The sequence below is a fragment of the Schistocerca nitens genome, chromosome 2 (genome assembly GCF_023898315.1).
Source record: "Schistocerca nitens isolate TAMUIC-IGC-003100 chromosome 2, iqSchNite1.1, whole genome shotgun sequence".
NCBI classification, from domain to species: domain Eukaryota; kingdom Metazoa; phylum Arthropoda; class Insecta; order Orthoptera; family Acrididae; genus Schistocerca; species Schistocerca nitens.
In genome coordinates, this window is record NC_064615.1 from 869,809,159 (window position 1) to 869,881,247 (window position 72,089).

Sequence of the window (72,089 nt, forward strand, 5' to 3'; positions counted from 1 at the left end):
ATATGGATTGTATGCTAGTCATTATAGACTACATGAGATGAATGTGTTCTAAGTCAGTCAGTCACTGTGCAAATTCATGATAGTAAACAAAGTTGCATGCCTCACATGGTTGCATTATTAAAGAATTTTATCACAAACAACTATGTTAATCATGTATCAATAATTTCTGTAACTGGTTTTTCAGTGTCCTATCTGAACGAAACTTGAAGCAACTTGGATTCAACACATCTGTGATTTCAACAATTTAATTAAATATGTTGTGTGTCACCTACACAGAATACCATGACAAAAGTGAAATTCTGCTAGAACTTTCCACTTTAGATGATCAGAACAGCAGTGAACTGACTGGGTGGCATTAATGAAAGTCTTTTTGATGAGCTGTGGAACTAAAGTAGAATTTCAAATGCAAAACTTGACATATTGTGAGAAGACAAATGTGAAATATGGTGCAATATTTATGGTGAATAGCAATCTATATCCCATTCATAATATTATCTGTAATATTATTGGTACAATACATAACATTTATAGTAGAATGGAATTAGAGTATTTATTTAAACGAGAGTAATTTTTTACCAAATGTATACCTCACTGTAGTTTTCATCAAGATCTGAAAGTACTTAGTATGGTATTTTCAGCAAATGAAATTTCAGTACACAGACTGAAGATTATAGGTAATGCTTCTAGATTATTTCATGGATACCAATTTACATGATCCTCAGGCCTTGGTTGCATGGTTGGAAGTAACAACTGAGGAGTTAGTACTTGAGTGAATGAACACGGAGCATTGAGTTAACACCTCATTACACACTGGGGTGACAAAAGTCATGTGATAGAGCCATGGGATAGTGATATGTGCATGCAGATGGTGGTAGTATCACATACACAAGGTATACAAGAACAGTGCATTGTCGGAGCTGTTCATTTGCACTCAGGTGAGTCATGTGAAAAGGTTTCCAATGTGATGCCCAAAATATTGGAATTAACAGACTTTGAACGTGGAATGAAAGTTGGAGCTAGATGCTTGGAATATTTCATTTTGGAAATTGTTAAGGAATTCACTATTCTGAGATCCACAATGTCCAGACTGTGTTGAGGAAACCACATTTCAGGCAGTACCTCTCACCATGGACAATGCAGTGGCTGACAGCCTTCACTTAACAAGCAAGTGCAGTGGCATTTGCATGGAGCTGTCACACTAACAGACAAACTACACTGCATGAAATAACCCAGAATTCAATGTGGGACGTATGATGAATGTATCGGTTAGGACAATGCACAGAAAGTTGACATTAGTGGGCCATCACAGAATACAACTGATACAAGTGCCTTTGCTAACAACACATCACCTGCAATGCCTCTCCTTGGCTCATGACCATAGCAGTTGGACCCTAGGTGATCTGTGGCTTGGTCAGATGAGTCCCAGTTTTAGTTACTAAGAGCTGATGGTAGGGTGTGAGTGTGGTGCAGACCCCATGAAGCCATGGATCCATGTTAGCAACAAGGCACTGTGCATGCTGGTGGTGGCTTCATAATGGTATGAGCTGTATTTACATCGAATGTAATGGAAATGGTTATATTCAGCTACTCTGAGACCGTTTGCAGCCCTTCATGGACATCATATGGATGACAATGCGCCACGTAACCAGGCCACAATTGTTCGTGATTGGTTTGAAGAACCTTCTGGACAATTGAAGCGAATGATTTGGCCACACAGATTGCCTGACATGAATCCCATCGAATATTTATGGAACATAATTCTGACAACACTTTTGCAGTTATGGGTGGCTATAGGGGCAGTATGGCTCAATATTTCTGCTTAAGACTTCCAATGACTTGTTGAGTCCATGCCATGCCGAGTTGCTACACTACGTTAGGCAAAAGGAAGTCCAACTCATTGTTAGGAGGTATTCCATGACTTGACATGTCATGTAGTTCAAATGTCATTGGCTTTTTCAGACATCACCATCAGACAACTTGCAATTATCAGTCAACTTCTAAGTTTTATGAACAATTTGTGGGTCGTTGGAAACCAGAGTGAGTGGGGACAGATTATTTATCATTTAGTATATTGCTGCTGAGCATTACGCAGCACATAACGACACAATTGTCATCTTCTCTTGCAGCACCAGCACTTCCAACATCCAGAAATGAGGACACACATTCATACACACTTGGCTCTCGTCATCCATCATTAATTTACATAATACACGTTCGCTTTCTTTTCATTTGTATGTAAGTACATATACTCCCATTTTTTAAGTTTACTTATTTTTACTTTTCTTGTCGTGTCCTCGCACCTTTTCCCCAAGACCATTCTACAACAAATATCATCTGCTGCACACAATACACACTGTTATTTATTTCCTTTCTGTTCAGCTTTGATCAAAAGCTTATCAAGTATGGCTCAGAAGGATTTCCAATTGTGTGTGGCAGTCTGTTATTGTTTCCTTATGCTCTACATCTTGATTCAAAGCACAGGTTAATTTTTACATCCCTTTAGTACATGTGCATATACTCTTTGCTTTTCATGTTTCCAGCTTCTACTTAATGGAAAAAAATTCTAAAAGCTGTAAATTTAGTCGTATTTCAAATTTTTCAGTGTCAGCCCTGATGCCTGCTTCTCCTACTTGTTAAAATAGTGCTTCTCATCTGTTAAAACTGTTAGAATACATTATACCACTTAAAACTAATGAGTGAGGACTATCTGTACACTACACTGAGACACCAAGGAACCTGCTATAGGCATGCGTATTCAAATACAGAGATACGTAACCAGGCAGAATACGGCACTGTAGTCGGCAATGCCTATGTAGGACAAGTGTCTGGTGCAGTTGTTAGATTGGTTACTGCTGCTCCAATGGCAGGTTGAGTATGAACACAGTGTGACAGTTGGTGCATGAGCAATGGGCACAGCACCTCTGAGATAGCGATTTGGTGGGGATTTTCCCATACAATCATTTCATGAGTGTACCACGAATATCATGGATCTGGTAAAACAAAAAATCTCTGTCATCACTGTGGCCGGAAAAAGAACCTACGAGAATGGGACCGATGACAACTGAAGAGAATTGTTCAACATGACTGAAGTGCAACACTTCTGCAAATTGCTGCAGATTTCAGTGCCCAGCCATCAACAAGTATCAGCATGCAAACCATTCAACAAAACAACATCGATATGGGCTTTCGGAGCTGAAGGCCCACTCGTGTACCCTTGATGATGACTGCACAACACAAAGCTTTACACCTTGCCTTGGCCCATCAACACCGACTTTGGACTGTTGATCACTGGAAACGTGTTGCTCATTTCAGACTGTATCGAGCAGATGGACACATGCATACTGGCATGTATGATGAATCCATGGACCCTGCATGCCAGGAGGGGATAATGGTGTGGGGTGTGGGCTGTTGGAGTGATATGGGACTCCTGATACGTCTAGATATGACTGACAGGTGACACATACGTAAGCATTCTGTCTGATCACCTGCATCCAATCATGTTCACTGTGCACACTGGCAAACTTGGGCAATACCAGCAGGGCAATGCGACACCCCACACGTCCAGAGTTGCCTCAGAGTGGCTCCAGGAACACTGTTCTGAGTTTAAACACTTCCACTGGCCACCAGACTCCCCAAATATGAATCTTTTTGAGCATATCTAGGATGCCTTGCAACATGCTGTCCAGTAGAGATCTCCACCCCCTCGTACTCTTACGGATTTATGGACAGCCCTGCAGAATTCATGGTGTCAATTCCCTCCAGCACTTCTTTGACATTATTCGAGTCCATGTCACACCGTGTTGCGGCACTGTGTGCTCACAGGGGCCCTAGACAACATTAGGCAGGTGTACCAGTTTCTTTGGCTCTTCAGTGTATATCTAATGGAACAATGCACTTCTAAACTTATGTTCTGTAGTCTGTTATATGGAAAAAGAAATTGATTACAGCCATTCATACTGTGAATGTCACCTAAATCAACAATGCAACAACTAATGAAATTCTCTTGCAACCACCTGCTTAACACTTGGGTCTCTCAAAATATCTACTACGGCATATTTTGCAGAGCTTCAACAAATGAGACCCCTCGATTGCCGAGAACCACTCCTAAGAAAATTTTAATAGTTTAAATCTCAACAATATGAATTCTGATAGCTTGTTATTCACCAAGTAGAGGAGACATCAAACTGGCATATTAAAAGTTTGTTGGACATTATTAAGCTATCAGCTCGCATATATGTCTGACGTTCAGTGCTTGTGTGTGGTGAGTTAACAGTCTATAACAACTCATTATATTGTTATTTCAAAGTGAATTTTTCAGTTTTTAAATACTTTGACCAATTCATGTGTCTCATGTGTTGTAAGGGTGCCCACAGGTGTGGGGGCAAAGGGGGGCGGGGTGTAGTCCCCCTAGCTCTCAGGAAAGAAAAGAAGTTGTGCAGTCACGTCATTTTTCTTTAAAAATGATTTAAAAGACTGTATTATGCGCATTTTTAATAGGGTTGGAACTGGAACTTTATTATGGATACAAACAAGTCTCCTTTCATCTTCCAAAATATTAAAAATACTTCATACCCCCAGTTTGGTCCACTCTGCCCAGACTCTTCCATATCCAGTTAAAATTTGGTGGAAAATTTTAAAAGTTATTCTTTCACTTCACTGCTCAAAACTTTTAATCATCTGCTGCAATTGATATGATGTGGTTTTAAGACATCAAGAATGATAAGTTGCTCACTTTGTATGTAATGTTACTACTGTTGAAAGCAAAAAGATAAGTCAGATGCAGTGTTCAGAACTTTGTTTTTCTTGACAAATCTTAAAAGAACAGACAGTTTATCCATGGCAGATTGCACTGGGATTCTTAAATTTTCTTAAATTCCACCTACAAAGATGTTTGATAATATTTTGACTGAGTAACCTCATAGGTTTTCTTGACATCCAATTCTTTGTTTCAAAGTGTTTTCACCTGTAGGTACATTATGTGAACAAAAACTAATTTTAATGTGTTGGCTTTGTTATAATCTACAAGTGTATCTGTTAGATATAATCTGGAACACTATGGCTGATGTCTCAGGATAACACTGCACTAACTGTCTGTAGTCTCATTATTAAATATGTGAATTCTGTGAGAGATTATTAAAAAATCTTACTTGCAAAGTTCAGCTTGTTGCTGAGTATTTGCTCAGAAGAAAGAAAACACAATAGCATACACACTTCTGAGTGTGTTGCATGCAGTATTATTGTAAACTTGAAGTTGATTAAAGAAAGGTGAATGAAAATATTTACAACAATAAAGTAAGACTGCGGAAGCTCTACCTACAATAATCTGGTATATATATTTTAACATAAAAAATATATGGATACAAAAATGATCCCACATTTTATAGTTTGCTTGCAGTTCTCTCCACTTATAGCAAAATTCCATCACGGCTTATTTTGTACACTTTGACAATGAGTGAACATCCAATATTTCACAATAATTTCTTGTAACTATAGCCGGACTACAAATTAGGACACTTAATAATGGTCTTTCACATTTACCAGTTGAATGGTTTCCAGTATTTTTGGATTTACTACTAAAATTACACAATATAGACAAGGCGTGTTTTTTTAGTAAGTACCATATTGAAATTAAAAAAAGACGTGCTAAGATATCTCAATAATTTTATTTTTACATGAAAGCCTGTACCTTAATCTAATTTTCTACATAATTTCCATCAATAGTGAGGCATTTGTCATAACGCTGTACCAGTTTTTGAATATCCTCCTCAAAGAAGTCTGCCGTCTCACTTGTTAACCACTGCATCACCACTGTTTTGACTGTCATTGTCTTGAAGATGCTGACTTCCCAGGTGTTTTTTCAAGTGCAGGAACAGATGGTAGTCACTGGGCACAAGATTGGAGCTGTACGGAGGATGATCTAGTTTCCCATCGAAAAGATGTGATGGGATCTTTGGTCTGATTCGCCACATGCGGATGGGCGTTGTCTTGCAGCAAAACAATGCCCTTGCTCAACTTGCCACATCTTTTGTTCTGAATTGAACGGTGCAGATTGAGCAATGTCTAACAGTAAGTTGCTGCATTGATTGTCTCATTATGAGACAGAAATTCCAATATCAATACTCCTTTTCTGTCCCAAAAAACTGTGCACATGATTTTCCAGGCAGAAATTGTTTGCTTCAACTTCACTTTTCTGGATGAATCTGAATGCTGCCATTCCATGGACTGTTGCTTTGATTCTGGTGTGACGTAGACCACCCATGTTTCATCACCCGTAACAATTTGGCTTGAGAAATCATCATCATTGTGGTACCGCTCAAGGAAAGTCAATGCACTGTCTAGATGTTCGGTTTTGTGCACATCTGTCAACATTTTCGGTACCCAACATGCACACAATTTTCGATAATTCAAGTGCTCGGTCACAATGCCATACAAAACACTAAGCAAAACATTAGAAAAGTCATCCCGCAAGAAGAAAATCATAAAGCGTCTGTTTTCTCTCACCTTATTGTCCACTATCTGCAATAACCTTTCATTAACGACTGAAGGATGCCCACTCCGTTGTTTATCATGCACATTTTTGCGGTCATCTTTAAATGCTCTCACCCACTTTCTTACCATTCCATCACTCACGATGTTTTCTCCATAAACTGCACAGATTTCATGATGAATATCGATTGCTTTTAGGCCTTTTGCACTAAGAAATCATAACAGACCATACTTCACAGTCGGTGGGACTCACGATTATCAGAGGCATCTTAAACACTCAGTACACAACGTAAACAAGTAAGAATCAGACTGTAATGGCATCAGTGCGTAGACAACAGATGTAGGTACCCAGTGCGCATGCGCAGAACGCTGACCACAGCGCTGCGGCCGCGGTGTGGCAAAACGGTACTTACTTAAAAAAAACACGCCTCGTACTAAAGTAAACACACCAAAAATTATAAGCATTTTGTTTATTTTCTAAAAACCATTTACAAAATTAAGTCTCTCTTTTTCACATGTGTTGACTGGTTCAATAAATTATCTGCTGTGAGCAAAGAAGAGTAACATTAAATAAAGCAAACACACAAGGTAGTGAACACAATGAGGAACAAACTGTGCAGTGAGGACACTAATGTAGCAATGACACCAGAACGTACAAAAATATGTTAATACAAATTAATTGTGCTATTCTGCAGCTATTACAATACACTTGTTGTTGTTTAAAAACTGCATGCAAGCAACAGCAGACAAACAGTTCAATCTCAACAGTTATTCCAAATTCTGATATGTAAAAAAAGTCATTTCATATAAACAGGCACTATTTTGACTGTAATGGAAAGCTCGGTAGAGATCACTGAATACATTAATATGACCTACATTTAAAACTGAACATCTAGTATAACTGAAAGATGAGGTCATCTACATAATCAGTCTCTTCAATCATAGGGTATAAATTTTGACAAAAGTCATCGACCCCTGACACGTACTTCCAAGCACACAGTTATTACGCATGACTAGGATAATGTTAATTCTGGTCAGTCATCTCAATATTACTGAAAAGTATTTACAACACTAAGCATTAAATTAATAAAATTTAAATAAATGGCAGAACATAAGAAAAACAGCCCATACAAAAATACCAACAGCAGTATAAAATATACATAAATTAACGATCTGTTGACAATCTCAAACAGTTACTGGCTCCACTTGGTTTGGAACAAACTTCCTCTTTACAACATGAATCTTCTTGTTTGACAGGCATATGACATAGCAGTGATCATCATAAATAACTGGAACAGAAAATTAGAAATTTGAGCCAAACGCCTCGAAAACAGGTGTATGATACAAAAAGATCTTCATACATTAAACAATAAGATGATCATACATATAAAAATTAATGTCAGGCTTATGCAATAGGATGATATTTCTTCAGTTACAACAAACATACTGAAAAACACACAAGATGCTCTGTAATCCTACCTACAAAAATCAAGAAATGAGCTACATTTTCACTACAGAAGTTAAGCAAAACAATTATAGGCCTCTTACAGATTATTTGATCACAAACTGTCAACAGAACTTGACAACTGAGGTAAGCTTACTGAAGAGTTCATGTAGGATCTTTTTCTTTTCCAGTCCTCATGAATAATGACCTCCAGCGTGAACAGTTAGTGAAGGTATAGGCCAAGATGAAATATAGTGACAAGTCAGAACATTAAGAACATTTGTTTAACAGAGTCTTGGTCTACCTCTGGAACGTAATACAGCAATGATTGTGCCTTGCACGAATCCAACAAGTCCTTGGTAGATTTCTGGAGGTAGGTGACACCAGATGGTTACATACAAGTCATACAATTCCCCTAAATCACAAACTAGTGATTTATGGACGAGGAGCTGGTACCCAGTAGTGTTTCATATGTATTCCGTCAGGTTCAGAACAGGCAAATTTGGTGGCCAAAACAATTATGTGAATTCACTATCATGCTCCTTACAATAATTGTAGCACAATTATTGTCTGACACTGACACTGACACACTACTGGAATAAGCCATTGGTACTGGTGAAGACCAGTAGAAATTATGTTCAAGTCATTTTGTACCCTCCTGTGGTCACTTAATGATAATTTTCCTGTGCACGACACCATCTTCAAGAAACAGCTGCAGATTACTGCTCACCCTGTCTGCTGCCAGATCATTTATCGAAACAGACAATAAGAATGGTCCTATCACTCACACTTCCCTGGGACACTCCTGATGATACAATTGTCTCTGATGAACACTCACTGTCAAGAACAATGTAGTGGGTTACATTACTTAAGAAGTCTTCAACCCACTCACATATCAGGGAACAGGATATAGAGGAACGAGTCATCAGCTTTGATCAGTGATGTAGGAAACATATGACAAACACTGTACACAATATGGTGACTAATGCACTGTCACTGACTGTTTCAAACAGGCTGAGCTACAGATCAGTGTCACCAAAACAAGGTTTTTTTAGCTTCATATTCACTGGGCTTTGCCAACTTTCAACCAAACTGTTACCTTCCAACCTAACCTGTACTTCAAGCAGTTCTTTTTTTGAGGGCAGAACTAGCACCTAGAACCTAGCAGAAGTAGCACTCCTGGAAGAAAGGATATTGCAGAGACATGGCTTAGCCACAGCCTGGGGGATGTTTCCAGAATGAGATTTTCACTCTGCAGCGGAGTTTGCGCTGGTATGAAACTTCTGTGAAGTTTGGAAAGTAGGAGATGAGGTACTAGCAGAAGTAAAGCTGGGAGGACGGGGCGTGAGTCGTGCTTGGATAGCTCAGATGGTTGAGCACTTCCCCGCGAAAGGCAAAGGTCCGGAGTTCAAGTCTCAGTCCGGCACACAGTTTAATCTGCCAGGAAATTTTCATAACAGTGCACACTCCGCTGCAGAGTGAAAATCTCATTCAGGACAGTGTATGTTTGTACAATCCTTCTGCATTAAGATTTCTGAAGTAAGAAATTCAAAACTTCCATTTTCCTTTTGCTGTCTTCTGTTGCAACACCAGACTGGACAAACTACATCTAAATCTACATTTACAACCACATCTATACAATGCAAACCACCAAAAAGTGCAGGGAATAGTCCAATTGTACCTGTTATTAGAGTTTCTTCTAATTCCATTCATGTACAAAGTGCAGGAAGAATGAATGTTTGAATGTGTCTGTGCATGCTGTAATTATTCTAATCTTGTCCTCATGATCCCTATGTAAGCGTTACATATTGGGTTGTAGTACATTCCTAGAGTTGTCATTTAAAGCCAGTTCTTGAAACTTTGCTAGTAGACTTTCTCGGATTAATTTATGTGTATCTTCATGAGTCTACCAGTTTAGTTTCTTCAGCATCTCGGCAACACTCTCCAACTGGTCAAACAAACCTCTGACCATTTGTTTTACCCTTCTCTGTACATGTTCAATATCCTCTCTTAGTTGTATTTGGTACAGGTGCCACACACTTTAGCAGTATTCTAGAATGTGTTGCCAGAGTGATTTGTAAGCAATCTCCTTTGTAGATTGATTGCAATTATCCCAGCACTCTACCAAGAAACTGAAGTCTACCATCTGCTTTACCCAAGTGAGCCTACATCATCATTCTGTTTCATATCACTACAAAGTTGTCAATCTTTGCACCACTCTGAAATCTTATCAAGATCTGACTGAATATTTAGACAAAGTACCTCATTTTAGGCAACTACATCATCTCCAAACAGTCTGAGCTTACTATTAATATTGTCCACAAGATCATTAATATACAACATGAATAGCAAGGGCCCCAACACACTTCCCTGGGGAAAACCTGAAGTTACTTCTACATCTGACGATGATTCTCGGTCCAAGATAACATGCAGCATCCTCCCTACCAAAAAGTCCTCAGTCCAGTAGCAAATTTCACTTGATATCCCACATGATCAGACTTCTGATAATAAGAATAGGTGTGGCACTGAGTCAAATGCTTTTTGAAAACCAACAAATACTGCATACTACCTTGATCCAAAGCTTTCTGTATATCAAGCGAGAAAATTGTGAGTTGGGTTCCACACAATCGACACTTTCAGAGTCCATGCTGACTGGCACAGATGAGGTGATTCTATTCAAGATCTCATTATAGATGAGTTTTTTTCTAAGATTCTACAACACATTGATGTCAAGGATATTGCACAGCAGTTTTGTGGCTCGCTTCTACTACCTGTCTTGTAGACAGATGGGACTTGTGCTTTCTTCCAATTACTGGGCATGGTTTTTTGTTCAAGGGATCTATGAAAGATCATAGTTAGAAGAGCGGTTAAACTCAGCCGCAAATTAAGTATAGACTCTGATACAGATTCCTTCATACACTGGAGCTTTGTTCAGTTTTAATGATTTCAGCTGTTTCTCGTCACCATGAACACTAATGGTGATTTCACTACTCACCTCTTCAGTGGTATGACAAATTGGGACAATTCTCCTGGGTTTTCCCCTGTGAATGAACATTTGAAAACAGTGTTAAGCATTTCAGTTTTTGTTTTGCTAAACTGAAATTTCAGTTCCTGTCTCATTTCCTAGGGGCTCGACACTAACTTTGGTGCCATTAACAGCTTTTATACAACACCAGAATTACTTTGGGTTTTGTGAAAGATCATTTGAAAATATTCATCCAAATGTGTTTCTATCGACAGTCCTATGCTTTGTTTTAGAGCTATTATGCTGTTGACCTAGTCTCTGTTTCCTTAAAAGTTTCTTTACAATGACTTTATACAATGGAGGGTACCTCTCATATAAACTGTTCTACAGGGTACCTATCAATCCAGCGCATGGTCAACTAATCTTTTGAAATTGAGTCATAGTTCCTCTAAATGCGCGCGCACACACACACACACACACACACACACACACACACACACACACACACACACACACACACACACACACACCAGTTTATGTGGATATCCTAATAAAGGTCAGGTCTATTTTTTTGTTGCTGTTAGATCGAATATATTCCTATCTTGTGTGACTGGATGGTGCCTTCAACCCACTTAGCAATTTTATGTCCGACCAGAATCTACCTGATTTCTCGGCAAGGTTTTTTGCTAAAGCATGATGGTAGTCTTCGGTCTATGTTTCACACATCAATTTTTTTTTTTTTTTTTACATATGCTTTGTACTAACTTTTACCTCTTCTCATTTGTGCATTCTTTTTCGAACTTCAGAGTGCAACGGTCTCTGCTTCCTAAGCATTTTCCAAATTTTGTTATTAAACCACGGTGGGGTTCTCCAGCCTTAATCCACTCATTGGCACATACTTCTCCAGCGTGGAAATTAAAATATGTTTTAACTTTGCTCATAATTCCTCTATGGCCATGACATTGGTCTGTCCATCATACTGGAACTAAATTACATCCATTTTCTAACTGGGATGTTAACAATGACTTATCTGCTCTTTCCACAAAAAATACTTTCTAGCCTTCCTGATGGATTTATTAACCTCAGCAACAACTGTCATCATGACTACTTCGTGATCACTAAATCATGTCTGTATATGGACAACATCGATAAGGTCAGGCCTGTTTATAGCAACAAGGTCCACAATATTTCCACTGCATGTTGGCTATCTAAGTAGCTACAGAACAGTCTTCAAAAAACTGTGCTCAAAAGTACTTCACAAGACTGCCTGTCTGTGCCACCTTCATTGAATCCACAGAAGTCCCATTCTATACTCTGCGGGTTAAAGTCGCCTCCATGCATGATTTTTTTTTCACCTCCAACTAATATTGCATCATGTTTTTGGCTTTCTACTGATCGTAAACTTATTCCGAGTGACAAACACTGTTGTTGTGGCATCAGGTGAACGGTAAAAACATTCAATAATTAACTTCAGCTCACCTCGATTTGTTACACACATCTAGATAGTTTCATAATCAGACTCAGTTTTGACCTTGATAGAACAATATTTCTTTCTTTCTGACTACAATGTAAACCTCCCCCTCCCCTATAGTGATATCTAATCTGTATTGACTAAATATACCCCTACTGGCACTGCAGCAACTGCACATGTGCAACTAGGTGCACGCACACACATAGCCAAGGTCAGCGGTACATTTGTAAACAGGAAATTGGACACAACCTGATCATAATTTGTAAAGAAAATTTCAGGTTACCATTCATCAATAGTTTCTCTGACACTACAGTACACAGTTACTATTCTCTCAAATTAGCCACTCAAGTAACACCTATTAAAAATTATCAGTTGCTTTTTGCAGTTTTGATAAGTATTGACAATACAGACAAAGCTGAATTAATATTTCTTGTGCTTTCTTAAGGCATGCTTGCTAATAGTACCTTTTTTTCTTCCAGTTTCACAGTAACATGGAATCCAGTTAACATTCTCAATTTAACAATGATGAAATATGAAGAATGTGGTTTCCAGCCGAAATCACCTACTTCTCCTGAGGATGTACATGTGTGTCATTTGTTAGTTGATTTCCTTGACATTCATTTGAATGATATCGACATTTCATTTGAAATTGTGGATATGTTAGAAGCAATAGGAAATAACTGTGATGAATCCCGAATTGTGGTTCAGATGACATCAGTTGTGCCAGTAACGGTCCTGAAGAAGAACACCTTCCAAACCTAAAAGAAAGATGTACTGCAACAGCTTTCAGCAACAAAGAAAAAGCAGTGAAATACTGGTTAAACAAAGGAAGGAAAAAAAGCTTGAAGTTATGTAGTGTGCAAAGGTGTTTTCGTCTTGTAAAATTGGAGCATGAACTGTACAAATCGAAGAATGAATTACATGAAGTCAGAAATATGCGCCATACAGAAACCCAAAATCACATGAATGATAAATTGTTCGAAAGATTTAGAACTGCTCATGAGAGGCTATGCACCGTTACACATGTACATATGATACTGGGCCCTCTGAACTGCATCTGACATGTACAATGCTAATTTACAGGCTTCATTGATCTGGCTAAGTAGGTTCAAGAAATCGTACAGAATAGGAAGTCGCAAAATTACGTTGTGTAAACATGTAGAGCAGCTGGCAGTGATAGACAATGCTATAGAGAAATTCATAGCTGACGTAAAGACAAAACTTGCTGTTCTCACTGCAACTGCTGTCTATAACAATCAGTCAGCTTTCGTGAAAGATCTGCATGCACACTGCACTTCACCATTTTGGGGTGAAAAGAGAGTGTCGGTTGCCCAACCAATGAATGTAATGTCTCATTCATATACAATAACTCCAGTGATAAGTAAGGGTGGTTTACTGTTTCCACAGCTGTATACCTGTCTTCAAGAATCACAAGGCAAATTAGGACCAAAAATAAAAAATGGACTGTTTAGTTGCAAAAATCTTTTAATTGACCTATCAACATCGGGAAAAAATGGGAAAGAATAATTTTCAACATTTCGTTTGAAACGTATTCCTACCAGCTGCAGAAACTAATTCACTGCATTTGTTTGATTCAGGGTCTGAACACACAACGATGCCTCTGTTTTTGTGAAGGATGGCAAAAAATCTGTAGATATAATGTGGAGTCCGTCTCGAACTACTACTGTGATTCAACCTCTTGATAAAGAATTTCTTTGACAGTGGAAAGCATTTTTCAGTAAATTATCAGACAACACAATTTCCAATATCTCTCCCTCATTTCAGGTTATCAGTGGTATTCTGAAGCAACAGTCATTTGTGCATTACCAGTTTTCTTCGCCACACTTCACGACTTTGATCAAGTATGCCTCGTATGCAGCACAACATGCAAAATAATGGCCGGGATCATTTCTGATTCCATCCCTGTTCTGTTTAAATAAAACTCTTGGTTACTGAGAAGTGCCTGACTTCATCAATTTTTCCTTTGTCCAGGGAGCCTGGTGCAAGAAAAATGTTTGTTTTTGTCATTCAATAGACACTTTGGATTTTCATGAAGATTACAAAAAATGAAAAAAGAATTGTTTCACTGATAGTAAAATGTACAAAATTCAAAAATTATTATAAGAAATGGCCTAGAGAAATTGTTATGAAATGTAGTACTGCAAGGCACATTTCATTTCAACAAATTACAAGTCCTCACTGATGGAATTTGTCTTTGACATCAAACACTGCCATGATTTTCTTTTCTCTGGTAGCCACTTTTACCGGAATTACATGTGCAAGAACTGAACTGTCGATATGAAGTTATTCAAAAAAATATTTGTATAGTTTAAACCAGGTTTTCACTGGAGCAAACAAGCTGACAAGCACAAGCTAAAGAGAATTCTGTCTGGTGCAACCAGTAGGCCTCTTGCAGGTCTTTCCAACTGGTCGCCACTGCAGCTACTTATGTGTCCCTAACTTTCCCCAGTTACATAATCGGAAAATGAAGACCTGCAGTTTAACGTGGAATCCTTGCACGTCTTTTTTGGCCACTCCAACATCTGTGTGAAGTGAATGCTCAGTTAAAAATCATAGTGAAAATGTTGTGGCCTGAACGGGATTTGATCCAGTGCTCTCAGCACCATACAGTGCGCACTTTGCCACTACAGCATTTTTGTTTCAGGGTTAAAAAAAAAAAAAAAAAAAAGAATATGACCATTAGACCTTACATGTGTAGTGGAAATGCTAGCTGTGTCACCTCTTGAAATAATGATCAACGTCGGTAATCAGTGTTCTGTTTATAAATTGCCCCTCAATGGTAATGAGAAGCCTGGGAAAAATGGCAGCCGACATACTACGAAAAGTTTGGACCGGTGCGAAGGAGAGATGGAGATGCAATTTCATGTAAAGTGAGCGATCTCCACACGTCATACTTCCATAAAAATTGAGACACTTAAATTCTGCCTTCCCTGCGCCATTTTTGCATACTCCATCAAGAACAGTGTGCTCACCATGCAAAATAACCCTCACTGAACAGCAAAGTTTCCCAGAAACTAAAAACCAGTAACACGGCATTCATAGGCAATGTTCGCTACCTTGTGTTCTCTTCCGTTCCCTCTATCGTAAACGATTCTACCCATTCTCAAGTGCACTGTAGTGAATTTTCTGCAAATGCTCATTCGCACGTGTTCACTTCCATTCGCTCCACTGTAAACCAGGCTTTGGGTGCTTAAAGTTGGTGTCTGTGAACTCTGGATAATTCTGTTTTGCAGCGCTGTGAGAGTGATTCGCTGAGTCGCACGCTAGGCAGACGGCTGTACAAACCGCTGTTATACGCTATTCTTCGCATGGAAAAAATGTGTAACTTCAACATTTTTTACAAAATACTTGTAGTGCCTCTTAGCAACTAAAATTCTGGTAGTGCATTTCTTTCGTTGTCTCCTTACTGTGTAAAAAATTCAGGACGGGTTTCGACATGTCTTATTGGACCATTCCCTTGTCAGCTGCAAACGAAAAGAATTAAATCAATTCTGCAAATGATGCTGCAAATTGTGAGCTCTGCTTGCATCATGCACGCAAGGTCAGTAGTCTTCACCACTTCTAGCAGCTGCCCCTATGAACTTGGGTGGCCTCAGAACCCAGGTAATAGCCATCATTAGTGCCAACATGAGCCACAACTTGCTGGCTGCTTCACCCTGCAGCTGTTATGGAGCCTTTGATTACTGGCACAAGTCCCATGAAAGCCCCAATGAATGTCCCCAACAGCGCAACACTGTCCCCACCAGTCTGCATCCATGGCATGGTGCTTGCTTTGTGTAGCCCTTTGCCTGGAAGATGGCATATCCAGACATGATCCCTGAACCAACATGGGATCATGTAGACTCCTACACCTGCTGTGGAGCACAATGTTCAAAGAACTATGTACTCCGAAATACTTATTTGCACTAGCTTTATACCCTGTCATCAGCTCTATCACAGATCACCACCTATCCTGCTTTAAAGAGCAGGCAAGCCTCCCATGTCCATGTTCTGTGTGAGGTGTGGGCATAAAACTCCTTGCTGCCAATGGTTCCACCGCCCTTCAACCACTTTTCATAGATTTTTACAACAGTAGCTCACAAACAGCAGATTAGTTTTACCATTTACAAGATGCTTGTTACCATGTGCCAACCCATAATCTGCCTTTTGTTGAAGTTAAATGTCAGTTAATCAGTTAACGTTCTATTTGTGGCCTCTATTACCACTAGAATGATACCCCATTTGTCTAATGCCCTTACATACTTTTGTTATTAAATTGTGTGTCCCCAATGCCACTAGGCGTTGAATCTCATGGTGGGTAGTAGTTATATGTTTTGGCTCACCAGTGGATGAGCCTCGAGTAAAAATGGCTACCGGAACTTCAAGATGTATGAAATGACACTACGTTTGTATCATAAGAAAGTACACTGTACATTTTACATTATGAAGATGCAAATTTACCAGTAATATTTTGAGTATTTTAAATTCAACATCTTATGCACATGCCAGAAAGTATGAAATTTATTTTCATCTGCCAGAAATATAAAAGGCCTGTTTCTTTCTGGGATGCAATGGGAATAACCCCAGGGATTACTTTGCAAAGTATACAACAAAAACCCTAAATGCTACACAAGTGCTTTGGCCCAAGAGGCTGCAAATACACACAAGAAGAGAGTGACTACAAAATGAAGGAGAAAATATTTTATCAGGGCAAAGCACCTGTCCACAACTGTGCTTTCGAAACTGGAAAACTGAGGAATCTGAAGTACGAATCATTTGACAACTCTATTCACCATACAGAACACCCATCTTGTCACAAGCCTAAGGAAATCAGTGGTTGGTAAATCATATGAGTCCAATAAAAAGTTTATGGCAACTGTAAATGGTTATTTTGCATATCTTACAGCATCTTAATACCTGAAGAAATGTTTCACAAAGTGTACTTAGGGATTACATATAAAATAAGTGCATTTTCTTTCCTAAATAGCTGTCTTTCATTGGTAATTCAAGCACTGAAGTTACTTCTGTAAGGAGATTTCTCTCAAATGCCAGAATTATAAATTTTCAAATTACATGATGATAAAATTTCCTCAGTAAAACATTCCCTGCTCACCAACTCTGCTACAGTGTGTGAGAGACTTTTCCAAACATTCAACTTTTGGACTTTCTGAACTCTACAGAAAGATAATGTACTGAAGTTTATTACCCACCTTGGAATAACATGACAATGGCATTGAACTGAAATAGCTGTTCAGACATCCATCACCCACAAGATGTATTAACACCAACTGGGCTTCTTTGCAGCTTGTGCAAGATGTGTCACATTATGCTACTCAAGCTATATTTTTATTATCTCAATTACATATGAAGGTTTGTATGTCTTACGTAGAAAACTTTAATAATAGTGTGATGGTTTAGTAAAGGCTAATCTTATTGACATTTCTAATCTGGCTGGTTGTGGACCAGCCTTCCTGGAAATCACACTGCTAGTTAGATAACAGGGTTGGCAGCACAAGGACCCATAACAGCTAATGTTTTATCATTCTCTCAAGTAATTCACATAGCCCACAAGTGAAACTGGTTGACCAGTAGCTATCAATGGAAGTAGGAGCCTATCATAGCTTAAGGATCTAAATGATGATATTATTTAGAGGATACTATTAAGAGGAGTTCACCTCCAAGCCAGATACAACTAAAGACTCTGAGAAGGCAATTTTGCAGTCCACATTTAGGTGTTTCATCATCTGATTATGAATCATGTCAGCACCTTAGCTGTGTCATGGGATGAGAGGAGGGCACAAAACAGTTCCCATTCTGTAAATGGTTCATTACATAGCTCATGAGCAGCCATTTGAAGAGCTTGCTGGCAGCCTCTAATTGGCACCCCAATTTCCTCATCCACCACAGTATTGGTCAGTGATGCCCTTGCAGAATGGGAATTGCTACATCAGTGGTGTTAGTAATGGCAATTGTTACAGCTCTAGAAACACTATCAAAGGTCCAGATGGGGGGACAGGAAAAGGTGGCCTTCAAACCACAAATCTGCCAGTTTGCCCTCTGGAATGCGTTAGAGGCAGGTTGGTTTGGAAGGGGGGGGGGGGGGGGGGAATGGGGATACCAAGACCACTGGGAAATGGTCACTGGCTCACAGCATTACGTACAGTCTTTTGTAATAACGTGATTAAGTTGCATGAGCCATGGAACATCAACAGCCGAGAATGAGTTATGTGCTGTGATGAAGTGGGTAGGGAATCTGTCACTGACAACAATAATCAAGCAACTAGTTGATGAGTAGACACCTACTGGAGTGTCTGGACGTCCACCACAGTGGGTTACGTACATTAAAATCCCCAAGGAGGAGGAAGACTGGAGGTGGGGTGATTATGTATCAAGTTGAGCTACTCAGAGTAGCTTATTTTTCACCCCCCTACAGCATGTCAATATTGCATATAGTGCTACTAACAGTTGTTCGAATCTGTACAGCCACCACTTCCAACCTTGTTTGTAAAGGCACCCGTTCGCTATAACATTTGTGTGTACACATGTGCAAACCACTCTGTGGGTTTGGCACAAATATTACAGTAACTGTTGTCGAAGCAGAACTTAGGAAAGTAACTATCAGAAACATGGTTTCTTGCAAAGTGACATCGCAAGATAGAATAAAAGTAACAGTGGTTCAGGGAAGTGGCAGCAGTACTCTAATTCCACTGCACAATCGTCATGGAAAGAGGAAAAGTTGGGACTCTAAGCAGCCCTTGTAGAGAAGCACATTCCAAAGTCTTCAATCACCAGCACTTGTGTTTATACAGTGTTCAGGAACATAAATTTTGGGGCAGGTGAAGAAGGAATATCTAGGAATGGCAAAATTAATTTTCTTTGATTTCTTCATAGACTTGTCTTTTGAAATTGTGAAGATGTTAAAAATATGCTAAGATTTGTCCAAGTTAAGATGAGGAACAAAAGAACAGGAGGTTCTAAGATCCAGGGCCTGCAATTCCCTCAACTGTTAGCCAGTGCCTGACAGCGAGTCACATGGTTCAAGGAGGATGGTTTCCCAGAGGGGCTCCCTCCACCACAGGACACCTGAGGAGAGGAATACTTCTCCAGAACAGGATATGCGATTGGTGACCCAACTGTTCGTAAGAGAACAGATGGCAACATTTCTGACACGACCTCAGATCAAAAGGATTTCATGCAATGATACAGACATGGGTTCATTTCATATGGACTAGCTGCAAAGATTTTTTCTCTGTCACAAAACCAGTCATAATAACAGCGTGTATAATGAGAGCATTCTGCCATTAAATGGGTATCTGCACCATCTAGGACAAAGTGTTCCAACACTGCCCCAAGGGGGCACTGAGCAAACACTAGCTGCGGGCAGACATTTAGCATAAGCTACCTGTCAGGTGACCTATTGCACTGTGTACACACCTCGTTTTGCACACACTCTAGCCACTTGGGCACTCAATCCCATGTTCACTCAGACCAGACAGTAAAGTTGCATAGGCTATGGCCTGGCTTCCTGTTCATCAGGTTTTTGCTCACCTTTGCTGGTCCAGCTATATGCTTCATGCCATCCTTTTCCCAATTACTTGTATATGTGAAGTTCGCATCTTGTGTCTTGCTTATAGCATGAGAAATAATGACATTATCCTCCTCCTCCCCACCTCCCCTCCCCCCCCCCAAGTCCTGGTCCAGTCTGGATTGAGTGCTCCTATTTATGTGTGGAAACAATTTCACGTTTGCTGAATGTAAGGTCAGCAGCACAGATTTGTTGCATACAAGGAGTTAAAAATAATCAGTGTTGATATGCTGTGTGTAGGTTTGTAATGGATAATGGATTTCATAACTAACTAAAGAAATTGTTATGACCTTCAGTGGGCAAATGATAATGTCAACAAAAATCAAGCTATTAATGGTTTGAGTTGTGTAATGGGATGAAACCAAACAGATGATGCTTGCAATATTACACAGGCCTCCTTTTTTATCAGGAAGTAAGTCTTTTGTGCAACCAGTGAGGGGTTTTCTTTTTAACAATCCAGCTGATTATTCTCTACCACTGACTAGATTCATTTCGTTATTATCGGGTAAGGCATCAGCTACCTTCACTAGAGACCCGTAGAGGTGTCACAGTGGAACTGGTGGTTATTGCTAGACCATTTCATTTCACGAAAGAAGAAAGCTCACAACCACCCTCCCCCACCTGGAATGAACAATACTCCTGTAGTTTCCTCATCTTTATCTATTTCTCCACTCTATCCATCTTTTCCCACTCTCCTCATGATAACTTAGCTCTTACCTAGGTTTTATTTTGGTTTTTCTCATGACCCTTTGCATTAGTTCCTAGTTTGCTTAATTTCCTTTAGTCGCTATTTGCAAATTTCTCAGAACAAAGTTGTGCTGGAAGTTCACCCAGTAGGGTACACTGATGGATGCGACCATCCTGACATCCTGGCCTGGGCAAGGATCAAAATTCTCATTAGATGCTCGCCAATACGATGGCAAAGTGTTAAAGAGTTTCTGTAGTATCTTAGGTTATTGATAAGGCCAGAGTTGGTGCCTCGAAGATTCCTGCAGACTTCGAACATTGCCTCTAAGATGACCACCAACCTTCTGGTACAAGATTACCTCCATGTTGCTAGTTGGTACTGAACATAACATCGAGTTAAGACACAAAGCTATTACGGACATTGGCAGCAAGCAGGTATTGACTGGAGTCAATGGGGAATGTTGAAAATTTGTGACGGACTGGGATTCGAACGTGGGTCTCCAGCTCACTAAGCAGATGCTCTGACTACTAAGCTACAAGGACAACATCTATCAAGTAAGCAGGAGGCCTGGGTTTGAATCCCGAGAGAGAGAGAGAGAGAGAGAGAGAGAGAGAGAGAGAGATTGAATATTTATTTAAAGTGCACTTTTGTCAACTAATCTTTTGCTTGCATGTTCAGATCCCTACAGCATGCACGAGATCCTTTGGCCACCTCCACCCATTCATCATTAGCAGCAAGTGCATAACATTTGGTTCCTCAGAATTACTGACTCGCATCACAACAATATCCATCGTTGGCTATGCCATGAGAGGAAGTGAAACAGCATCAACATTGTATAATATCCACCATAGGTTTTGGTAGTTTATTAGTTGGACTGTTTAGGTTGAGAGGATGCTGCATCTGTGATCAGAACTTTAGATGGATTAGTATTTGAAAAGAAATAGTGATAAATATACCTTTCTTTTATTTTTCTTTCATTTTGGTCTGCATAACTTCACCAAGCAAGCAGTGTGGAAATCCATCTCTATCTATTAGAACTGCTCCATAAATAAGCTATTGCAGTAGCTTCCGCTAATCACTTCTACTTTTAATTACTAGGTCTACAATTTTGCTTCCGCATTTTTTTCTCGAAGTTAGAGACTTTTTTGTGAAAAACTCACAAAAAAGTTATGATTAATAGTATTGCCCATCACTGGCCACTACATTCTCCCATCTTTCGGATAGCATATGAACCCTGTGGCAGAATAACTGGGCATCTTTTGTGGAGATCCATGGATCAATTCAATTTTGCACTTTTTCATATGATCAGAAGTGCTGGTCAGCCAGACTGTGTGCCACTGATCAAAAATGTGGTAGTCCGACAGATCAAAGTATGGAGAATAAGGTAGGAGGGATAGGACTTCTCATTTCAACGTTCCACGTATATTTTGACAGGTTCTGTGACATGGGGTTGAGCACTGACTTGCTGCAAAATACCTTTACATGTCTATTGCTGTATTGTGGCCGTTTGTGTTTCAGTGCTAGGCTCAAACGCATCAATTGCTTTCAATAATGATGTCCTGTGACTGTCTTCATCTATTTCAGTAGCTAAGGAAACATTCTGTCTTCCACCACCAAGCCGGTCTTCGATGTCAAAATACCGTTCTTATGGCGTTGAAAACATTCACTGTATGTTCTTCCACTAATAGTTCCCTCACCATTGGTCTTACCCAGCATTTTAAGAGCCACAGCCACAGATTTCTTCATGTTAAAGCAGAAAATTAAAACTTCCCACAAATGGCAAGAAATGGGTACGTAAGTCGACGTACTTAATTGAGAATAACCTTATGATGCAATCACAAATCGACTAATATTTTTATGGCATTATGTTAACAGATGCCTAAGCTTATTGATTACACCTATGACCAACCAACCGCTACTGCCGTCTATGGCAAAACAGCGGAAACAAAGTTGTAGACCTAATACTTAAATGGAGAACCATTGTCATCAAAGAACCTACTCTGTACTATGGAACATAATCAGGTGTCCAGTTTTGTACTGCTCTACAGTCCCCCTCTACTAAACATTGGCAGTCAATGAGATTGTCTTCCTCTTGAAAAATTATGGGGAATAACGCTGGACAATGGCAAATGCTCTCCTGTAGACTATGACGTGTCCTTACTTCAGTAGCAATGTAGTTATATTCATCGTGGACCACAGCAACACTTTTTTCAGCCTGATAACATGGATGATGTTGACACCTCTCTGCTGCTATGCAGAAACAAATTTTGTCCCCTTCATACTTCACCTTAGCAAACCTCAATCCTTCATGGAACACACTGGATATGTTTGGAGAGTGGCAGAATGGCACCTTTCTCAAGAGAGCAGAGTCGCTTTTAAACAAAACCAAGGGCATAATTTTTCACAGAAACTATAAGGGTCATTCCATGTCAATTCAACTAATTTGAGAAAATGTTCAGCTGATAGTCTCAGATTTGGCTGAAATTTAGCACACCAATGCTATCAAGTATGGAACACTCATGTACAAAATTTTAAGTTCCCCTGCCAATTAGTTCCAGAATTATGACTTGTGAAAGAAGGTGGCGTGACCCAGAAATTGCAACCTGTATCTGGCAATCTATCTTCAAACCCACCTTCAGGTCTTAATAACTTTGGAACTATTCCGCACAGTCCAGTAAAATTTTTACAACCCAGTAACATCCACTTAGAGAACACACACTATGAATCAAAACACCAACAACATATTTCTGAGGGAAAATAATAAAGTCCAAAATGTGATTAAAAATGTCATATGTTAAAAGGTACATATTGTAGGTGCCCTCTATGCCAAATATAATTCACTCAAAAAGGGTATACATTTTTTTTGTGGTAGACTTAATGTGGCCTAAACACACACAGAACTCATCTTGCCCCTATCAGTCACACAAACTGAGTAACATGCACACGAAAATACAAAAATTTGAAAAATTACCTGGAAAACATGGATTTTCTAAGTGTGGTGGCACAAAAGGGACAAGTCATATCCAAGCCAAATTTCAAACACTGCATAAGTAGACCATAATATAATATGTGGCAAAATTTCAACTTGTTATTGCAAGGCATTTGTGTACAATAAAAGTTGACAGATGTATTTGGTTACGTTTCTTTTAACACGATTTAGCAAGTAATAGTGATGATGCAAACAGCTTCTTCAGATAAAGCTGCAGCAATTGTTGGGAACCATTAGGCAACAGAAAGTTAAACAATGGTAGTTTTCAGGGACAGAATGAGTCTTTTTAGGCAGGAACAACACAGGAAACAAGCAATAATTACAGGTTACTCATGTTTTTAAGATTCTAGTTCAGACTGGTCAGCACTGTTGTGGAAAGTCAGTATGAAGATAGAAGAGTGTACTAGTGGTGCTTTTGTTCAAACAAGTTGCTGTATTGGTAGAGCACAAGCATCTGAATGTTATAAAACAACATATGGAACAAAATGTGGCATTCGCTTTGTACTGTATGATCTGGATGAATCGGACCAAGATTTGTTGCTATGGAGATCTGGGATACACCCTGTGGGCACAAGAAGTACAGTTCCAGGAAACTTTAGTGTTTGTTGTCATCATATGAAAGTGTTTCTGGATAAGTATTCTTTCCTACAAAGAAGTTGTTTTGATCCATTTCGTATTCATAAGAAGACAGTGAAGTGTAGCCTCAGAGAAGTTGATATAAAATCAGTATTGAAAGTTAATCAGTGCATGGGACTTAACATGAAACCAGGACAAAAGTTATGTTCCAGGTGTGTTACACCGCTAAAAAATTAAGAATATTCTGATAATTTACATGAGAGTGACTAAGAGTATCAGCCACCTACAACCACAGTGGATGAGCAATTAAATACTTCAGTGACTGTTCTTGGTTTGTCTCCCATGAAGACACACAAAGTTGGGAAAGAGAGACAAACCCAGCTATGGTAGAAGAAAACTACAAGAAGCTCCAATGGAATTAAAACACAAAATAGCTGACACACTAATGGTGGAAGTGGAAGAACTATCTGCTCCAAAGGAACAAAAATCATGCCAGAAATGCTCTGATTTGGACAAAATTGTGCATGATTTTAAAGAAAAATGTGCCATATCCACACACCAGAAAAAACTAGCTATTCTTACCCTTGCACCTTCCAGCTGGTCTATTGACTACACTGCAAAGGAATTCAATGTTTCTACATATATGGTAAAGCAAGCTAGGAAAATAAAAGCAACCCAAGGAGTGCTTCCACAACTTCAGCAGGCTCAGGGTAAGCAATTGAGTTCAGAAAAAAAGGTGCTAGTGTCAGAGTTTTATGAAAATAATGACTACAGCTGAATAATGCCTGGAAAAAGACTATGTAATGGTGAAAATGGGAAATGTACATGTACAGATGCGAAAAAAGACTGTTGCTATGCAACATATCCGAACTACATGTAGAATTCAAGGAAAAGTATTCCAATACCAAAGCAGGTTTATCATCTTTTTTCAATCTTCGGCCAAAATGGGTTGTGCCTGTAAGTGCAAGGGGCACACACACTGTTTGTGTATGTGAGACCCATCAAAATGCTAAGCTGATGTTTGCTGCTATAAAGGATTATGGTCTGGATTACAAAGGTGCAATGAAGCTGCTAGTGTGCGACATCAGTTCCTACCCGTGCACGATACACAGGTGTGAAAAGTGTCCTGGTAAGGCAAATCTTGCAGAACACATGAATAACAAACTGTATGGTGAACTCCTACCTCTGGCAAATTTATATATACTATGGAACAGAACTGTGTCATGGTTAAACAAACTTCAATCTTTAAATGAAATGTTTAATTTTGTGATCTGGTGTCAATTTGTTACACAACCATTCATACAGTGTATCAGTAAGACACAAATTATAGATAAGCAGAGCACCAAAATGCAAATGGATAGTATTGTCATGATTAGCAATGTAATATTTACCTCTGAGAGTAACACATTAGCATCTCACAACTCAGTCTATACCAGTATTAAATGAATACATATGAAAACTAGAACCGTGTGGCAACAACTAACATCTCAGTTCCTCTACACTAATCTTCAAGCTGAAAACTTATTTATTAATTAATACACATATTTCAAATAAAATGTTCACATAATCACCTGAGACTCTCTTGAAAGCTTCTTCATTTTGAAATGCTACTGGATCCACCTTGTCGGCAATAGTTATGAGACCAGTAACCACATTAGCAACATGTTCATCATTCTCCAGTTCACCTCCAGACTGAAACAGCATTTGAAAACATTCAGAAGAGATTAGAGGAAAAAGTCCACACTAAGACACCTCACACAGCATCACAAGAAAAATGCAATTATTTCATAAGCATAGTTGCAACTATACATAGAACAGTTAAGCTTATGTATGTACCCATTTACTACTGAGAAAGGAAGGAAGCTTTCTTTCTCTCAGATACATTATGTTCCACCGATCTCACACCATTAAAGAAACTTTACACCAATATAAGGAAATAGGTATTCTCTTCATTGCGTGCGCACACACACACACACACACACACACACACACACACACACACACACACAAACTTTATTTTTTGCTTATCCATATGGCAAGAAGACATACATTGCTGCTACAGTACCCAACAGACAATGTATGATAGTTTTTTTAATAAACCTCTGACATTTGCATTACCTAATAAGAGACACATACACTGCACATATCATGTTTCTCATGTTTTACACCATTTTCGAACTTATTCGGATGTAACAAGTGCTGTTCTTGTAAAATGCACTCAAGTATTTTCGAGAAATCAAAGTTCAAAGTTTTACAACACTGTTTAATACCATATAAGCTCCAGAGATCTAGCAATGGTGTTAAGGCAACCAGTCAAAAGTTTCCTGAGGTGATTTCAGGATGATCGTATATTTTTGCACAGCCAGAGAAATATCATATCATTAATAACACTAAATAAATTTCCTTGAAAAGTCTGCAAGTCTGTGATCATGATGGATTCTTGCAAATACAGCTGCCTGAATTGCTTAATATGAGGAATGTCCAGAAATTAACACTGACATTGAAATGACTTTTTCAAGAAAGTTGGCAGCACTGCATTCAAGGGCATGATGTTGGCAGTAGAATGGACACTCATTTGTCTTAGTCAGCTGAAAACATTTGTTCTAGTGCTGCATTGAAATGAGTGTATTCCAAATTCCACCAGCTGAGAGGTGAGGAGCATTATACAGTTTCTTCCTGCAAAGGGAAATGAGACATTCCAGATTTTTAACAAACTCAGACCTAATGTGTACAAATGGTGTCATTGGCATAATGAATGTTCATGATGAACGAAGGAGTGAGCAGTCCTCAACCTGACTGATTAGATGGCAAACACGATTGAAAAAATGATTCATGATGACTACAGACTCAATTTGAACTAGATGAATACAATGTCTCCATAAATTTCCACATCCTTTCTGCATGAAACTACTGATACAATTGATTTTCAAAAACTGAACATAAGATAGTTACCAAAAAATATCACAAATCAAGGCAAAGTCAACAGAATTGCGTCTTCAAGGGCATTACTCTAGCAGTTTTAACTGAAGGTGAACAATTTGTTGACTATTGTGTAAGGTGACAAAGTGTGAGTGGTCCACTATACGAAAAGACAACCTATGCTATGGCAACATCCGTCCTCATTATCAAGAAAAAAGCTGTTTCTGTATAAAAAAAACATGGCCACTGTCAGTTGCAACAGCAAAGGGTTTCTCCTTTTAATTTTCCTGCAGGAAGAAACCATTAATGCTGTATGGTACTATGAACTGTAAAAAACTACAGAGGGTAATACAGGACAAAAGTAGGGGAATGTTAAAGGCAGTGTGCTTGCTGCATGACATAGCATGTTTTCACAGAGCCAATGCCACACCACAACTATTTGATTTATTCAACTGGGACATCGTGCACCCCACTAACTGCAGCACATTCAGATTTTTTATATGTTCATCTCTCTGGTGGCATTTATGGGTGGAAAAAAGTTTTCTACAGATAATTAGATCCAGAGTACCGTGGGCCAAAGAGGCAGCAGGAGAGATGTTTGATGAAGGTATCGGAAAGTGCTCACAAAATTGCATTGAGAATAAGCCGACCTTGTTAAAAATAGTGGGCTAAGTATATCTGAATTTGTATTTTTTTCAATTTTCAAGTAGCTGATTAATATTAGTTCCTAAACACGCCTCACATATTTGTAAGAAATGTTTGGTTACTGCCATAATCAGATCTGTGACTAAGATTAAACAAATATAAGAATGAGAGGTATTAGTTATACAGGGCGTATCAAAAAGAATCATCCGATTTGGCACATCCATATTTCTGAAACTAAAAAACATATAAAAAAGAATTTTGTTTTTCTGATGAATGGGAAACTCAAAAAGATTTTTTTCATACCCTTCTATAGGTGTTCAATATGCTACCCCTTGAAATGCGTGGCATATGTCAATGCAGTATTCAAATTGTTCCCACACTGCAGCAAGATGTCTTTAATTACAGCTTTCAAAGCTGCTGTTATATAGTGTCTCAGTTCATTAACTGTTGTTGGTAATGGAGGCACATAAACAGTCTTTTACGGATCCCCACAAGAAATAATCACTGAAAATCAAGAAAACTGTAATCCTCCATCTTGCCAAGAACAAAATTACAGAACTTCACACGTTATTGTTTGTCACCTTCACGAAGAGCTTGCAGTAGCTGAATTTTATATGGTTTCATAAGTGAAGATTGATGCAATACACACCAGACTGACAATGGGGGGGGGGGGGGGGCATGTTGATCTGCACAGTGAACGGATTTCTGTGGACTCCACGTGAAACTAGGGCAGATGTGTTCGACATCTGTGCCAGGCACTCTAAGACGGCCCAGTGATTTGTCTTTATACAAACAATCTGTTTCTGAGAATTGTTCATGCCATTGTCTAATGCTCTGTGCTGCAGAAGGATACACACCATACCTAGTACAAAAGTCGCGCTGAACAGTTATTACTGACCCGCACTGAGCAAAACGTAGAACACGAAACGCTTTCTGTTGTCCCAACACCATTTTCACTATAGCTCAAATGGGCACACACTGCTGCTAACTCACGGGAACCATGTAAAGCTCTAGAATTTGCTCTTTCCAACAGTACCTTTTTCACACACATATCTCAAATAATATGACAGGTATGACTTTTTAAAAATAAGGTGATTCTTTTTTATACACCCTGCATATTACCAGGCAATAAAAGCACGAAACTAACAAAAATCACTCATCAGGTCTCAAGACTTAAAATAACATCCAACATCAGTTTCAACAAAACTTATGCCTAAGTGGAATGGCTATGAACAGCCCTGCTAAAACCTGTAACGAAATTCAAGTGGCAGCTGAGAGGTAGTACTGGTGGGGGATACACTGCCTTCATTTTTTTTGGTAATATCTACAAAATGACTGACAGTTTTTAAAATGCCAAATAATCTTACACATTATAAAACATAATTAAAATTGGTACAGTTGCACAATGCTAAAACAAACTTTTCAGATGGCAGCAATACATTAATGCAGAACTCAACTAGATATAACATCTGGTAACACACACAAGCGCGCGCGTGTGCGTGAGTTCTATAAAACTTCAGTTTTGATCATATTTTGACTTAAAATGTTGCTGTGATGGTAATTATTATTTTTGTAATTTTAACTATGCACACTCAATAAATAAAAGTGCCCAGAGGTGAAACTTGTCACAACAAGGTATTAAACTGTATATATTTGTAAAAAGGATAAGAAACACCACAAAACCTCAGTTTTACATTGAATAAGGTGAACAACTGGAAAATCTAAGCCATGTTTATCTTCAGAAGATCCTTCAGTGTTAAATACTGTGACTTCACTGCAGTTTTAATCATGAAATTGATGCCCGGGAAGACTCAATACTGGTGTCATTTGACACTGTAAACCTTTTATATAAAACATATAGATTAATGATTCTGTTCAAATAATGTAAGTGTTTACTGATGTAACAGAACTGGCAGAGATGACTTTGTATAATTAACAGAACTTTTGGAATTTGTGCTTCCTTTTAACACTAAATTCAACAACTATATTTATCAGTGGACATATGGGTTATCAATGGGTAACAGATAATCTGGGACAAAACAGAAAATTTTTGCAATTGACCTAGAGAATAACTTCTCTTATGCAAACCAGGACATAGAACAGAAAATCATATATTACAAAAGAAACATGGATGATGTATAATACAGAAGTAATGCCAATAAAATACAAGAAGTGGCAGGGAAGGGAAGCTCTGCGTACCCTAAATTTATGATTGAGCTAGAAAAAGAGAACAGCACAACACATTTTGATCTAGCAATTACTAAAAATGGTGGAAGACATAAAATAGGTATACACAGGAAATTGAGGAACACCGATGTTCTTATACGAGGGGGGACCTAAAAGAAACCGGACCTCGAGGGCGCTGCCACTCGTAGACGTAGTGCAGTGCTCTGATGCTAGATGGTTTTAGTAGAAACCTTCATGAAACAGCTGTGCAGACGGTGTCAGTGTAGAGCTGAATGTGCAAAGTGTGGTACAGTGTGTTAACTGTAAGATGGCAGAGTTGTGAGGGGAGTGCGGGGAGAGGAGGAAACAAGCATTGGCTGGCAAGGGGAGTGGAGCCGTTGAGCGGGGGAAGGGGGGGGGGGGGGCTAGCAGACAAAAGGCTTCGAAGTAAAACTCGCTTTAAATGTTGTTCGTAAACGAAACTGAAATCGTTGCGAGCATCGCTACATAATACTGGTCTCCTTCTAACTGAAGGCCTACCCGTAGGGGTTGTTGGCGACTCCCGAGATGGGCCAGCAACTGCCTCATCACTCATTTTGATAATGTTTAGCACAACTGCACAATAAAAAGACGCAGAACAGTACAGCGCAAAACAATAACAAATCAGACGACAATGGCTACCTTGTACGACACAGTCAGCTATGTAATGTTGGCAGCAGTGGAAACTGCATGCCTACCGAAGCCTCGCGACGTTTACCGAATTCTACTGATTCAGGACTAGGGAGAGGTCTGCCATCTAAAACTTTACACACTGTATTGTGTTTCTCTGACTGTTGACGGGTTACCTCTGCGAAGCCATTATGACAACTTTAAAAGAACAAAGAGTGCTTGTGAAATTTTGTTTCCTACTTTAAAAAACTGCAACGGAGACACACCAAATACTTCAGGAAGCTTTCCAGGAGGACGCTATGAGCTGCACACAGGTTTTCGAGTGGTTTGGGCACTTTAAACGTGGTGAGGTGTGTTTAAGACCAAGCTCGTTCTGAACGCCCTTCAACATCGCGAAATAGAACATTGAAAAGGTCCGCCAAAAGATCAACAAGGATTGTCGTCAAACGATTGAGCAAATTTCAGCAGAGACAGGAATCAGTTGGAGCTTGTGCCAGCGGATCTTGAGTGAGGATTTGCACGCGAGACGTGTTGCTGCTAAATTTGTTCCGCGCCTTCTCACACAGGAGCAAAAAACCATCCACATGAATGGGTGTCAGGGCTTGAAAACAGAGATTGCATGTGATCCAAACTTCTTGAACAAAGTCATTACAGGGTATGAGAGTTGGTGTTACGGGTATGACCCAGAAACCAAGCAAGCGTCAAGCCAGTGGAGGGCTCCCAACTCTCCCAGACCAAAAAAGCAAGGTAAGTGAGGTCAAATGTGAAGACGACAATCATTGTCTTTTTTGATGTTCGTGGAATTGTGCATCGGGAATTAGTAGCCCCTGGCCAGACTGTTAACCAGAACTTTTACTTGGATGTTTTAAGCCGTATGCGAGAGGATGTGAGGAGGAAACACCCGGAACTTTGGCAATAAGGTGACTGGTTTCTGCATCACAACAACACTCCAGCACACACGGCCTTACGAGTGACCCACTATTTGGCACCTCACAGGTGGTCTGTCATTCCCCACACTCCATATTTGCCGGACCTAGCCCCGTGCAACTTTTTCCTATTTCCACGAATGAAAAAAATGCTAAAAGGGGAGCGTTATGACGATGTGGAGGCAGTAAAAACAGCTTCGCAAAGGGCACTGGACAATACCAAACTTGAAGAGTTCCAAACATGATTCCAACAGTGGGAAAAGAGACTTGACAAGTGCATCGCATGTAATGGAGAGTATTTTGAAGGTGACTGAAGTAATTTTGTAAAAAGATTCATCCGTAAATTTTTTATGACAACAAACCGGTTTCTTTTGGGTCCCCCCTCGTAAATGTCATCTCTGAAGGTATAAGTAGGCCTCCTTCCAATTTGTCATACACAGAATCTTTACATATAGCTCATGTCAGCACAGTCTTTCAAACCCGAAAAATACATTAAATCATAAAGTTGGAGAGAGAATGTGAGCGATACAGTCACTCAGGAGCATTCAAAATAAACTGTAACGACAGATCCACTGTACACAGGACAAAGAGGAAGCAAGCTCATGACATTATCTAGAGTCTACTTCCATGATAGAAGTGTTAACACACTGAAAACACATTTAGAAACACAGAAGCAGCAGATGGGTCAGAGGAAAAAGTATAAAAGTGTTGTGAAGACCACCAAGAGGACATACTTTAAACATAACTGAGCACCCTGAAATTTATACCCATAAAATGAAGATCATCAAACCAATGATGAACAAACAGTGAATTGAGTTATAACTAGTTATTTGAAATTTTCCAAGAAATGTGATGTTCTCTTCTACTGTTCACTAGGTCACAAAGAGGTGCTCCTGCTGTCCGCACAGCATCCAATCTTCCTCCGAAAGGAAGGTATTGGTCCTACCATAAGATGGAGTTGTCAAGGACAGAACACCAGAAAGTACACACACTTACATGACACCAGAAACAAAGAGTATTGACATTCCTAAACATAGGCTGACAAAAACAGGCAACTCTCACAAAGTGAACTGTGAAATTATTTAACAAATTACCACATACTGCACTCAATACACCTTTCAATAATTTTAAAAGTAAACTGCACAAATGGTTAACAGACAATCCATACTACAGTCTCACAGAATTCATGGATACTTTTAACATAGAAATTGAGTTTTAAGTCTACACTTCCAATACTGTATACTGATTAATGTAGCATAAATAATTTGTACTTGTAATGTAAACATCCACAAACGTAGTAACTTCTTATGCATCTTGACATAATTGTAATGCCTATTTCACCGCATGTGTTCAACGGCAAATAAAGAATCTGAGCACTACTTGTTTTGAGAATGGTTTAATCTAGCGAGCATAAGGTGTGCAGTTCCTTGTGAGTAAGAAAAGAGATTAACTTTGAATACTAGGTAACAGCTTTACATAGCACTGACAATTATCTAAGTATTGTGTACATAACGTTTCTATTGATGCCTAAATAAGATTCTCTGCATATCTGTAATAAATCTGGATATTTCTGGCGTCTCAAGCATTTGATTCCCACAGGTAAACTATAATTTCCGAGCCAAAGCCCACACGAAACATCATCATGCAGGTTAATCGTGTCAAAAGTCACTTCCCTCAACTCACGAACAAAATCTTCGGAAGCATTAGTCCGTGTCTAAAAACATTTGAGGCAGAACATTTCGTAAAAGATTAGTAGATGTAAAAGAAATTTGTCACTTGGTAATTACGGTTAAGGTCACAATTTTAAAGATGGATTTCCAAATCTAATCAAAACAAACAAGTTACATAATTAAAATAATGTGGTTTTGCTAATTTATACTTTCATACAGAATAGCAGTTAAACAATACGCGTGTGAAATCTGAGATCCAATCACTTACAGCAACAACAGCTCCATCTTCTGTTAGCACTAGGTATCCAACTTGATCTGGAATTCGCTCCAAGTTCAGCATGTTGGGGGCGATATCCCTAGAAAAACATCATTCTCTTTGAGTATCTGCCCAAAAATACAAATGTGTGGGTGTATCTAACCAGTATCTTGTATAATTTTTACATGATATAGCTCATTGCCTCTAAACAAACTTGTAACAAATGCACAAATCGCTTACTCAATCTATTTGTCCGCCGTCTGTCAAACTTCGCCACATGACCACAACTCAAAGATTACGCGTCACAGGTGATACAATCTTTGTGTTCCAAAGTTATTCACATAATTCATCATCATCAATAATCTCTGAACATCAACCAAGTCCCAATGGAATCTTCACAAAAATTTATGAAAACGAGGAGAACAATAATTCATCATCATCAATAATCTCTGAACATCAACCAAGTCCCAATGGAATCTTCACAAAAATTTATGAAAACGAGGAGAACAATAATTCATCATCATCAATAATCTCTGAACATCAACCAAGTCCCAATGGAATCTTCACAAAAATTTATGAAAACGAGGAGAACAATAATTCATCATCATCAATAATCTCTGAACATCAACCAAGGATGATGCTAAGTTCACCGGACTTTGAGACGATGTGACGTCATTATGACGTACACACGATACATCGAAAACGATCCAAACCGTATATCGACTATTCGACTTTTGTGAACTTTCGAGAGGTTGTGACAGGGTGGCGCTGTGCTCTGCGCCATTCGTTTAAATGTGTTTTGCGTTCCTTGCGTTTAAATCGTGTATTGTACTGTGTTTGTGTCCTGTGCGCTGTTTTTCGTTTGCTCGTCTCTAATTATGTGTTCAGCATTCGAGAGACTAATGAGAGAAAAGCTGAAAGAGTTCAGTATCGATGACGACGGGCAATTACGTGGTTATTGTGAATCTCAAGCAGAAATTGATGTACTTCTGACCGAGCTGCAGTGCGTCATTTATTCGTACTCGGTGAGAAGAAGCACTCAGCAGCCAAAATCTTCAGATGCGTCAAGACACTAACCTTTGGTTAAGATTACATTGAGAAATCCACTTCCCCTTGTATTTCATCTCCGGTCGACGATTTTTCTTCAACAATGCCTCATATTTTTCTTTTTCAGTTCGAAATTCAATCATTCTACACACCAGTCATTACTGGACACTAAGGTACCTGTCTCTGCGGTCCGAGTGTAAAATTACTTGGAATTATGTTTGATAAAAGACTATCTTGGGATGGACATATAAATTACTTAGCTAACAAACTTGCACGAGTTCTCTTTCAGCTATATAAATTAAGAAAAAAAGTCAGCAAGAGTATGCTGCTACAATCTGATATGTACTGACAAGACCAATTGTATGAAACCATACTAAAATATTGATAATAAATAAATATTATTTTCGGCGTAAGCATTCAATACAACGATCACACAATCTAATCTGGTCGGGACATAAGAAGACTTCACTTTTTTATGAAACGTGTTGTCCGTGGTTTTTTCAAGGCCACGGTCAGGAATATTTCTATTAATATCCAGCTCTTTTACTTTTATTTTGGCGAAATACATATACGATGCCACACAGCTGTTATCAGAATCGCACCGTGTCAAAACAAACCACTAGCTGACGACAGTTTACAATCTCGAACGTTCGTAAAAGTCGATAGGTGTGTTAATGGACTAAAGCGTTTATACGTCATAATGACGTCACATCATATCCAGGTTGGGTGAACTTAGCATCCTCCATCAACCAAGTCCCAATGGAATCTTCACAAAAATTTATGAAAACGAGGAGAACAATAAAATGAACGAAAAACCATTACTTTTGTCAAGCCGAAGCGTAAATTATGATCGCTGATATAGGTACGGAGGCGACTAATTTTAATTATTTGTTCGTTCAACTGGAGCCAAAATCTGTTGGACTTAAAGTGAAAGACAAGGTAAATAACGTCTCCATAGATCCATTAAAACCACATACCTGATGAATGAGAACGATAAACAGCCCGAAGGCACTCCAGTCGAATTGATAGGCTAAGACCAACAACCAGACTCCACAGAGTGTGAAAAAACAAGAACAACAACAAGATCAGGTCGTTAAACTCGATTTACAGCAAGATTAATTAAATTCCTACATTAACTGTGCTACTAAGAAGGGGGTAACGTTGGAATGTGACAAATTACTATTTGTATTTGTCCATGTTTGTGAAGTGTTACCTCGGCTCTGGTAACCAAGCTGCTGAGTGCCCAGCAAATCAAAATCATCATCATCATCTGAAGTGTTTGTTGTGATAATGTTGACATAATAGCATTATCATGCTTTGGAATTTAACAAAAAAAAGTTGCTACCCTATGGTTATTGTAATTCATATTTCAGTGTGTGGACGACATGAAAATAAAATAAATGGGATAGTCTAAGTTAAATTGAGTTCTTACTGAAGTGTATCCTCATCAGAAAATTCCCCGACACAGTTGAGCCTTCTTGCACACAGAACCATTGAGGTAGCACTAAATGACACCATAAATTATAATCCCCTTGTTTTCAAGGTGGATTCCCACACTTCCAAACAGAATTGAAAAGACTGTGCTTTTAGCAATTGCTACATGACTCCGTTTTGTTTAGTAGTTGGCTTTCCAAGGTTAATTATTCCATTTCCTTTGGTTCAGTAGCAGTTTCTTGGTCATCTGACAATGAAGATGAATGCCAGCTTTTCCAGAATTGTTCCAAAATAGTGTCCCCAAACTTTTCTCTGTTGTTTCTTCATACACACACTTACCAAGCTGTAGACGTGCACTGGTGCAACACCACACACATGTACTGGTAGTCAGTCACCACTTCCCAGGGCACACCTCTCCATTCTTTATCAGTGCAGTACACCTGGCTGGCATCTGTTGTCATTTCACACGACCTCTCCCCTTGCACAACTCCAGTGCCACACCAATATCATAAAATGGGTTGAGGCGAACATGGAGTGAATAGGAACACTTTCTACAGAAAAAAATTTGAACATTGTTAGCACTTTTGTTACTTGAATGAGATAGTATTTTTCCTGTTAATGTTTCCTGGAGTGATTTACGGTCAAAATCATAAAATTCTGAGGTTATAAAGTTTGTTTGGATGTGGAAGTACATGAGTTGAAAATATATGCCATTTTAAGAAAAAATCGGATAAGTAAAACTTCTTCCACAAACAGGAAATTTCTGAAAGTAAGAGAATAAATGTACTGCAGAAAACATTTGATGTTTATCAAAACATTTGAGTGCGAAAATAATGTTAAACATAACCTCACATTTGATAAAAACCAATAAGATTTGTATTTTGCTGAAAATTAATTAAAATGGGGTGAATAGGAACACTCTACAAATAGACTTAAACATGAACAGAACCACAAAAAATCCGGTTAAAAGTTTCTAAAATGAAATTCTCACTCTGCAGCGGATTACACACTGGCAGATTAAAACTGTATGCTGGACCGAGACCTGAACACGTGACCTTCGCGTTTCGCAGGCAAGTGCTCTACCATCTGAGCTACCCAAGCACCACTCACACCCCATCCTCACAGCTTCTCTTCTGCCAGTACCTCGTCTCCTACCTTCCAAACCTCGCAGAAGCTCTACTGCGAGTCTTGCAGAACTAACACTCCTGGAAGAAAGGATATTGGGGAGACATGGCTTAGCCACAGGCAGGGGATGTTTCCAGAATGAAATTTTTAATCTGAAGCTAAGTGTGCGCTGATATGGAAATTCCTGGCAGATTAAAACTGTGTGATGGACCGAGACTCGAACTCATGACCTTTGCCTTTTGGGGGCAAGGCACCATATCAGCACACAATCTGCTACAGAGTGAGAATTTCACTCTGAAAACATCCCCCAGGCTGTAACTAAGACATGTCTCTGCAATATACTTTCTTCCAGGAGTGCTATTTCTGCAAGATTAGCAGGAGATCTTCTGTGAAGTCTGGAAGGTAGAGACGAGGTATTGGCGGAAGTGAAGCTGTGAGGATGGGGTGTGAGTCGTGCTTGGATAGCTCACATGGTAGAGCACTTGCCCGCGAATGGCAAATGTCTTGCGTTCGAGTCTCGTTCCAGCACACAGTTTTAACCTACCAAGAAGTTTCAGGTTAAAAAGTTATTTTACCTGTATTCTGAAGTTGTTTACATTTTTAACATTATTCCCAGATTCATACCATGCCAAGAATCTATTTATATGATGGAAGGGGCAAAATTCATAGAAAATCTGCTGAAGATCTTATTTCAAAGACCATAAATGAAATTGTGAATGGTCTATCATTCAGAAAATACTCAAAGAAATATGATATACCAACAATTGTATTGTACAGACAGTTTAGATATTCTCACATACAAGGTCCTGCTAAAAAAGATTAAGCTTAAAGGTGGAAAAATTATTTTAAATGTTGTGGCAGAAAAGCATTTAGTAGACCAGCTTATAACAAGCACTTCTTGGGGTATTCCATAGATACTTACGGCTTTAGGTGCATTCTTTAGGCTTATCTTGATAGGAAAGCCAGGTTTTGGTTTTGCGCTAAGCTTTCTCAAATATCATGAAATTATTTGTCACAACAAACATGCCAGAACATCAAGCAAATTTCGGTAATTGCCTCTCATGAGAACATAGGAATCAGTTTTGTAAAATTGGAAGAGACTTTACAAAGTGGTACACTGCAAACTTTCTCAAATATACTCCAACAAAAGTTGACATTGGACAGATTTTTAAATGTCCAGTCAATGAAAACTTGTGTGCTATTGATAAACTTTGTGCTGTAGATGTGGTGAAACTTCCAAAACTATGAAGAAGGGGATTTAAGAAATTTAATGTAGCATTTCATGAGTGTTAACTGTTAAACTAGAGGAAGTTGGTACTTAATTAAAGTTTAAACCTTTGTTTTTTCATAGTTCTTTAATTCATCTGTGTAAAAGACCTTTTTAAAAATGCATTCAGCATTCCAAATCACCACTCAGAAAATAGATAGAAATACATGGATAACTAAATGTCTCCTCCTACAGTCCCCAACATTGGGGTGCAAGGGACCACTGCTTTATCAAATATATTACACAAAACTCTTCATGGAACTACTTTGTTCTTGTGACATTATGTAAATATCTTACTTATATGTATTTTAAAAATCAAGAGGTAACAAAACATAAACATTTGGAACAGTTTGAATACAAAACATTTAAAAACTCTTTCTATTTACCCCATTTTACGATACAGGTGCTTATAATTAAAATTTTTGCTACGTGAGAGGGCCCCCATGAGAAACAAGTAACTGTAGGACAATGAAACTTTCTGTAGGGACATGCAGAAGAGAAAAAAACAATTAAACCATTGAAAGAAACACATCTTAATTTCCACATGAGAGGGTAACAATTGTTAATTGCACACCATGTTTATGTATCAGGTTGCAAAAGTTGCTCAACATTGCGCCCATTTGCATTCATGACAACCTAAATTCACACTAGAAATTGTTTTCCTGCAACCTGAAACAACGTAGAGGGGATGTTGGACCATTGAATTTTCAGGTGTCATGACACAGCTCATGCACTGCTTGAAGATCACACATTGCATCTGGCATTATCAGCCATGGCAACAATAACTTCTTCAAGAACTTGTGGCGCAATTGGCCATCAGCCTCTCACTGAAGCAATTCCCAAATGGCCCGTTAATTCAAAATTTTGTTTCATCCAGTTTGGACAGAGGATCGATCAATATTTTTTTTAATTCATCAACACTCTCGAGAAGCAGTAGTACTATTGTTGTTGGTTTGATAAAATGGCTTTCAAAGCAAAGCCCTGCTCGCCTTCTCCAAATCTATGTTGACTGTCTGCAACTTTAATTCACGTTGATGCTGTGTTCCAACACTACATCGCCATACTAGTGCAGGCACCTAACAGCAAGTCATGATGCTAACATTATTACAATGCAAATTCTGCAGTGCATGGTTTCAACATCATTCCTATAAAGTTGGGTACCACTTGATAAATAGAATTCTTTCTACTCTGGCTCAAGTACCGTAAGTTTAATTACAAACACAATGTATACCTTTTGTCAGTTCACTTTCAAAATCTACAGCACCTTACTGAGACTGCTAACTTAGCCATTATATCAGACCCTGAAAACCACAAACACGTGATAGTAAATCTACTCTTCTGTACTTCAATTGTGGATGAAAAAGTATGAGTCTAATGTACAACATGCTATTTACTCCAACAGAAATGAAAAAAAGTCAACTTTTCGTCTAGTGTGAAAAAGTTTGTGTCTAGGACTCAATATATTCTACAACAACACCCACATGACAACACTATTCGTAAAGTGGAAAGACAATTGTAAATACTGCATTCCACTGATGCATCCATATGACAACATATCAAAAAAATTTCAAATGGCTCTGAGCACTATGGGACTTCACTTCTGAGGTCATCAGTCCCCTAGAACTTAGAACTACTTAAACCTAACTAACCTACGGACATCACACACATCCATGCCCGAGGCAGGATTCGAACATGCGATTGTAGCGTTAGCGCAGTTCCCGACATTAGCGCCTAGAACCGCTCGGTCACTCTGGCCGACTGACAACATATCAAACTGGGAAAATGAGATATACCTTGTTTTTATCGTAGGCTGGCAAGAAATGGTTCTATCAGACAGTTTGAATGTGGTTGTAATAAGCTTACAACATACCTGCACACAGATTCTAAGTCTGGGATAAACTATACACCAACAGCCGAAAATATGTAGCCTTCAGGGCATGTTTTTTTCAATTTTTAACTGTCAGTCGATTCTACAGGTTGAAGAAATGGGAGTAATGCAGAATAATCCACTATTATGATTATATTTTCATTTTTGAAAGCAAGTAAATGGTCACCAAAAGTGTGGTGGGTTATGGATATCTCTCATCAATAGTAGAAACCATTCTGTATACACATCTAACAAAAAGTACGTAATTGTTATTCATTAAGAAGAAAACATTTTCTAAATTTTCAAGTCAAAATCTGAAATCAAATATTCAAACTTCTGCATCTTAACTCTAAACTCTCATCAAACTGTAGACTGTCTTGCACTCTTTAGAAGAGCCCCAGAGGGAGTCAGATGGTTTAACAAGCTTCTGTAACATGTAATGAAGCTGCTACTGCATCAGCCAATTTGCCCATGCCGACTCACAAATATAATTAAAAGAAGTGATGCTCAGAGATTGTGCAGGTATGGATCTGGTCCTCTTTTACATAACTCTCATTAAAGACACCATCCACTGTATCTCAAATAATGAATAACCGAATGTAGTGGTGCCCTATCATTCACAAACCACTTATTTCCTGTTATTTTCTTGTACTCATCCTGCAGCAAATTTGGAAAAGTGTCCTTTTAGATGCACCTGTTAGACATACAAGGAGGAGATATTAACCTGACAGGCAATCACCTAAAATTTCAGCCCACACATTAATCATCAACAGGTGCTAGTGCCAAGGCTGAACTGTACCATTAAGATTAATCTGACTGCGTAAATTGACAATGGAATTTGCTAGTTCATCTCGTTCAAATTTTGATTTGTCTGTAAACAAGACTTAAGAGCGCTACTTCCTCTGTTGAAGGACAACATTTCCTAAGGATTTTTCCAATGAATCTCAGCCTTGTCTCTGTCTTACAAACGATTAATTTTACATGGTCATTTCTTTTCAAATTGCTCTTTATGTATACTCCTAGATATTTTATGGAAGTACCTGCTTCCAGTGATTTTTCTGCAGTCGCTTAATCATACAACAAAGGATCTCTCTGTCTCTGGATTCACAGTACATTACATTTTCTTATGTTGAGGGTCAATTGCACTCCCTGCACCAAGCATCGATCCTCCGCAAATCTTCCTGTAATTTGCAGAACTCATCAGCAGAGGGAGTACTGTCTATTGCAATGGCTGATGAAGCCACAAAACATAGCCCACGAAACACAGAATGGAAATACAGAGTGGATAAAGTGTGTGTGAACCATGGTTTCCTACCCAAAAGCATTTTTATCCTTCTGGTTTTTCGTTCAGTCACCACATTCAATGTTTCTGTAGATCTGTAGGCCTGTAAAAAGGAACTAGACCGACTGCAAGAACAAGTCACGACTCCAAATTCATCATACCAATGGGCAACATCTTCAGTCCTAATTTACAAGTCCAGTGGTTCGTTGAGAGTATGTGACAATTCTAAATCCGCAATAAATGGTGTATCTGAAATACATATCAAGTTCCCCAGCCATAGGAACTAATGACTGAAGTACCTGGAGTATTAGATGGATTTGACAGACACCTATTTACACTTACTTCATAATGAAATCTGTGGCAACTTTATGGTCATTAATATCACATCATACAACTGCTTACCATTCACTTTTGCAAGTTGTGAGTGATATTTAAGCATTATTTGGAGCAAATGATTTATAGCATTCCCCAAAGTGTTAATTATCTCAATGACATCACTGTAACTGCCTCACACAGAGAAAGTCAGCTAAAAATTGTAGCTTTATTTTAAACACTGCAAAACAGTGAAATTAGAAGAAATATTTTTTTGCTGTTTTTCAATCCGCTAATGAATACTTGGTTCACATCACGGACATAGCTCCCACCATATCAGTCATATCAGTGATGAAGGGTCTCCGGGATACAGGTGCCCTGACATATGTTAGCAAAAATTCGTAAAAGTTTTCCACAAAATCACTGAAAGTGAACGCTTAGGTCTTAAGACGTACCCTAAACGCTTATTTAACAGCGTATCGAAACGTTGGCAATATTGAACATCTCAGATTTCCCACGGTGTAGGTCAGCCAACAACAATGATTACAGTATTTCTCCATTTCAGTTGAATGAGAAGAATTTACATGTGTTTATTTCAGTCCGTGCACGTGGTTAATGATGTTCAAATATTGTAAATATAGTGACTATTTATTCGTTAATAAGTTTAACTGTGAAATAAATGAGTGAAAGAAAGAGAGATTACCCCAGTTCAACCATTAAAGAAGAAATAATTAGAAAAAGGAGGAAGTTATAAAGAAATTGGCCAAAATTTCTTCATTTTTTGAACAATCAGATTCTGTGAGTTATTTAGTTTGCAATAGTAAGTACTAGAAACGTATAGATCCCCACAGAAAAAAATACTCCTTGCTTATAATTTAGGTCATGTTATGTAACATTCCACTTTGTGTAACGTAGGACTCGAAAGAATCATTACACATTGTCGCAGCAGTGTACAACATACATAATTTCACTTGAATTATGGTAACAAACCATAGGGTTAGATTATGAGAGCGCATGCGACACATGTCGCTCGAGAGCAGCAGTGTGTGAAAAGTTGCATATGGGTCTATCGTCTAGTCAAACAGATTGCTCTAGGTAAACACATGTGAGCAGTGTGTTTGCTTGATATGGCTCTGAGCACTATGGGACTTAACATCTATGGTCATCAGTCTTGCTTGATATGTACAAACATATTACGCACCTTTAAAAGAAAATACATTCCATAACTTTATATGCACAAGTTTTACCATTTTACGTGGTACACACATGGATGTTTAATTATATGCACTTCTTGCAGAGTGTATTAATTAAATATATTTTTTATTGTACACAATTAACAAGATGGTAATACATTAAATTTCTTTACAACAGTGAGCTTATATCAGGAAGAGATCTCTTGCAGCCAACACATCTGATGTGGAAACAGTGATGAAAAATAAAATCAGTCAATATAAATTTTATTAAGTACACATTAAATAAACTAAAATTTTACTCAGCATAGTACGGCATCACAGTTTAACCTCGTTAATGCGAAATCATTCAAGACGAACTCATGGCTAATGTGAAAAAAATTTGGTCCAGGCAGGAATACTTTAGTTCTAATAGTAAATTTTATTGGTTAACACAAATTTCGGTTAAGGCGAATTACGAACCCTTTTTCAGTCCCAAGTGTAATTAAGTTTCATTTTAGCACAAAACTTCCAATGTTAGTCTAACTACAGAGCTAACTACCCATTGTTGATTCGTTTCTAACGTATTGTAGGTCGGGAACCGCGATTATCAGCATGTACAGTACATTTAACCAAAGATTATAAAAGTAGGTTTTACAGATATCGGCGCTTTTTCACCTGTATTGAAAACAAAACAAGAGCTTATACCTCCAATAGCAAAAAAATAGTTCCTTGGAAGAACTGTCCCAATGGAAAATTCGTAATAAGAAAGGACAACAATCGAATTTTTAGAGTAAGATCGATGAATTTATAGATTATAGGTTGACGAAAACGTCTGAATCAGCAATATAAATTCCAGGATGGTATGTTTGATGTGTTGACTTTGCTGTTCACATATTCCCCAAGACCATTAACTTTGTCATAGAGCTGCTACTGATATTTCTTTATGATCTTGATACTCCTTGGAAAACATCATAGGTCAATATGCTTACATAGTATGTATTACAACATTCATTTGCCATGAATGGAGAGTATGAAAAAATAGCTGATGAAGGAAAAGAAATGCACAATTTATATCGAAAAAGAACAGTAACACTACAGTATACATGTATAAGCAGCACATTGAACAGTATAACATGAACAAACAGGAATCTCTCTTGATATACACCAAAATCACAAAGGATTACAAGTTGGGAGAGCACAAATATAGATAGTTAAGTCAATGCACATTATAGTTTTGCAGCTATTGCAAACTGATATTCGAGTTGAATGTTTTTTTGCAAACAAATAGCTACCACTCTTTCTTAACACACAGGCCAATCACTGTTACGTTCACCAGCGCCTGCGCAGCAGCAAATTATATTTCACTCTACATTTTAAAATAAGTGTACTACTTTCAGTCTCCAGTGGGGGCTTCGTCCCCTAGGTTAAAAAAAAACCTTCCCTCGAAGATGTCAAAATGCTGTTCTGGTGTGCTCCGGCCCAAACTAAGCCCTACACTCCTCTATTTCATTCACATTCTGATGATCCCCTTATGTTCTGAAGGAATCTCGCCCATGATGATTAGAAATTTTCGTGCTGCTTTGAAACATCAGCCAATCCATGCAGTGATCATTTGTGATGCCCTGCAGTATCAGTTATACTGTATATGTTTCATTGTTGTTTTTATAGCTTTGTTGAGCGCTAAGTTGAATTTCTAATATTACTAGATGGGTTACGAAAGGTTTCCTTTTTCAGTGCCTCAAGAACACATAACAGGAGCGTTTAAGTTTTATAACCAGCGTATTTTAAATGTCAGTCTCCTCTCACTCATAAAACATTTGTATCAGAACGGCTTACCTTAATGTCACATTCTTCGGTAGAAAAATGTACCACATACGAATATCAATGACTCTGCAAAGAAAGTGCTTCCATCAAATGTCACTTCTATTAATCGAATCTCCACCATAGCAGTCGTGCGGCACAACAGTAAAACGGTGTATGTATGTGTGTGTGTGTGTGTGTGTTTGTTTGTTTGTTTTGTTTGTACTGAATAAGATGGCGCAAATTAGGCCTATTTATTTCACTCCTTCCACTGCACCATCGTTCATCCACATGCTCCACCTCATACCTTTCAGGCCGCACTGATCTTAAGACTGAACGACCTATAAAATATGGCCCACTTTGATGTTGCAGATCATCAAAGACACATACGAAACCGTTTGAGTTCACTAGGCCTGGTTTAAAGATTAATTAAAAAATTAAAGAGTCGTTAAATAAACCTTTTTAACCCTATAGTTTTGAATAATTTCCAAAAATGCTCAATATTAATTTTATTTCATTTTGTTTTTAGATTCATCTGGAACACATTGTCTGCCAGAGGGTTGGGAAATAGAAGAAACCCATATCGAAGATCTTAATAAGTTTGAGGAATTTTATAACATATCTTCGACACAGAGAGGAAATTTTGGTGACAGCCTTACTGAGTGCATGTGAAAAATATTTTTTTTTTAAATTGGGCCCATTTAAACCACAAGGACCCTTTCCAAAAGACCCAGAAACAAAGCGATGTTTTTCAGCCTGTTTCAATAAGGCTGGTATAAAAATTTCAAGGCCATGGCTATGTTATTCTAATATTTTAAGCAAACTGTATTGTCACTTCTGTTGGTTTTTTGCAGATGGTCCAAGCAAATCACACTCCTCTGCATGGATTAATGGTGTTTCAGTTAGAAGCAATTTTACACAATATCTATCTGAACATAAAAACTCCCAGCAGGATATTAACACAGCTCTATCTTTTACTAATAGGTTACAAGGTAATACCATGGGCATTTCTCTGCAAAGTGAAATCAATAGTAAAATTACTTGCTGGCGAGATGTATTGGATCGTGTTACTGTCATAATTACTTTACCTTCATACAATTTACCTTTATGAGGCCATAATTCTGAATCTGGAAATTTCATGCCAATTTCATGTTTACTATCGTATTATGTTCCGAAAGGTGAAATAAATTACTTAAGAACCACAGTTCAAAATGAGATTGTTAATTTACTAGCTACTGCAGTTAGAGAATATATTGTTTTATGAATCAAAAAAGCTCCATTTCTGGCGATTATTTTGGATGAAGCTCAACCTGTCAAAAACTGACCAACTTTCTGTATTTTTTGGATACATCACGAGAGCAGAAAATGATGGCTATGTGCCTAAAGAAATAAAGATCTGAGAGTCCTTTTTGGGATTTATATTAGTAGCTGAAGGGCCTAAAACTGAAATTTTTAATATTATAAAAGAAAATTTAATTGATTTGTCCAAGGGTAGAGGGCAGGGTTATGATGGAGCAAATGTTATGCCTTGTTTGTATGGAGGATTACAAACTCTTAGAAAAGAATATGCACCAAATGCCAATTACATTCATTGTACGGCAAATCCATTAAATTTAATTTTAAATGATGTGCTGAAAGTGTTTCTGAAGTGTAATGTTTTCGACAATTTTAAAAGAATATACAGCTTCTTTGGCAATAGTATGAAATGCTGATCAATGCTGAGTGACTATAAATATTTAAAATACAAAATTACCCTTAAGGAGGTATGTCCTACTAGTTTTTAGTCATTGACTATAAAGAAAAATTATTCATTAATAATGAAAATTTTGTGCAGGAGAAATTTAATTTCCACTAAAAAAGACAAGGGTGGCGAATGTAGAATTATAATTAATATTTCAGAGAACTACTATTTTACAGTGCTTGTCGCCTTTTTTAATTCATTATTTGAAATATATCCAGTTTCTAAGTCTCTACAGCTTGAAAATAATGACTTACAGATAGGTAGTATTTTACTAAGTAATGTTTTGAATAGACTCAGCGAAATAAGAAATCAAAATTCATTCCATGGTCTGCTAAACAAGTCTAGACCTAACAAAAGAGTGGGAGGGGGGAGAGCAACAACTGCTTTCAAAAATAAAAGACGGAAGATGTGAAGTGATATTTTGATGAGCTATCGGAAGATGAGAGGATTTCAAACCCGGAATCATACTTCAAAGCCAATGTGTACTATTGCTGTTTTGATATATTAATTTCTCAAACTAAATAAAGACTTCAAAGTCTCCATGGTCTTAGTAATACATCTGAAGTGTTACACCTGGAGAAACTCTTATCATTTTCAAATGAAATAATAAAAAAGGAAGTGGGAAAACTGTCTGCTAAATACAGTACAGACATGTCATTTGATCTGTATGAACAGTTAATTTATTTGAAAATGTGCTTAAAAACTGAATGTCAGATAGTCGATTCCATTAAGGAACTCACAGAATTATTACTGATTAAATTCAGTAGCCTTGCATCCAGTTTTCCGGAGGTAACAACAGATTGTTTCCTATTTTTAAGCCTTCCTGTAACAACTGCATGAGCTGAAAGAAGTTTTTCGAAATTAAAACTGATCTTAGGTCTTCTGTGAGGCAAGAATGGCTTCCAGAGTTGTCAGTGCTGCCTACTGGAGGCAGACCATCTCGAAAAACTAAAATAGTCTTCAGTTATGGATGATTTCATAAGTAAATTTGCCGAAAAAAGTTGAGAAAATTTTACACTTGAATTTTTTGGCGAACTTGCCTCTTAAGAGCATTAATAGTAAATAATTACTTACCTATGTAAAATGAAGAGGTAGAAGAATGTTATGAGATGATAGAAAACGTAGCAGAGAGAGAGAAAAGGAATGCATGTATAGTTATAATTGGTGATTGGAATGCGGTAGTTGGTGAATGACCAGAAGGAAAAGCTCTGGGAAAATTTGGACTGGGAGAAAGAAATGAGAGAGGGCAAAGATTGTTGGAATACTGCAATGAAAATTTCATGGTATTTGGAAATACGAAATTTGATAACCACAAAAGATGATGGTATACTTGCATATCTCGATTTGACAGCAAAAGATACCAAATTGATTACATAATGATACAACAAAGATACGGAAATTGCTTAAAAGAGTGTCAAAAGCTATCCAGGGGCAGATATTTATTCAGATCATATATTAGTAGTAGCTGATGTTCTAGTTAAATTGGAAAGAACCGGGAAAGGACAGAAGAGAGAGCACATTAACTTTCAGAAACTGAAAGACAAAGGCAATTGTAAAATATCAGAGAATGCATATTGTGAAATCACGATGCAAGGACAGGAAGCAGAATGCACAGTAGGCCGATGGGCTCATTTTAAAAATGGGATCAAAAAGGCAGCTAAGGAAATGCTTGGAGTCAATTAGAGGAAAAAAGTAAAGAAAGAATGGGTAACACCAGATATGATAACCAAGATGAATGATCACAAGAAATGGAAAACTGTAAACACAGAAGAAGGGAAGCGCAACTACAGGAGGTTAAATAGTGAATTAAGAATGTAGAGAGAAAAAGCAAAGAAGAAATGGATGACAGAAAAGTGTGACAAGATAGAGAATTAGAGAAAGAAATAAAGTATGATTTGATGTATAAGGTAGCAATGGATTTGACATTCAGGAAAAAGAGAAACAACAATGGACCAAAGGAAGTGGAGGCAGCAGACGGTAAAATGGTGAATGAATGCCAAGAAATAATGAGATGATGGGAAGAATATATAGAATGGCTATATGCTGCAGACAGCTGACCAAGTGACGAAGACCTTGGGATAGAAGAGAAAGATAAAGTTGCAGATGATGACAAAGGAAATGCAATACTAACTAGTGAGATTGAAGAATCTATGAAGGAGATGAAAAATGGAAAGGCAGTGGGAATTTATAAGACTCCTGTGGAACTGCTAAAGTATGTGGAGAAAGAAGGGAAAAGAGAGTTTATTGAATTGTGTAATCAAACATACATGACAGGAAAATGGCCAAAAGACTTTACAGAAAGTATCTTAATAGCTATAGAAAAAAAGAACAGCAATAAGTGTGAGGAACATAGAACAGTGAGCCTAATATCGCATGCAGCCGAAGTCTTGCTGAGGACACTCAACAGAAGGCTATTTGGAAAGCTAAACAGCGTAATAAGAGATGAACTATTTGGTTGCAGGCGAGGAGTGGGAACTAGAGATGCCACTGGACTACTGAGAGTGATAGGAGAGAGGTACATGGAGAAGAAAAGGAAGGTGTATGTTGTGTTCATTGATCTTGAAAAGGCTTTTTACTGTGTCAGATGGGACAAACTGATGGAATCCTAAGGAAACTTGCCCCCCTTCTAACAGCCGTGTACCGCAAGTCTCTAGAGGAACGGAGGGTTCCAAATGATTGGAAAAGAGCACAGGTAGTCCCAGTCTTCAAGAAGGGTCGTCGAGCAGATGCGCAAAACTATAGACCTATATCTCCGACGTCGATCTGTTGTCGAATTTTAGAACATGTTTTTTGCTCGAGTATCATGTCGTTTTTGGAAACCCAGAATCTACTATGTAGGAATCAACATGGATTCCGGAAACAGCGATCGTGTGAGACCCAACTCGCTTTATTTGTTCATGAGACCCAGAAAATATTAGATACAGGCTCCCAGGTAGATGCTATTTTTCTTGACTTCCGGAAGGCATTCGATACAGTTCCGCACTGTCGCCTGATAAAAAAAGTAAGAGCCTACGGAATATCAGACCAGCTGTGTGGCTGGATTGAAGAGTTTTTAGCAAACAGAACACAGCATGTTGTTATCAATGAAGAGACGTCTACATACGTTAAAGTAACCTCTGGCGTGCCACAGGGGAGTGTTATGGGACCATTGCTTTTCACAATATATATAAATGACCTAGTAGATAGTGTCGGAAGTTCCATGCGGCTTTTCGTGGATGATGCTGTAGTATACAGAGAAGTTGCAGCATTATAAAATTGTAGCGAAATGCAGGAAGATCTGCAGCGGATAGGCACTTGGTGCAGGGAGTGGCAACTGTCCCTTAACATAGACAAATGTAATGTATTGCGAATACATAGAAAGAAGGATCCTTTATTGTATGATTATATGATAGCGGAACAAACACTGGTAGCAGTTACTTCTGTAAAATATCTGGGAGTATGTGTGCGGAACGATTTGAAGTGGAATGATCATATAAAATTAATTATTGGTAAGGCGGGTACCAGGTTGAGATTCATTGGGAGAGTGCTTAGAAAATGTAGTCCATCAACAAAGGAGGTGGCTTACAAAACACTCGTTCGACCTATACTTGAGTATTGCTCATCAGTGTGGGATCCGTACCAGATCGGGTTGACAGAGGAGATAGAGAAGATCCAAAGAAGAGCGGCGCGTTTCGTCACAGGGTTATTTGGTAACCGTGATAGCATTACGGAGATGTTTAATAAACTCAAGTGGCAGACTCTGCAAGAGAGGCGCTCTGCATCGTGGTGTAGCTTGCTCGCCAAGTTTCGGGAGGGTGCGTTTCTGGATGAGGTATCGAATATATTGGTTCCCCCTACTTATACCTCCCGAAGAGATCACGAATGTAAAATTAGAGAGATTAGGGCGCACACGGAGGCTTTCAGACAGTCGTTCTTCCCGCGAACCATACGCGACTGGAACAGGAAAGGGAGGTAATGACAGTGGCACGTAAAGTGCCCTCCGCCACACACCGTTGGGTGGCTTGCGGAGTATAAATGTAGATGTAGATGTAGAAACATGGAGTTGACTGGAAGGGATAGACGGCTAATTAGAAATTTATATTTGAACCAGAGAACAACAGTAAGAATAGGTGTGATGAGTGAAGAAATAGAACTGGGAAGAGGTGTAAGACAAAGTGGCTGTTTATCACCAACACTGTTCAATATATATCTGGAGGAAATTATTAGTGAAAGTTTTGATGGAAGGAGAGAAGCTTGTGTAGGGGTCAGAGAGTGGAGTGTATAAGATTTGCAGACGACATGGTTGTGACGGCAGAGAGTGTAAGAGAGATGGAACAAATATTAGATGATCTAAACACAAAATCAGAAGAATATGGAATGAAGATTAACAAGTAGAAAACGAGAAGTATGATAATTGGAGGAAAGGGGAGAACATGTCATATTAAAATAGGGGGAGAGAAAATAGAGCAAGTGAATAACTTCAATTACTTGGGAAGTGTAATAATGGATGATATCTATTGCTCAACAGAAATTAGGAAAAGAGTTGCAGATGGCAAAAGAACGATTCAAGAGGAAACAGAAATTACTTTGTGGACCACTAAACAAAAATCTGAGGAAACGACTTGCCAAATGTTACACCTGGAGCGTTGCACTATATGGTGCACAGACCTGGACATTGAGGAAGGAAGATAAAAGAAGTTTTGAGGCACTAGAGATTTGTATATGGAGAAGAATGGTAAAAGTGAAATGGGAAGACCGAGTAGGGAATGAAGATGTATTAAGAAGAGCTGTAGAAGAAAGAAACATGCTGAAAGTTATCAGAAAGAGAAAACGAAACTGAATTTTACATTGTTTATGGAGGACTGTTTATTGAAGGAAGGAATAGAAGGAATGGTAGAGGGAAAAAGGGGTAGAAATAAAAAAGATAACAAATGCTGGACAATATAAAAGGAGACAAATATTCAGAAATGAAAAGACTGGCTATGCACAGACAAAAGTGGAATAGGCTTAACCCATGACAAGACATGCCGTAAGGCAGAATACCATACTACTACTACTACCTATGTAACCTACACTTAATCAACAAATATTTATTTTATACAAATTGAGAGTTTTTGTTCTTTTTGTGAAAAAACTTTACCCTCCATTTCAGCTTCGCCACAGCCAGGTAAACGGGTCCCATGACAAATTTTGATACAGGACCCGTCTTAGGCAAGCTATGCCACTGCATATTACCCTGACATTGGTCCAAACAACAAAAAATCCCATCCATTGTAGGATGGATCAGGGTGACACCCATTTATTGGCAGCAGAAGAAGCTGACAATTGCCACACATACAAAGAATTCGAACAATTTAGAGAAATACTGGTCACAGGGAATAGAAGTGAGACTTCAAATAAAGGTTTTTGAACCACAACCTTTCAATGTGAAACATCTTGGGATGCGAAAATATTTCGAAAAATATTTGATCAAGACAAGACATTGGAGTAACCCAATGTCACATATTAACGTTTTAAGAATATTAAAAGGACGGTTAACCACAAATATATGCGAAAAATAGATAGCAGTTCTGACTTACGACTTAGAATACTTATTATCCATTGTCGCTTCCATTGATCTCGTGTATGAAAGCAGCCCTAAGACAAACAATTAGAATTGTAATCAGTCAGGTGCACCCAGAAATTGAAATTTTAACAACTACATTAATAATGACAATAATGACAGTGGGGGCAACTACTACAACAATAATGGTTGCAACCAGTGCAACCAACATGGTAACACACCAAAAGCATATCGTCCAGAGGCCCTAGCAGCAAGTGATACACTCAACGAAATCGCGTTTCGCAACACCATAATAATCAGAATGGATGAAATAATGCGTAGTGTCTGAAGAGTAATGCACAATAAAATTCTAGTGTTCAACCACCGAGTAACTACAATAATAACAATGGTTACGGGAGTGGGAGAAACCCAGAACAGTGTTATGCCACCTCCAGTCAAATACAAGGCTATAAGTGGAACAATTCTGAACCCACCATACACACTGTTGATGTGACAGACGGACGGATTAATCGCCAACCTCTGCCACAGGGAAACAACAATCGGTCTGGCCAACGACGATAAACTGAAGTGGGGTCGAAAGCTTTTGAATGGCTATTTTATAAGGTATGATCGAGGAAAAAGACATGAAGGATGATCTTTATACAAATGAAGACGTGAGTAATATTAAAAGGATTAGAGGACGAAGTGTAATCTATTATAAATGCCAAAATTGGCAACACAGATGTACAGGTTGTGTTAAACACTGGCGCAGTGGCGAATTTAATTTTGCAAAGTATATTTGACAAGCTCAATTTGCCTACTTTACCAGTACAAAATTGTCATATTATAACTGCACTGGGTAGTAAATCAAAAGTTGTCAGACTGCAACGTGTTCACCTATTAATGTAAATGAAAAATATTGATCCGCACATTTTGCGTAGTTGAAAAATTAATAATTGGCAGCTTGTTAGATGTAGAATTTTTCAGGAAGTGCCAGGTAAAGATTGATCTAGGCAAAACTAAGGGCCATTTGTATGTTGAAGAAAAACCTATTTAAGTTGACTGGTTGGAAACAACGGCAAATGCCCACACTCATTCGACAGACAAGATTAATATTCAGTTGATGTATCCTGAAATTTTATATATACACAAAACATTTAACAACGTAAATTTGGAGGCGGTGACCACCCCATACAATATACACCAAATAGCTGAGGAGTCAACCACACTTACACAAGAACAGAAGCATGATTTACATGCCTTATTGAAATAATTCTCACACGTTTTGAAGAAAAACACAGTGCAATAAAGGAGTACGTGTATCAAATGAAAGTGTAAGCACATGAAACTCTCTGTCACACATCATGCTCAATGCCATGGACGAAAAAGGAGGCTGTCAGGAAAGAGATCGTACACATGATTAAGTGTAATATAAGGAATCATTGCACTCAGCATACTGTAGTCCAATTTTAGCAGTGGCTAGACCTGACAGTACTGTTCGCCTTGTCCTGGGCGCCAGGAAAGTAAATAAATCAGACCAGACACTACTGAAAAGCAATTGTTAAAATTTCACAGAGTTTGGTAGAAGTTACCAATTTTTCGTTCTGCCTTTGGCCTTAATGTGAATGTCGGCATATTTATTGCAGCATTAGATTGAGTACTTGGGCCAGAACTTTTGTCTCAGGTCACTATGTATGTGGATGACCTTCTTATCACCACATTCACGTGGGAAGCCCATGTGCAAATACATAGAAAAGTCTTAGGTTCTCTCAATATGAAGTTACCGCTAAACTGAAAAAAAAATCTGAGTTTACTCAGGAAGAAAGAAAATTTTTAGGCCACATCATCTCACCTACAGTTATTAGACCTGATCCCAACAAGCTAGACGCTATTAAACATTTTCCTAGGCCAGAGACAGAGAAACAACATTTCTAGTGTTAGTATAATTTTTTCGTATATTCGTGCCCAATTAGCTATTCAATAGCGATGCTCTTCTGAATTTATTGAGGAAAACCACATGTGGTTGTGTCCACCCAAGTGTCAAGAGAATTTTGAGACAATTAATAAACTCAGACATTTTAGCATACCTAGACATGACAAAAGAAATCTGTCTCAGTACTGATGCCTCTTCAAAAAGGCTGTGGGCATTATTGTTTCAGATCACAGCAGAACAGGGACGCCACAACATAAACATCATCAGTTTTGCAAGTCATACACTTACAGAAAGTGAACGAGCTTACTGGTTTACAGAAACTGAGGCACTGGCAATAATATGGGCTTTTTGAAAATTTCAGTATTTTTTAGTAGGGAAATCACACTAAGGTATTCTGTGATCATCAAGCACTTTTATTCCTGTTAACATGCAAATTACTACACAAACGGTCAGGCAAGTTGTGCCTGTTCTTAAAAAGAATTCGATTTAGAAATAATTTATGTCAAGGGTGAAAAGAATATTTTGGCAGATGCCTTGTCGAGGCTTCTGCAAGAATTGAGCGAGAATGCGGGTCTCTCGGAGCAGATCTCAAATTTCAGAGTACTCCTTATGCATGACGGTTCTTTCACACCTTATTGCCTTAGAAAGTGTAGGAACATGTCCCAGATACAAGAAAAGGGTGAACGGTGGCATAAGATAAGGCAACAGTGTGTGAACAACCACAACTCTAAACTAGGGAAACTATACGAATTGCACAACAGAGTATTATTATAACAAAGAACACTTGATTCTCGTAACTGGTGTATCTTATTCATCGACAACTTTATACAGTACACATATAATGTATGGGGACATTATAGGGTGACAAAGTGCACTAGTAAAATTACATCTTACTGTTAGTCCCTGAATATTAGAAAAAGGGTATTGCAAGTAATCAGGAAACGTATTATATGTTAAAAGTCTAAACACCAGAATAAATCGCGTCTTAATGAATTGCATCCCGTCACACCAACAAAACTAAGAGCCCTTGTGCCCACTGAAGCAACTTGGACCGTTTCCAACAGCCAAATCACGTGCAAAATACGTAATCGCCTTATACAAGGGTACGGTAACTCAATTATTATCCGCAAAGAAGTTATAAAATTTTATTGTAGTATAGTAGGAAACTTACAAGAACATCTTTTTCGACGTAGTCTCCTTGCGCTTCAACGCACTTGGGCCATCGTTGTACAAGCTTCCTGATGTCCTCATAAAAGAAGGTTCTCGGTTCAGCTGCGAGTCAAGAACCCACCACTTCTTTCACTGCTTCTTCCGGGGCAAATCGATGGCCCCATAATGTTTGTTCGAGCGGATCAAACAAGTAATAATCAGAAGGTGCAAGATCGGGACTATATGGAGGATGATCCAGTATTTCAAAGTTGAGTTTCTGGAGCGATTCAGCAGTATGGGCAGCAGTATGCAGACGGGCATTGTTATGTAACAAGACAACCCCTTTTGACAGCAATGCTCGGCGTTTGCTTCGAATTGCAGGCTTTAGCCTGGCAGTAAGCATCTCACTGTAATGTACATTGTTTGTTGTTGTGCCCCTTTCCCCATAATGTTCCTGTGCTGGACCCTGTGCGTCCCAAAAAACTGTAAGCATCAGTTTTCCTGCGACCGGTTGGGTCTTGAACTTTTGAATGTTTTCATTCCATACTCTTTCATTTACTCTCTGACTCGTAATGATGGATCCATGTTTCGTCACCAGTAATGATCCTGTCTAAGAAGTTGTCCCCTTTGTTACCATGGTGATCCAAATGTTTTTTGCAGATGTCCAAGCACGTTTTTTTATGCAACTGTCTGAGTTGTTTTGGGAGCCATCTTGCACAAACTTTATGAAACCCAAGCCTGTTGTGGATGAGTTCGTAGGCAGAGCCATGACTAATTTGCAGACGATGTGCCACTTCGACAAAGTTAATCGTCTGTGTAAGAGAATCATTTCTCTTGAACACTTAATAGTTTCTTCATTTGTGACTGTAAACGGTCGTCCAGCTCCATCATCCTGTGTAACAATTGTGCGACCATTTCAGAATTTTCAATCCATTTGTAGACACTCCATTGTGGCAAAACACTGTTGCTGTACTGTATGGAAAGTCTTTGATAAATTTCGACCCCTGATACGCCTTCCTACCACAAAAAACGGATCACTGAACGTTGCTCTTCTTTGGTGCAAATAGACAGCGGAGCAGCAATGATTAACAGCACAACAGCGATAACGAAACAACCCAGTAGCTTGAAAATTGCAAAGATATAACAACAAATAAACGAAGCATGCGTCATCGACGTAAAATGACAATACTACCAAAATATACAAAAATATAACTAAATTGCTGATAATAATTGACTTACCCTCGTATAATGTATTTTCAATAGATTTAAAAATGTAAGCTACCAAATCACTTGCAGCAGGACCCATAATAAAGAGAATAGTAGGAGATTATTATGTTCAAGTTGGCAATCCAAAAGCCATACTCACTGACAATGTTACTAATTTTACAGGCTCTAAATGGAAATATTTTGCTAAATTGAATGGTATAAAATATATTTTATGTCTAAATTTCAGCCATAAGCAAACCCAGATAATACGCGTTTGGAGAACTCACTTATCCACAGGATACACTCTTGCTGAACTAATGTTTGACTGCTTGAAAGTGATGAATGGCTGAGGCCCTTACCAAAACTGTCTGAAAAGACTATACCTTTAGAAGAAAAGGTACAACAAGCATTGATAGCTCTAGAACAAAACACAATACTTTTATGCAGGGTAAGAAATGTTGTTATGGGCACATACACTAATAAAAACAAATAAGAAACTGTGCTATGCACTGAATGTATTCATCAACATATGCATGTAAATGCAACAATACTGTCTGGGACATGTACTTTGGTATGGCAGAAAAGGGACAGTTTGGAAGGTCATTCACCCCCACTTCCCCCCCCCCCACTTCTTCTCACTTAATTACATAAGAACACAGCAATCATCTCGCACATGGGCACGACTGCCAAATACTAGGAACATGCTGTTCAGCTTCCTACAAAGCGGCAGCTACTACAATGCGCAACTAAAACAGCAATTAATCTGAACAATCAGATAAAGATTTCTTAATTCATTTGCAAATATAACTTTGCTGGCTAACACTAACATCTTCACCGGTAGGATTAAGTAGCAATAAGCAGTCAATGTAACAAGGACTAAATTACATACATATTTATCCTAAGGAATAAGACACACTTACTAGCTTAAGGAGCTAGCTAATATTCTGACTTTTTGAATGAATAAATGTAGCACCATAGATGCCACTCTTCATGATCTTGTAGCTAAAATAGGAAATAGATTAAGATTGTGGGAAACAATATCATAGAAAAAGGAGAATACTTACAAACAGAAAAGTAAATGCTAAAAGTAGGAATATATACGAAAAGAAAAGGAATACACACACACATAAATGAACTATTTACAAATATAGAAACACACAGAGGAAGGAAAACCTATGTACAATGAGATTATTAAGCAAACGAAAGGACAAATTATATAAAACTAAACATGCTTTCAATCCATTTGTGACACTCCAATGTGGCAAATCACTGTTCCCTTACTGTACTGAAAGTCTTCGATGAATTTTGTCCCCTGGATCTTTCTAACTCGTTTGATACTGTCGACCACAAGATTCTATTAAATAAATTAGAAGCATTAGGAATAATAGGGGTAGCTAATGACTGGTTTCGATCATACCTAACAGATAGGGTAGTAGAGATAACACATACTTCAAATTGATCTAAACATTTAGTGAAACACTTATCAGAACCAAAATACATTAATTTAGGGGTTCCGGAAGGTAGCATTTTAGGACCCATACTGTTCCTGATGTACATATGTGACTTTCTCAGCAGTGTTACTCATGGTGAAAAAATTATCTTCGCTGAAGACAGCAATATTATAGTCACTGAGAAAACAAGAGAACTTCTTGCCGAGAAAGCAAATAAAACTCTCAAGGAAGTTTATGATTGGTCAAAATGTAATAAAGTGACATTGAACATAAAGGAAACTAATGGCATGAATTTGAGTTCGAAGAGGAAAAATGACAATGTTAAACTAAATGTAGATGGCACCTCTATAGACTGTGTAACAAACGCAAAATTTCTAGGAATGAATATTGATTCTCAGTTGAAGTGGTGTGGACACACAAAGGTACTTGCAAACAGAATGTCATCAGCATGTTATGCCCTTAGAATTCTATCATCAGTGTGTAACATGCAGTGTATTTTAGTTACATATTATTCATATGTACACTCAATTCTTAGCTATGGCATTCTCTTCTGGGGAACAAATACACAAAAGAACACAATTTCCAAACTCCAGAAAAGAGCCATAAGAATAATAACCAAAAATACTAGTCGAGCTCAGTGTAAAGATCTGTTCAGAACACTGGGGATTTTAACTGCTCCATGTCAATACATTTACCAGTCAGTTGTACACATCAAAAATAATATTGGTAATTACTGCAAAATCAGCTCTGTCCTTGACCATGCACCAAGAGATAGAGTCAACTTACTCTTACCAAGAAAAAATAAACATCAAACTAAAAATAGCGTATTCTACCAAGGGGTAAAATTGTACAATAAATTACCAAAAGAGATTAAAGAAATTGCAAAAATACACTTATTTAAAAAGACAGCTAAAAGTACCTGTTATGCAATACCTTTTATATACTGAGGGATTACTTAGCTAAAACAGAGTAGGAGTTAGGTAAAAAATGTTTTACAAATAAAAAATAATAATAATGATTATAAAATATCCAACATTCCACATAACACCTTCACTTTATGTATTTTTCCTTCTTTTTTTCCTTTTTAGAAATACTTAGCCCCAAGCTATGCATGGCACAATACCTATTCCTCTGACTCAGTTTTTCAGGATACCAAATGGGATGTTGTGGTACGGAAACTGGCCCAGAGATCACCAGTGTGCATGTGTATGTGATATGTGTGTGTGCATGTGTGTGTTCGTGTGTGTGTGTGTGTGTGTGTGTGTGTGTGTGTGTGTGTGTGTGTGTGTGTGTGTGTGTGTGTAGTGACTAAAGTGTTATGGAACAATCTGTGTATAGTGTGTGCAGTGACTGATAGTGAGATATGAGTGAACAATGTGGCATTACATTATTTAATAAGTTATTTCTAAAAAAGTATTGTATACCAGGAGTAAATCTAATGAATGTCTCTAACTAGAACTCTGTAAATATATGTGTATACGAAATACCTTATTTTAAATTGATCTAAATTTGTAAATACTTTGACATGTCCTATATCCTTGTAAAAAGAGATCTACTGATGAATAAAACTACTACTACTACTGGTATATATATATATATATATATATATATATATATATATATATATATATATATACTAATGTTTGATCTAAGTAATAAAAGTTGAATAACTTTTGAAGATGAAGGTACCTAGTAACAGTAAAAATTTAATAAATAGCATGAACCATAAGTTGCTTAATGAAGTCCTTTCCTACCCTCTCCTCGTGTGTAGTGGAAATGTGTTTCTATGTATGATGACAGCAATATTCATGATTTTCAAAGTCAGCTCATGGCTGTTTTCTGTCTTGTACTCACATTTTCTCTTTGTCTGAAAGAGAAAACTATAATAAATAAAAGGAAAACGGAATGATTTTTAAGAATGATGTTTGCCTCAACACTAGCTAGTAAGGTACCTCTAATTTAAATGTCAAAGATACATAAGATTTAAAAACTTTAATCCTTCATAACAATGTCTGTATATGAGACTTGTTTCCAACAATTTTGTAATTATCTTTAAGTTTTATGTAGATGTTCTACATGGAAGTGCAAACATATATGATAAAAACGAGTGAATCTGAAAAATCGTGACTCAGTGAATTAAGTGTCCCAGAGTTGCTATGATAAAGTGGTAAAGTGCAATGCAATTGAAGTGTTACATAGCTCAGATCAGTGAGCCACCCACCCAAGCAAAGATTAATGTGTTGTGCATCATAAAAAGTACACTCTTTGAGTGCAAAAATTTTATCTGCAAATCAGGAGGAGAAATCCATTTAATGACGATGTGAAGCTTTACAAGTGGAACAATGATGCATCATTGGCGAAGGCATGTGGTACTCTTCTCATACATAGGGATAATTTCGTCAATTGTGGATGTCCCTGCCAGTTCTTAAGGTGATGCACATCTATGCTGTCGTCATAATTTGTGTATTATGTAGATAAAATTAAGAAGAACCAATTTCGGATTGCATGCTGTTAGAAGAGTTATGTGTGAGCTCACACTGTACTGTGTATGAGCAAAGACAATGCCATGACTCCTCAAACAATGAACAACAGCTGGCCATAGCCAGTTGTATTGCAAGTGGGAGGCAAATCGAGAAATGTAGCCAACCAATGGCGCCAATAAAAACAATTAAGTTTTTCGTCTCTCCTGCAGTCAATAAAGACCTTTTATAATCCCATAATATTAATCGCAAAGTTTGGAAAACCTAATAATAAAAGACCGAAAAACAAAAATGACATTTATCCCTTTTACTTATGTATTGGACCAAGAAAGGGGAAGTGAAAAGTTTACATGGTTACATATGTGAACATATTGTAATATTAGAATATTTTTTCAAATTTGTGTAAGGTGGAGTGTAAAATTGTAAAGTAATACCATACTTCCACAAGAAAGGATAACCTATGTAATAGATACCTGTTTCTCTTTTGTTTATTTTTGTCATGATAGTAGAAAGCAATATTTACAGTTACGTTATGAACAAAGCAGTTCCCATCATAATTAGTTAAACATATCACCACATCTTGCCAGAGAACAGATTAAGATAACAAAAGGCCGAAAAATAGAGGCCCCGCCAATATAGCGTTACAAATAATGACACACTGCCTGCCCTTTTTTTATGTATAATTGTTTTTTATGATAACCAAAATCTTTATGTAATGGCAATGATCAATTATCTCTAAGTACTGTATGCTCTATATCTTTGTAAGTGTCATACAGCAAGGGGCACATATGGCAGTAATTTTTAAGTTGATTAAGGAATACATTCTCTTGCTGCTAGATACCAATAACATTTGTGACAACAATGAAAGATAGTGAAGACAGAGACGATTATTAATGAGCAATGCATTTTGCAATAATTAATTAGTAGCTGTCTGGCTGTGCTGAGACCTGAAAGGGACCAGATGATATGTGTAAAAAATATACGCACACCAAATATTATTAACCTTGTGAATGTCTTTTGTAAAGGTTGTGTGTGAAAGGATATTCTGGATAGTTTTTAAAAGTTGTTTGAATAATTATTTTTTACTCAATGAAAAATTCATTGTAATAAACGTTTGGATGATCATGATGACCTGAAAGGACACCAGTAATAATGGAAGGAAACACCAATATTACAGATACTACATATAAAAAGATTGTATCACGTAAAAATGATGATAATTATTACATTATTTCTGTAATAATTTAATTTCTGTGTGAATTAAAACTAGCATCAGAGAACTACATTCATAGACAACGACAATTATAATATTTTTTTGTTGTCTGTGGTAATTGTGGTTCAGTTGTTCTTCCTGTGCTAACCGATGAACTGTTCAGACATGAGACGTGTGAGGTCTGTAAAGATAAAACTTGTAACTATATATATTGTTAATTAGTATATGAAAAATAGAGTCGCTATCGTCTAGACGTGGATTTGATTATATATTTCAATTGTAATCAAATCTAAATAATGTTTTTACGTGTTAATTTTCAGCTCTGCAATTAGGAGCGCAGCCTTTAGCGCTAGTAACTTACAGCGGAGTTTACTAGCAGTTGGCATAAAAAATATCCTGGTATTTATCATGGAAAATGATTTTAAATGCTAAAGAATAGAGATACAAAGCTTGAAGAGTTTTATCTAAATATATTACCTTGATAACATAAATCAAGAATAACAATAGACAAGTTGACTATCGTCTGTCTGCCGCCATCTTAGCAAAAATATCTCTGTGGCAGTTTTGAATCGAGAATTTTAACAAACATAAATGTTGTTAGAAACAAACGAATGGAAATAAATGTGCACCACTTGTAGTAAATATACTTTAAAAGACAGAATTCAACTTAGATTGAATCTTTAAAACTAGTGTTCATAGCATGTTATGTAGTATCAATTTCTTATTTGCTGATCTATGAAGCCTAATTATTTCTGACGATTTACATGAAATATTTTAATAGGAGATACACGTCAGTGTTGTGCGTGGGTAGTATTTTGTGACTAAGCCTAATTATTTCTGACGATTTACATGAAATATTTTAATAGGAGACATACGTCAGTGTTGTGCGTGGATAGTATTTTGTGCTAAATGTTCCGTTTGCTAGAGAAAAGTGCTTCCATGTTAAGTAACAGTAAAATCTGATAAATGATATGCAATTTAGTCCTACTCACACGACTTTACAGACAACATTTCTACACAATGTCAGGTGGAGAATTTTTTTAGTGGAGTGACAATTATTAGCCAGGACAATCATTTTTTGAGATCAAACGAATTGTTACACTACCAGTAGGTAACTGGTTTTATATTTTTTTATCTACCTGAAATATCATTTATAAGTAATTAAAGTCACAAAATACTATAAACCGATTCCGCCACACTGGCGCCCAACATGGGGCCACCATTGCACATTTATTTATTAATTATTGAGTATTGTGATTTTTTTTGCAAGTACAGAGGACCATGACAAAATATTAATGTTTGTGTTGTTCTTCATTTCATCACTGAAGTTGGTGTATGTGTGTATACGTCAACTGTGGAGCGAGAGGCATCCAAGGGTCAGTTAAGCTCTGCTGCCCACCGACTGTTGTAAAGAGATAGGAACAGTTATTCATCTTCACGCTGCATATGCACGCACACACACGCGGTTGGCATTCATTGCTTCTGTGCTTTAAGAAATAAGCAATAGTAACGGCAGCCATAATTAGTAGTACGTTTGTATTCCAGCTGCGTGTGAAATATTTCCAAGTATAGTTATCTGGTAAAATTTTGTGCACACATTTGAACCATTTCAGTATTGTTTGTTATCTATGTATATGTGTTAGATATAAGATTATTTTGTGTCAATCTTGTCATTTTCAGTGATATCTCTATATATTGTGCAAGATTAGTGATAAAATGGTTAGGCCAAAGAAGCAGATAAAATCGAATGAGAAGGCTTGTAATCTCCCCACGGAAAATTACCCTCTACCAAGTAATAATTAAGAATTATCAATCAAATCATCCACATTTATTCCCTTTTGGAAAGTATCTGATCGGATTTTCTAGTAATATATGCGCCGACAGCTCGTCGACGCCAAGGTATTTTTCTAGTACGTTTATTCTTTGGAAGAACAGAGATACATATATGTATTCTCCATGGTTGTTAGGGGGGAATAAAGAGGACAGCTTCGGAAGTATCTGTTGGAAGATTGTCGGGCTGCTAAAAGAGACATATTTGCTCTTCTTCTCGCTAAAGCGAGCTATTAACGTTTGTGCCACTAGCGGGTTATTTGGAGAGAGAGAAAAACTGTAAACGCAAATTAAGTAAGACTTGGAATCAACAGAAAACGGAACATGTACTGGAGATGGATTGAATATCCTATTTTTCCTCAGAAATTTATTTTATTTATTTATTTATTTATTTATGCATTTATTTTACCTGGCAAGATTAGGGCCTTCAGGCCCTCTCTTACACCTAACCAGGCATACTCAGATTCAACAAATTTCAGTTTCTACAGAACATTAAGGACATATTACATGTTATACAGTATTAATGTTAAGAAAAAAATAGAGATTATAAACGTAGTACAATGATAATTATAACAATCAAAAATTAATTATAACAATCAAGAATAATAATAATAGTGATAATAATAATAATAATGACTATGTATATGAAAGTAAACATATTTTTCTTTTATGAATGTCAGTCCTATTGCTAGTTGGGAATTTTCTCGTTATATTCTTGCAGCTTGTGAGTTATTCTCATCAAGCAGAGACATAAGACGATAGAATGGGGTGAAAGAGATATAGAAGAGGTAGATAGGTTAGAGGAAGAGAAATAGAATGGTAAAATTCGAAGCTATGATGGAGAGGAGAAAGAAAGAGATGAGAGGGGCCCAACAATGGTGGCTATACCGTCCCTAGTATGTAAGTCTTGAGTTCACTCTTGAATGTTGAGTGGTTCCGGATAAGACGCAGATCACAGGGGAGCGCGTTCCATAGTCGTATGGCTGAGATGGAGAATGACATGGAGAAAGATTTTGTGTTATGTAAAGGTACAGCCAAGATGCTAGACGTATCCGATCTGGTATTGCGGTTGTGGAATGATGATAGGTGTTTAATGTGAGAAGATAAGTATTGGGGGCACCAGTGGCTAAGAAATCGATGAAGTAAGCACATCGTGTGGAGATCGCGTGCCTTATGTGGGCGTATCCAACCTAGCTGGGAGTATGAAGGACTGATATGATCATACAACCGTATATTGCATACGTATCTAACGCAAGCGTTCATCACTAGCTCGAGGCGTCTCGAATTTTCACTATTTGTGCCGTGTTGAACTACATCACAGTAGTAAAGATTAGGCAAGACTAGTGTTTGGACTAATTTTTGTTTAACATGGGTTGGAAATATTTTTCTAAATTTCTGAATTGCATGTAGGGAGGAGAGCGATTTCCGGCAAGCTGTAACTGTTTGTTCTTCCCAGTTTAGGTGTTCATCCAAGATTATTCCAAGGTCTTTTACTGTTTTTTGGTATGGTAGTTGGGTACCATTGAGGTGTATTTGAGGGACTGTTTCGTGAAAGTGCCGACTGATTAACTTTGGATGAGATATAAGTATGACCTGGGATTTCTTGGGGTTTAGTTTCAGACCTAGGTTCTGTGCCCATCGAGAAACAGAGCAAAGATCCGCGTTCATACTCGCTACTGCGTCAGCAATGTTCTTGGGGCTTGCACTTATGTACAGTTGGATGTCGTCGGCATATAGATGGTAGTTGCAGGAGTGAATCACTGAAGAAATATCATTAATGTACAGTGAGAAGAGTAATGGACCAAGGACGGAGCCTTGGGGAACTCCAGAGCGCACGTTTTTCCATGATGACTTTTCCGACCCACAAATGACTTGTTGACTTCTGTTTTTGAGGTAGCTGTCGAACCAGTGTATTGCGCTGTTTGAGAAATTCAGCTGCTTCATTTTAATTAGTAATATATCAAAGTCAACTGTATCAAAAGCCTTGCTAAAGTCAAGCAGTGTTAGGATGGTAGCTTCACATCTGTCCATAGCATGTTTAATGTCATCAGTTACTTTGATTAGTGCAGTTGCTGTACTATGGTGCTTTCGAAAGCCTGACTGATATTTGTCATGGATGTTATGAGTTTTGAGGTAATCCGTCAGCTGTTCATGGACGATGTATTCTAGGGCTTTAGATATTGCAGGTAGTATGCTGATCGGCCTGTAGTCACCTGGCGACTTAGGGTTGTCAGTCTTGGGTATAGGTTGAACTAAACTTTGCTTCCACTCAGTAGGATATGTACTACTGACAAGAGACAGGTTGAAGATGTCTGTGATAACTGGAGTAATAGTGTCTACGACGTTCTTGATCATGCCAATGCTCACTCCATCATTTCCTACTGCCTCGGAAGAGATTCTCGTAATTGCCTTGTGTACTGTGCCGGTAGTGACATGTTTTAGGAAAAACTTGTCTCTCGAGAGATTGATATCTTGGGGCTGGTAATTTGTCGCTGCGTGGCAGTTTACAGCTGTTGAGAAGAAATCGTTTAATTCTTCTGCAGACGCTTGATAAACAGCGTCAGATCTTCGCTTCCCTATACCGAAACTGCGCAGCTTTTTCCACAGTGCAGCAGGTTTTGATATGTCGCATACGACAGAGCGGGCATGTCTGATTTTGGCATTCCTCACGCTCTGCTTGGTTCTATTTCGGAGTTTCCTATAAGCTTCGTACGCCTCGGGAGTTGGGTTACGCTTGAAGGCCCTATGTGCAGCATCACGTTTATTCATTAACTGGCGTAATGCAGTGGTGAGCCACGGAGCGGGAGCTCTCTTTACCTTGACAGTGCGTTGAGGAGCATGTTTATCATACAGTGCAATGATTTTGCGACATAATTCCCGAATTTTTCCGTCTAAAGTCGGTTCATTGCTTATATCATACCAAGGGATGTCTGAGCAATCCTTTTGAAGAGCGTCATGGTTAACATTTTTTAGGTTTCTGTAGGTTACTAGGTGAGATTTTTCTTTGGTAGTATGCACTGAGTAATTTAAGAATATCACGTCATGAGCAGAGAGTCCTGGAGCGGATGTCTGATTGGCGCGAATTATTTTATCTGGTCGCTTTGTTGCCATTATATCTATGAGTGTATGGCTGTGTGGCGTGTGATGAGTTGGGTCCAGCGGTGTTAAACTCATATCATTGGAGTGGAACAGTCTCCTTAGTTTTTCTGCAGAGGGAGATTTTAACTGTAAGTCGATGTTTGTGTCGCCCATAATGATTATGTGTTCATACAGTGTCACGAGCGAGGACAGGGCAGACTGAAAGGAGGACATAGCACCGACGTTTGGAGGTTTATAGATTACTCCAATTAGCAGTTTTTGATTTGATGTATTTATTTCGAAAAACAAGAACTCTGCTTCTCCTTCGCACTTTGCATCCGATGTGCATAGTATAGTAGGTCTCAGATCAGAGCGAACATAGGCACCCACACCACCCCCGCGTCGTGTTTCACGATCTGCCCTTAGGAGAGTGTAACCAGTGATTCGGATAGCGTCGGAAGAGATGTTTGGTTTCAACCAAGTTTCAGAGACGAGGATAATATGGAACAGCGATTGGCAGAACAGGTTACAGAACTCGTCGAAGTGAGCCGTTAGCGACTGAGCGTTCGCGTGGGCCACAAAGAGCCCGCCGCCGGAACCGGTCCGTCCCATTGTGGCCGCCTGTAGGACCGAGCGCGCTCCGTCTACCTGCTGGCCGGAAGAGGGACAAAAGCTGGATTTCGCGGGGGAAGACATATTTACAGGTGTGTCCAAGGTCGTGACTGACTCAAGCGTCTGTGGGCTAAAGGTGAAAGACAAGCTGGAGGTATCGGAGAAGGGAGCGAAAAGAAAGATGGAAAGTGGCAGTGGTGCTTACGAAAAAGATAATAGTAGTAGTAGTGGTAGCGACGAGGATGAAAATAACAGATATAGAAAGGCGGTTTTAAGGAGATTCCTGTTAATGGTGAATGTTAATTCCCGTTTGACTGACAATATGAATATACATGAGCACTTATGATACACAAATAAAGAAGCAATATCTATGTGAAACAATTGACTGATTTTAAATAGAGTACTTATGGTACTTATAGAATTAACGAAGCAATATTTACGTAAAAAAGTGAAAAGAAAGAATACTAATTAACTTATATTAGACAGAGTACAATATGAGACTTTGTGTCTCGCGAGATTTCGCTCAGTCTTTCAGTTCGGACATGTTCGTCACCGTTTTCCTCCCTCCTTCCATCTTGACTACGATCCTGCCATCCTGGGTCCACACATTTTGAAGGCCGAACTGTGTGATCGCAGTGTTCAAAATTTTTAGTCTTTCGCGCGTCAGATCTTCCCTCAGGGTAACCCCACTCTTGGCGAGTTTTCTTTTCTGAGCAAACACTTCAGCTCTTTTCCGATATGACACAAATTTAATTATTATGGGCCTGGGTTTCATGACACCTGGTATCCTGCGCCCAACACGGTGGCTTCTGTCAATATCGGTCACGTCGATTCGCACGCCAAGTTTTTCACGCACGAGGCTAATGACCAGGTCGTCGGTGTTTTCGCGATCGTTTTCAGCTACCCCGAACAAGCGCAAGCTGTTCCTTCGCTGATACTGCTCGAGTTCATCGGTGGCCGCAGACAGTTTAGCTTCTAGGTCGGCGGCTTTTTTCTCTTGTGCGGCCAGGGACTTTTTAAGAGACTGGATTTCGGTGCTGTTGCGCCCGACAGACTCTTGCAGTTTGTCCATGACCGCGGCCGTCACAGAATCCGTGATGGATTGCACGATTACGTCTAGCGTGTCTTTGCTGTGCAGCGCCGCACTCACCTGGGACCGGACGAGCTCCCCGATGTCGGGAAGCGAGGCCTCACCTGCCGCCGGAGACCGGGCGCCCGCGCCGCCTGCGCCCCTGTAGCCTCGCCTGCTGCCGCTTACTCGTGCTCTTCCCATTTTTCACTCACTTATCACTTATCACTTGTGGTAATCAACGGAGAACAACACACCACTCTTGTTTAGTCGGATGCACACGTTGTGGACTGCCGCACTTCTCTGTAACACCTTCAATGAGCGGAAAAACTCGCGAGCCAAAGAAACGCGCGTCACTCAGTGGCCGCCATCTTAGGTTTGTGACTTTTTTATTCTAGAGTGAATGACGAATGAGTTCTCTGTCTGAATCATTGATGATTGTCTTGGCCCTGTAATTAGTGGGGAAGTTTCAGTTGTGACGAAGAGAGCCTGCAATCACCGCTATTTTATAAAATCGTCCAAAAAGGCTTCGGACACATCTGAAATTCTAAATCTGTCGTAAAATGAACGAATTGTTCAAACGATCGATTTTCCCAACTGAATGCAGCGCTTAACAAAAATATTAGATATAAAGATCTTTTACAGCAAGCCAGCCGCTGAATATTAAGACGAAGGGCTCCACCAGAGATTCTATTGGGCTGAGTTCACGTAATTAAATAATATATTTAAAAACTGTATATAGATAAAGGACAGAGAGGGAGAGAGAGAGAGAGCGAATGAAATTAGAGAAAATACGCAGAATCCTCCATTAGTATAATTGTTTGTCTGTCTTATCACGGATCAGCCCAAAGATAAAACAGGAGGCCCTTACTTTACTGTACAGGTTTATGTGTGAGAGACATTACACCAAGTTAGCGGCAAGCTGCATTCACATACTTTCATCATTTACAGTTTAAATCCAATTATAATGGCGACGTGACAGGACACGTTTTTGGACGTTGTTAAAATAATTTTGTTCTCTGTTTCATGTGAACTACGACGAGCCAACTTAACTGACACTTGAAAAAAAAGAAGAAATACTCGCAGTCACATTAAGCGGATCTACAAATAAGAATATAAAACAACACGCTGGGCGCAGAGAAAAGGCCAGATCTATAATTTTATTATTAAAGCTTGCTAGTATAGATGAAGTATACGCTTTTCTATTTAGTATTATTGGATATTTGAACATTGATTAATTGTGTTCATGCTAGATGTAGTTTGATTGACCTGCCCCAGTTGTATTTATCTGTATAAGTACAGTAAGAAACTAGCCACAGAAGTATTCTTGTGTGAACGGAGTTACATATAGTGACAGTAGAACATTTATATGGTTTTAACTAGGGCAATGTTTAAGATGAGTCAAGCAGAGCAGAGCAGCACGCAACAGCCTTCAGCTGTTAGCACTGATAATAATGATGTAGTAAGAAGTGTTGTAGAACCGATCGCTACAGATAGCGCAATAGAACGCCCGGTAGACACGGCTGGAGATGTAACAGCAAGTATGCAACATGGATTAGATTCATTGGTAATTATCATGAGACAGATGCAGATGATAACCGAGAGCATGAATAATATGAAAACCGATATTAATGCGAAATTAGCCTCAGTTACTGAAGGGCAAAATGATTTGAATACAAAATTAGCCTCAGTTACTGAAGAGCAACATGATTTGAACGCGAAATTAGCCTCAGTTACGGAAGGGCAGGAAAATTTGAAAACTGAGATTAAGCAGCAGTTACAAGACAGTTTTTTCGAATTAGAGCAGCGGATAGAGGCGAAGACAAAGGAACTTAAAGATCAGGCCGAAGAGACAGAACGAAAATTAACTGCACAAATAGAATTGGTGAAAGCTCAATGTGAGGAATCTACTCACCGCGTACGTGTAGAAATGAAGGAATATGTGGCTATTAAGATAGATACCGTACGGGAACAGGTGGAAATGGTTCCGCAATTAGTACAAAAGCAAGATGCCATGTCATGTGCAATTGCGCAACTTCCTGAATTGGCACGTACGCAGACTAACCTAAAGGAAAGTGTTGAACATCTGACAGAGCGTCAAGATGTTATAGACCACCAAATTAATGTATTAACGGGTAAATTATCCGAAATTACATTAGAAAACAAAAGGCTAATGTGTGAAAACGTTGAGCAAAATGTTAAGGCAGCATTCCAGAGTCTATCTAGCAAACAGAAAGAGAATTTGTTTGCGAAAGGACTTGAGGAAGTGCGACAGCAGTTAGGTGCTGATTTCGAGCATTGGAAACAAACGATAGGAGAGTCGATACGCGTTTCACAACAAGGCTCAGAACAAATGAATACAGGCCAGCAGCAGAAGTTGCCAGCAACTATAGAGCCAGTTACTGCACATTCGCACACGATACTGACTTGTGCAAGTAACTCAAACATGAAATTGCCTCGAGCGAGTTGTTCGCGTGAAGTCTTATCTAACGGAGATTACGAAAGCCTTTGCCATGCCGAAGAAAAAATGATAAAGCATCGGCAATTCCAGATTTTTAACACTGACAAAAGGGGTGTCCATCCAATTGTTTTTATTCGAAGTTTCAGAGGAGTGCTACCCAGAACTTGGTCGGAGTGGCAGAAGATCAGTTTCGTTACAGGATATATACAAGGTTCGGGGGCGATTTGGGCCTCGGACATGACTTCTGTTTGCTCGACATATGACGATTTTGAGAAGGCGTTTTTAGCAAAGTTCTGGTCAGAAGGGGTACAGGAACGCCTAAGGCAGGAGGTGCTCTACCCAGAGCCTTTCTCCTTTTCAAAAGGAAGCCTTAGGAAGTATTTTGAAAAATATATAAATAAAACTAGATACTGGGACAGACCTATGCCATTGCCAGACATAATAAACATACTTAAGGCAAGACTACCAATTAGCATCCGGAATCAATTGATTTACGGCAATGATAAAGACTTGGAGTCGTTCCTCACGACGTTAGACCATATAGATATTATTGAAGAGAACAACCAGAAAGCCCGTAATAACAGATTCCAATATAGGGAGATAGAACCTCCGCCAAACGGTAGGCAAGAGAATGGACAGAGATCGTTAAATAGTGGAGAAACCCCTCAAAATCTCAATAGTAATACCGGCAATAGTCTTGCGAGGGCCTATCCAAGGAACAACAGGAATGGGAAAAGATACAATCCTGTGTGGGGGAACGAAAGGAATTTCAGACCTCAAGCCTGGAATAATAACAGTAATAGAAAGTGGAATCAACCGGGGGGAATGAACTCAAATAACCAACATCAGTGGGGACGGACATCTGCGAATCAACCGGTAATTACCGAAGTGACGGATGACGTCAACCAGCAGGCAAATCAAAATCCAACAAACTTGTAAGGACCCACTCGTGCCCCGGAGGAGCGGTCAACAATTGGTTGAGGGGCAACAGGATATGTGTACCCATGCTAACGTATAATGATGGACGATTACTGGCAGATGAACTGACTGAGGACTTAGAACCACAGGATGAGGATAAGGAACAGGTGGCAGTAGCCGAAGTGCAAGTCATTTTGGAGACTGTACCTATAGTGGCGGTTTTAGACACAGCTGCAACCACAAATGTTATTTCGGAGGCACTATTCAACAAGATCAGAAATATAAGACGAGTACCAATTTTTCCAGTTCAAAATTGCAGAATAATAGGCGCCGTTGGGGCGAGATCGGCTAATGTAAAAGTGCAGTCACTACTTAGTGTAGAAGTCGGAAATGTAGCAATATTAAGCACATTCCTTGTTGTGAAAAATTTGGTGGTAGATTGCATTATCGGAGTCGACAGCCTACGTCAATACGGATGCAGAATAGATTTTAAAACAGGAAAAATTTGGTTGAATGTTAATAAACAAGAAATTGAGTTGGAGTTGTTGAAAAAAGAAAGCCTTACGAGAAAATATGATTGTGGGATCAGTGTGCAAGTAATCAGGACGGCACAAAATTCTAAACAGCATGTAATTAGTGAGTTCCAAGTCAAAGGAGATTTCGGTC

The 72,089-nt window shown here is 38.4% G+C and overlaps 1 protein-coding gene across 2 annotated transcripts; it reads right to left on the reverse strand.

Annotated features, from left to right (window-relative positions):
• Positions 1-6,941: 6,941 nt before the first annotated feature.
• Positions 6,942-33,833, reverse strand: LOC126234679 (ragulator complex protein LAMTOR4). Of its 2 annotated transcripts, none has more exons than XM_049943419.1 (4): positions 33,696-33,833; positions 33,468-33,555; positions 25,776-25,896; positions 6,942-7,775 (listed from the first exon to the last, which is right to left on the reverse strand). In XM_049943419.1, exons 2-4 carry the CDS (start codon positions 33,537-33,539, stop codon positions 7,672-7,674), a joined length of 297 nt encoding a protein of 98 aa, XP_049799376.1. In that variant the 5' UTR covers positions 33,540-33,555; positions 33,696-33,833; the 3' UTR covers positions 6,942-7,671. The 2 variants fall into 2 exon arrangements, with proteins under 2 accessions (XP_049799376.1, XP_049799375.1); XM_049943418.1 differs by having other exon boundaries at positions 33,641-33,706.
• Between the last annotated feature and the right edge of the window lie 38,256 nt (positions 33,834-72,089).

Excerpts from the sequence above, each read along its gene's own strand:
- LOC126234679 (XM_049943418.1), bottom strand. Across the intron at positions 25,897-33,467 it reads AAGATGGAGCTGTTGTTGCT|TCTGGAGGTGAACTGGAGAA; the intron begins GTAAGTGATTGG and ends ATGCTGTTTCAG. Across the intron at positions 7,776-25,775 it reads AGCTTTCAAGAGAGTCTCAG|TTATTTATGATGATCACTGC; the intron begins GTGATTATGTGA and ends TTTCTGTTCCAG.